The sequence below is a fragment of the Phragmites australis genome, chromosome 24 (genome assembly GCF_958298935.1).
Source record: "Phragmites australis chromosome 24, lpPhrAust1.1, whole genome shotgun sequence".
NCBI lineage: Eukaryota > Viridiplantae > Streptophyta > Magnoliopsida > Poales > Poaceae > Phragmites > Phragmites australis.
The window spans coordinates 10,587,745-10,659,833 of record NC_084944.1 but is presented as its reverse complement, the minus strand read 5'-3'; the positions used below and the strand labels follow the sequence as shown (position 1 = coordinate 10,659,833).

General features: G+C 41.7%; 4 protein-coding genes and 1 pseudogene across 4 annotated transcripts in view; 2 read left to right on the top strand and 3 right to left on the bottom strand.

The window, feature by feature from the left end:
- Positions 1–17,518: 17,518 nt before the first annotated feature.
- On the bottom strand, positions 17,519–19,018 carry LOC133907714 (uncharacterized). The gene is made up of 2 exons (XM_062349789.1): positions 18,516–19,018; positions 17,519–18,380 (listed from the first exon to the last, which is right to left on the bottom strand). Exons 1-2 carry the CDS (start codon positions 18,573–18,575, stop codon positions 18,006–18,008), a joined length of 435 nt encoding a protein of 144 aa, XP_062205773.1. The 5' UTR covers positions 18,576–19,018; the 3' UTR covers positions 17,519–18,005.
- A 1,307-nt stretch (positions 19,019–20,325) lies between these two features.
- Positions 20,326–28,266, bottom strand: LOC133907352 (pumilio homolog 23-like). The gene is made up of 11 exons (XM_062349376.1): positions 28,110–28,266; positions 27,501–27,838; positions 27,014–27,377; positions 26,632–26,937; positions 26,377–26,541; positions 26,000–26,143; positions 25,272–25,391; positions 25,005–25,184; positions 24,453–24,601; positions 21,318–21,500; positions 20,326–21,194 (listed from the first exon to the last, which is right to left on the bottom strand). Exons 2-11 carry the CDS (start codon positions 27,812–27,814, stop codon positions 20,639–20,641), a joined length of 2,481 nt encoding a protein of 826 aa, XP_062205360.1. The 5' UTR covers positions 27,815–27,838; positions 28,110–28,266; the 3' UTR covers positions 20,326–20,638.
- Positions 28,267–39,321: 11,055 nt separating this feature from the next.
- LOC133907588 (uncharacterized) lies at positions 39,322–47,367 on the bottom strand (annotated as a pseudogene).
- A 16,769-nt stretch (positions 47,368–64,136) lies between these two features.
- On the top strand, positions 64,137–69,532 carry LOC133907139 (alanine aminotransferase 2-like). The gene is made up of 15 exons (XM_062349180.1): positions 64,137–64,424; positions 65,166–65,216; positions 65,781–65,831; positions 65,930–65,995; positions 66,063–66,124; positions 66,745–66,823; positions 66,903–67,007; positions 67,114–67,224; positions 67,312–67,449; positions 67,731–67,805; positions 67,906–68,026; positions 68,105–68,259; positions 68,345–68,419; positions 68,496–68,699; positions 69,227–69,532. The coding sequence occupies exons 1-15, from the start codon at positions 64,386–64,388 to the stop codon at positions 69,341–69,343; spliced, it is 1,449 nt and encodes a 482-aa protein (XP_062205164.1). The 5' UTR covers positions 64,137–64,385; the 3' UTR covers positions 69,344–69,532.
- Positions 69,533–69,674: 142 nt separating this feature from the next.
- LOC133907138 (alanine aminotransferase 2-like) overlaps positions 69,675–72,089 on the top strand; it is an 8,368-nt gene continuing 5,953 nt past the window's right edge. Inside the window, exons 1-2 of the mRNA XM_062349179.1 lie at positions 69,675–70,679; positions 70,792–70,842. Of these exons, the coding sequence (XP_062205163.1) occupies positions 70,299–70,679; positions 70,792–70,842 (432 nt within the window). The 5' untranslated portion in view covers positions 69,675–70,298. The remainder of the gene's footprint in view (positions 70,680–70,791; positions 70,843–72,089) is intronic.

Here is a 72,089-nt window from a genome sequence, read left to right as displayed (position 1 = left end):
TCATGTTCGACGAATGCAAAAGCCAAAGGCATAACTTGGTTCTCACCATCTACCCCAATAGCTGTGAGTATCTGCCCGTTGTATTTGTCTGTGGGGAATATCCCGTCCACGCACATTACCGGCCAGCAATGTCGGAATGCCTCAATCATACAGTCGAACGACCAGAATGCACGCTGAAGGATTCGATCTCCATCCTGATTGACAAAATCATAAATAGCAATGCAGGTGTCCGGGTTCTAGCAGTGAAGGCAAGTTGTGGTATGAGTTCTTATAAGTGCCAAAGCTCTTCTCTAACACCTTCTATTTCGTTCTCCATACCATATCATATGAAATCTCATACCTAAATCTTTTGTTGATAGCATGCATAACTCCAAAAGGAGACATACTAGTCTTCTTCGCTATCTCTGGGTACATCACATTTGCAACAAAATCATTGCTCATGTTCCTGTGCGCGCGTAGAGGTCAGCTCAAGTTGCAAGTACGTGGCTCAACAATAGACGCTAACCATACTATGCCACACCTCGGCAACAATCCATGAACTTGCCAAGTGCAACCTTCAGCTAAACATTTGATGTCGTATGTCTGAGGATTAGATATTACCACCTTGAACTCCCTCGCCTCCGAGAAACATCATCTCTTTACTACATGCTGCAGATGAACCTTGTCACGAAACATCTGGCATTTGGTCACCACAATGGAATCATACTCCCATTTTGACTCATGCCCATCGTTCACCGTCAACTTCTCCAAAGCAAAATTTAACCATTCTTCCGGGATTCTTGCACCCGAGTCTACAAATGTGCAGAACTCATCGTTATCTGCCTCCATCTGGTCTACTAATGCCTCGTCCTGCTCTCCCTGATCAGCACGCATCGTGACATGATTTTCTTCCCGTCATTATGTTCTTCTCTTGCAGTCTGTATTTCAACTAGTGCACTAATCTGCAAGGTACCTTTGGAACCACACTCTCCTGCACCTCCTCATAGATAACATTTTCATCAATAACTTCTACGGTGCTAGGTACAGCTTCTGTGGACCCAACATCGCTTGCTTTTACAAGAATATAGTGGGAAAAACCTCGTCGCAACCCTAGTGATACAAATTGTTGCCATTGCTTTGAACATGTAACCTCCAAGAGCTCCCACTACCACTCGGTTTCAAGACGTCTAGGAATCAGGACCTGCACCGTCAACCACTGATGTGCCGGACTGAGTTGCATTAGATTATACAGTTAATCTAACACTTGGGACCACCGAATCTTTTCCCGAACTATGCAATTCTATGTTCACATACTGGAAGTTACTTAGATCCACTCCACTATCACAATCCATAACATATTCAGGGTCGTAAAAAACCCTGAACCCAACTACGGCCAACATTCCTGATTCAACAACCATACGATACTCCATCAGGTTAAATAATTTTAATCAACGTACAATAGTCATGACCACAAATTCTATTCAACCTCATCACCTATATTCTACATAACCATCAAATATCATCACTAACATACTCTTTGTATTGACACTATATTATTTTAAATGTATTGCTGCAAAAAATAATTACTCCATTCATAACAATTCGACTTCAAACTACTAAAGATTGAAAAATTACAAACTATGTATGATCTATACTAAATTATCTATTCTACACATATCTAAATTTTTCTGTTATAAATTCTAAATGAATCATATTTTTCTCCTTCCATTCTAAATACAATACTTAAAAATCCACAACAATTCAAATATATAATTTGTACGTCCACAAAAAATATATACGTCTAATAGTATCAAATTTTCAAATCATATTAAGTAATATATTTTAACTCTACATTACCTAAATATTTGAACATTTCCAACTACTCTACATTTCCTAACTAACTGTACTATATTTTCTATATATAGCTAATTTCTAAATCATACCTACTCTACTATAAATTTCATATCCTTATTCTCCTAAATTATCTACTATGCTTGATATTTCTCTAACTATTTCCACCTATTTTTCTCAGTATTTCTAACATTAAATTATCTAAATATTCAAATTTTTCTAAATACTCTACATTGCAAAACTGTCTCAAACTATTCTAACCTAAATTTTCAAACTATACTAAATTTTCTACCTAACTATACAAAATTTTCTAACTATTGCAAATTTCCAAACTAGGTCTACTCTATTCTAAATTTCCAATCCTAACTTTTCTACTCTATTCTAGATTTTTCCTACTCTATTCTAATTATTGTATATTATTTTTTCCTAATATATTCTAACTACTCTAATTTTTTTCTAATTTTTTAAGTATTCCTAATTTTTCTAACAACATCTACTTTCTAAATACTCTAAATTTCTAACTGATTCTAACTATTTAAAAAAAAGAAAAAAAAACTCTTATCACCACCGTTGCTCCCCGTTGCTCATCGCCTGAAGCCGTACGATAGCCACCGTTGCTCTCATCGGCCGCCACTACGCGTCGGACGCCTCATCCCGCTGCCGCACATCGTCCCGCACTGCTTGTCGCCCCACACCGCCCTCTTGTCGGCCGCCACCCGCAATGGTTGCGCGTGGGAGAGGAATCAGTAGCCATGAATATATAAAGGCATGTCAACACGAATAATACCAACAGCCCTAACGTCACACATGTCGGCATTCCACGTGCCGATAGGTCGATAGGTCATGACGCGTCACCTGTTGGCACATGAAATGCCGAAAGACCTGTACGCTGCACACCCCTTTAGCTGGGCCCACAACCTGTCGATATTCTGTGTGCCGACAGGCCCTCGGGCCCAGTGCCACGTAGGCTATCGACATGTGAAATACCAACAGGTCTCTTGTCGTTATTCTGCGTGCCGATAGGTACCTATTATTGTAATTTTTTGAATTTGACTATTATTTTTACAATTTTCTAATAAAATAATATTATTAAAAATTCTTTTTTTCTCAGTGGGTATGTGTCCGCACCATCAACTTCAGAGGTTAGATGAACTTTTTCTTATTAGAAGTTCCCATCTACCGTTTTAATTGTTGAATTGAGCTTTACGTTAGGTCATTTTTGCAATCACTAGGGCGGATAGTTTTTTTTAGATAAGGGAATATTTTTTTTATTCCGACCTCTGTATTAGATATGCACACAGCCATCCATTATTACATCGTTCCAGCCATAGACTAAAAAAAGGCCAACAGATGGCACAACTAAAACGAAACCAAACATAAGTGAGGACATGATCAAATAAGCAACTTCACGGATCAAACCTCCTAGTAACATCCACCCATATTTGGCGAAAATCTCCATTATTGTGGTTTCCAGGATTTGACACGTCCACTTCATTTGGTGTCTTGCTTCCTCCTCTTGAAGCAAGGACCACTGTCTGATCCAGTGTGTTCCCCTGAAGATTACCTGCATGTAAGTATTTGGTTTTGATTTATCAAAAATAATTTTATTTCTGGTTAGCCAAATAACCCAACATAAAGCACTTGCTCCAACCAAAATTTGGGATTTTAACTTTTGGTTTATACTGCATAACCAGTCACCAAAGATATGTGAAATACTTTTTGGGGGAGAAATACCAAAAGCAACCTGTACCGCTCTCCAAATGAACTTAGCAAACTGACAATCGAAAAACAGATGTTGGATAGTCTCATTGCGGTTACAAAAACAACATTGGACACTACCATGCCAATTTCGCTTAAGAAGGTTGTCTTTTGTTAGCGTAACCCCTCTAATTAAATACCAGAGGAAAACCTTTATTTTTAAAGGGATTTTTAATTTCCATAAGAAATGGTAGATGCCATGGAAGCCTTGATTAATCAAAGAATTGTACATAGATTTTACCGTAAAAGTTCCAGACGGTTTTGCAGACCATTTGAACACATCATCTTGATCATTAAGGCACACAAAAGCCAGTTTTGGAACCAAAAAATTCCAGTCATCTAAATTACGCCCTACTAGAGCCATGCGAAAGGGCATATTAAAAGGCTCTGATTTCAACATGTCTGTAACTATCACATTTTTCTTTCTAGCTATTCTGTATAAATGTGGGTACATATCTCTAAGACTTGATCTTCCAAGCCAAGTATCTTCCCAGAATTTGATTTGCAAACCATTATTTAGATGAAACAATCCCAATCTCAAGAATTGATCTTTGACCTTCATAAGGCCCGACCAAAAGTGAGAATCGCCAGGTTTCCATTTCACCTCACCTATCGTTTTTTTCTTTAAATATTTTCTTCTCAACAATTGTTGCCACGTCCCATCTTCATTTATCAGCTTGAAGAGCCATTTGCTAAGCAAGCATTTATTCTGAACATCAATATTTTTGATACCTAAGCCACCCTGGTCTTTAGGTCTACATAAGATGCCCCATTTCACCAGGCGGTACTTTTTCTTATGTTCAGTGCTTTGCCAAAAGAAGCGTGATCTAAAATAATCCAATTTCTTAAGAATTCCGCGAGGGATCTCAAAAAAGGACAACATATACATCACAATGCTACTCAAATTTGAGTTAATCAGAACTAAGCGACCCCCAATAGTCAAAAGTTTACCTTTTCAACTACTCAATTTCTTCTGAAATCTATCCTCTATTATTTGCCAATATTTATTACTTAACTTCCTGTGATGCATAGGGAAGCCAAGATATCTAAAGGGGTAATTCCCCATCTCGCACCCAAACAAATGCGAATATTCCTCCTCAGATTCTTTAGCATCTCCGTAACAGAACAACTCACTTTTATGGAAATTGATTTTCAAGCCAGAAAGCTCTCCAAATGCACAAAGCAGAAGCTTCATATTCTTAGCTTGATCAATATCATATTCCATAAAAAGAATAGTGTCATCTGCATATTGCAATATGGAGAGGCCATCGTCAATTAAGTGAGGCACAACTCCCCTTATTTGACCTGCGTCTTTGGCTCTACCAATCAGAACAGCCAACATATCTACTACTATATTAAAGAGAATCGGTGATATGGGGTCCCCCTGCCTTAGCCCTTTCTTTATTTGAAAATATCTTCCAATATCGTTATTGACCTTGACTGCAACACTCCCCCCTGTTACAAACTGCTCAATCCAAGAACACCAAACAGGAGAGAAACCCTTCATACGTAACGTTTGTTGTAGGAAAGGCCATTTAACTTTATCATATGCTTTCTCGAAATCTAGTTTCAAAATCACCCCACTAAGCTTCTTCCTATGCATCTCATGAATGGTTTCGTGAAGTATAGCTACTCCTTCCAGAATATTCCTTCCTGGCATAAACACAGTCTGAGAAGGTCTAATAATTTTCTCTGAAACTTCAACTATTCTATTTGTAGCCACTTCAGTGAAGATTTTGAAAGAAACATTCAAAAGGCAGATTGGTCTATACTATTGTATAATGGTCGCATCCTTGACCTTGGGAAGTAGAGTAATTATTCCAAAATTAAGTCGGGAAAGAGGTAAATCACCCTCATGAAAGTCATCAAATAAGGCCATCAAATTAGCCTTGATTACTTCCCAGAATGCTTGATAGAACTTCGCAGGAAACCCATCTGGACCTGGAGCTTTGTTGTGTTCCATTCCGAAAATCGCCTCTTTGACTTGTTTTTCGGAAAAACCTTCCACAAGCATATCATTCTCTATATCAGAGATTTGAGGTATGTCTACTCTGCGATTCTCCAGCATCGAAAACTGATTACTCACAGGTGGACCAAAAAGATCTCTATAATAAGAAGTGATATGTTCCTTAATTTCATCTTGTCTGGTAAAAGTTCGACCATCATGTTCAATCTAAAAAATATGAGTCTTACGATGCTTGCCGTTAGTAATCAACTGAAAATACCTCGAATTTCTATCACCCTAAAAAAGCTTCTCCGTTTTAGAGCGTTGGAACCAAGCTATCTCTTCTTCTCTCAACAACTGGGCTAAACTTGCTTTAAAGCAACGAAGCTTATCAGACTCTTCCGAAGATAAAAGGATGTTCTCCGCCTTCCTGTCCAAAACATCTATCTTTTTAGAGAGCTCCTCCTTCAGTCTTTTATCTTTTCCGCGATTGTTCTTTGCCCACCCTCTAAGATATTGCCTAAGTCTTCGGATCTTATATTGCCATCGTTCAATCGCATTAGTCCCCTTATATTCCTTTGTCCATACCTCCCTTACTTGCTCAAAAAAACCTTCTTTCATCAGCCAACACAACTCAAACCTAAACAATTGCCTGTTACCACGATGAGAAGCATCTCTTGAGTCAAGTAGCAAAGGAGTGTGGTCTGAAATATCCCTAGAAAGCGCCTGAATGGTGCATAAAGGATATTTTTGTTCCCACTCTGTGCTCACTAAAATTCTATCAAACTTCTCATAAGTTGGATTCTCCAAAGAATTGGCCCAAGTGTATTGTCTCCTTGATAATTCGATCTCTCTTAAATCTAAACCTTCAATTATAGCATTAAACAAAAACGGCCATCTATCATCATCTATCATCATAGTTATCATTGCTTTTCTCTACAGGGCTTCTAATGATATTAAAATCACCTCCAACCATAAACGGTAAAGTTAAATTGCTACAAGCATGTACTAGCTCCGTTAAAAAAAATTCTTTGTATTCTGGTTGGGCTGCTCCATAAACAGTCATCAGAATTCATTGAAATCCATCATCTTTACATTTGAGATGGAATTTAACATAAAATTTTCCCTCAAAAAAATCTGTAACCTCAAAAACCAAAAGATTTACTCCCATTAGAATTCCACCAGATCTTCCACGGGGCGATGACCAATGCCAACCAAAATCTCTATCACCACAGAAATGATTAAGATCCGTCTGCACAAAGCCATTCCTACGTGTTTCTAAAACCTCAATAAAATCCAAATTTTGTTCCAGAGAAGTATCATACAAGAAACTGTATTTTGCCAGGTCCCTCAGACCCCTGCTATTCCAGAAAATACCTTTCATCTTGAACTAAAAAATGATTTTTTTTAGTTTTGGACCTAATTTTAACCTTCTTCTTCTTTGCAGAAGACACTTTCTTTTTAGACGTGACTTTCTACCAACCACAACCTATGGGAGCAATGTCATCGTCCATCACTTCCTCCGTTCAACCACTACATAAGTGGCCAAGAGTAAAGCTATATATTTCTACTTCTCCTTCATTGTCCGAAAACCCTTGGTCTGAACCTATATCTAGATTATGTTTGGCTAAAGAAGCATTATTCAACCGTTGCAAGGGCGGATGGTTTACGTAATTAAGAAAGTGTCTTCCATGAGGTTGTAGATATAATTAAGATGCATTTTTATTCTTTACTTAGCATATTGTAGATATATTTTCATACTTTAGGAAAATTCAAAATGGTATCAACTTCCATGAGGTTGGTAGTTGGAAGCTGTGGAACCAGAAACCAGCTCCTCAGGAATCCAGAATCGGAATCCCGAAGTGTCTAAGTGTCTCCGGTGGTTGAGTGAAGGAGCAGGATGCATAACAGCGTGAGAGGCTCAACCACCCGAAAGTTGTTAAAAGAGACTATTTATGTACTTTATAGAAATCTCATGCTGGCATTATTGGAATAGTGGGCGATCACAATTTTAACTAAGAAGCTTATCAAGGGGTTACTGGAAATTGTATAGATCTAGAAGTTCATCGTGCATGGTTTGTTTATTAGGGGATAATGCTGATGTAGCCACCAACATCGTCAGCTTGCATCCGAACCTATTTGAAAGGAAGGAAATAAATAAAGTACGATATGAAAAGTATATGAATGGGATATCATGTGGCCTTTGAAATTGTACATGAGGAACCTAAGAAAAACGGAAAAGAGCTTTTTCTTGGATATTCCACAAAAAACACAGAAATACCTACAATTAGTGTTCGAAAAATAGTCAAAACCCACTCGATATTCGCAAAATCGGTTAATTCGGTCCGCACCGAATTCTGAATTCAACCGGTTTTCGAATTTGAACTAAAAAATAATTTTTAATAAAAATCACAAAAAATCTAAAAATACTAGAGATAATTCTAAGACCTTCAGTGATTTTTATTTAAAAAAATAATGTTATTTGCATCATATTTTATATGGAGGAAGTTTGAAAAAAAAAAGAAGAAAAATACTGAAATGGGTTGTATGAATATGATGATTTATTCCATCATGTTAAGAAAAAGATTAACATGTAAACACATATTTTTATTTTGTAGGACATATCTTAAGAATTTTTTTTGACGTATCTTAAGAGGATCTTTAAAATTTGTTTCACTTCATTTAGAGTTTTATTAATTTATCCATGAGTTTTACAAAGTTCACAAGCATAAAGTGAACATGTTAAGAAATAGTATTGTAATTAACTTTTTCATGTATATCATTATTTTTCCTGCATAAATAATAGTATAAGTAAACTAATAAAAGTGGTTTCACTAATTTTGGAGGTGTGATGAGTTAGTTATGAATTAATCTAGTTGCAATACATTTACTCAATCTTGCATGATACAATAACTATTTCATGACTTCATGTATTTTTAAAATACATATGATCATGTAAGAAGACTAAAAAAATTGGTTTCATGATTTTTATATTAGTAAAGAATTAACTATGCATTTAACTATGTTTAGTAAATATATTTTTTCACAGAAGATATACAACTTTTTCATGAGTATAAATACTTTTATCATGTATATCATGTTACAAGGAAATAAAAAAAAATTATTTCACTTGATTTGAAGCTCAGATGAATTAGTTATCGATTTTATAATGTTGAGCTATTTTTTTTGGTTTTCTTGAACTTCACTGAAATTCGATGAAACCGAACGGTTTTCAATGGAATTCGAGCGGTTACCAAATAGTCGGTTCACTCGAATTTTGACTCCAATTTATAATTTAACCGAGTGAATTTTTTCAAACTCTCGCCGAATTTCGACCAAATTTTCCAGTTTTCGTGAATATTAAAAAATCGTTGGGGGGCGGTTTTGGGGTCCCACATGATTTTTCAAATCTTGCCTATGATAGACAGGGGGAATAAAAAGGCCAAATGTTACATTAGTTTTCATCTAAAGTTTATATGGAACGACACGAATTCCACATAAACTTTGAATAAATTTCCACATGATATTTCTTTGTTCCGTAGGCTCGTAGAAATTGTCCCTTGCCAAATCCTCCGATTTCCCCTTCTCTTCCAAAAGAGGCCTTAAACTGGTCTGACAGTGGTCAATCGAACAACATTGAAAAAGAAATGCTAATGAATGGGCAATGACCTAGTAGTGGACACAAGGATGTTCATTCCAACATGTATGGCTTGAACATATGTGGTGCGAGCGAGTATACCACACACAGTTGCTTGAGGAAAAGAGTATATGCATCCCCAGCTGTACTCTTTCAAAGAAAACCACATATATATCTTGAGACAGACTATTCGAGGTCCGTGATGTGTCTCCTTCGTTTACAGTGTCTTGTGTAGTACTAAAGCACTATACATACATACATACATACATACATATATATATATATATATATATATATATATATATATATATATATAACTCTATTATATGTTTAGACTCAACTCTAGTAACTGTTGCGCTAGCTGTCACGTCCTAAAATGCTAATCCTGTGTTTAAGTATTCATAATCATCATGACAATATGTTTATACGTATTCGTTTGATAACTTGAGTTTAAACATGTTTCAAAAATAATATAGAGCTCCTTAGGGAAGCTCTAAATATTTTTGAGAAGGAAAAGAATAGAAACAGGAAAAAATTAGAAAATTTTAGCGAAAGACCCTTCGCCCGGTCTCACTGGGAATCCTCACGGTCTGACAGCTAAGGGCAGCCACGTAGGCTTGACACATGGGCTTCCCACGGTCTGACCCACCCATCTTGTGGTCTAACTGCCACAGTGCAAAGGATCAATATAAGAAAATTGGTCAACTCTCTTCACTCTCTTTCACACTCTCACTCTCACTTACTCCTTTACCCACACCAAGAGAGAGATCACCTTGACATCTACGATGACCGAAGATCGACAGAGGGAAGTTCCTCGAGCTCCCCGAAGGTTTCCTCGAGCTCATCCCCTTAATCATCTTCATCGGAGGAGCTCTTATACTCATTTCTTCCACATCAAGCCTCAAAACCATCCTGGAGCCTGATGTCCAAATTAGAGTTTCCCCGGAGTGATCCCCTCTAATAGAAGGCTTCCCTGAGCTAAGGTGAGATGTTCCCTACCATTTTTTTCATCATTCCCAAGCTCTAATCAATCCCCATTCCATTTAGACCCAAGGTTAACCCTAGCCTAGGGATTATCTATGGGGTATTTTGAGTTTAGCTCAGTGAATATTGTCCAAATCACTTTAGAAGCACCACACTAGTCCCATAGAGCATTTTAGTACCCTTTTTCGAAGGTTTCACCGAATCCTTCGTCGGTGGCCTCGCAAAGTGGTGCCAGCAGGGTCTCACAGTCTGACCGCTGACATATTGTCAGTCTAACAGCCAGGCACCAAAGCCTTCTATAGGCCGATGGTCAGACCACCACCTCCACTTCGGTCTGACCATCAGCCATGCAAGACTATGTGTACTTAGATTACCTTATCCGAGGTTTCATACATCATTTGCATATTTTTCCATCATTTATTTGTTTATGCACATATTCTGGATTTGTTTAGAGAGCGTTACACTAACGGTCCAAGCAGGTGAAGGCGACGCTAATCTACTGGAGTTCTGTGAGTGTTGCGCCGGGAGTATCAAGCAACCATCAGAGCAGCAAGGCAAGCATCTAAGCATACTCAACTACTACTTTGGATCTCGTATTGTATAACTTGATAAATTATGCTTTATGTATGTTTGCATGAGTATTGGGTCCATTATCGGGTTTAGATAGGTAGAAACTATGTTGATTTGCATTACCTCTACCTTGAGTTGTTGATGATCGACATCTTTGTAGCCTTGATAACATTGTTAATGTCTAACTTGTGAGTTTTCAAAATACTTAACAATACATAGGTCCTCGGTAGAAGTTGAGCAATAGTGCAACCATTATTCACGAGCTTAGGACTTACTTATTGTTTACAAATACAATGATAATAATGTGGGTTATATGAGATGCGAGGATGAGGCAAGATGTGGGCGGTGCTAAGGATAGGTCGGGAGAGGAGCACGGATGCTATAGACTGCTTGCATCGTTTAAGCACCGTCCGTCGGTGTCATTGGTTTTAGCACTTTCTGTACAACCACATATTCAGATAATGGACGAATGAGATAAGTATCATATGTCGTGCTAACACTTGCCTTGCGGCTATATGACACATAAGAAAAACAAAGGAGAAGCAAGGTGGCATGGAGCCGGAGGTGTCTGGGACACGTTCGCAGTAACCCCAGTGCCATATGGGCATATTCAAGTGGGTAGTTTCGGATATGAGAAATATTATCTTGGGGGCCAATATGATGGATCTGGGTCGTGTGGGTAGTTTGCAAGTTGTAACCTCTGCAGGGTGTAAGAATAATTCGAATTGCCACGCTCTCGATCATGAGCATGCTTCTGTCCATCCGCATCGGTCGTAGAGTCACGAATATGAGATGATATGGTATGGCATATTAGGTTATAGTTGAGATAGTTCTATTTACAGATATGCTTATTATGGTTCCAGTTACATATATTCTTATTCACATGTGTATGTCAAGTTACATTTCGCTTAAGAAAGTTACTTAGCCATGTGGTTGATTCCTTATTAATACATCAATGCATTGTTCTTAGAGTCGGATTATTTATATGTACCTATTATGAATTACATCTTGCGAGTATCTTCATACTCATACTACTCTTTCAGTTTCTACCGGTGAGTAGGAGCTCATGTTTGGCTACTTCTCGCCCGCCGATGTAGGTGGTGGGAATGAATAGTGCAAACTCCTCATGGGGTGAGACTTTTGGGTGGAGTACAAGGGTATATGACTTCATCTAGCTTTTGTTGGTTTATAGATGCTAATCTTTCACTTTGTAGTTTCTGGTTTTGGTCAGTAGGGTGATCTATTCTTGATCCTCCTAGTTTTTTATTGTAAATTATGTAATGGTTAAATACTTAAGGACTTATAATATAATTTAATTACTTGCTCTTCCCTAAGTTTTGTTGTGATGCTATATGTTGAAAAGATATATGTTCTGATCTTAGGCATAAAACACGTGCCGGGACTACCGGATGATATTTCGGTTAGTTACGTGGTCGTGATTAAGCAAATATTCATCATGATGATTAATTAGAATACTATTTAAACGGTTCCTCACATACCCCTGGTTACAATTTAAAAATAGTAAATTAAAAATCCGTAAGACAAGGAGTTAAAACTAGACGTAAATAAAAAATTTGAGTTGCAATTATGTTATGAATGAACGTAACTTCTAACGACTTTCTTACCTAATGATGTATAACCTAAGGAACATGATTATAATCGTAGTACAATCTAAAATGTAACTCGTTAGCTTCTCGTGTTGCAATTATATACTTCTGGATGCGCTATTGGAACTATTCTCTCTAGCAGATTGTAACGGACAGTTATTTGAGTTATAACTGAAAGGTGACGTAACAGTAAACTATAGTACGTCTAGTTGCAGAATAGACTCACCATGTGTATAATACACCTAAAATGTCTTCATAATTAAAGAGTTGTCACGTGTTCAGCTCATGAAAATGAAATTGCATCCATTTTCACTTTACCGGTGGTTCATCAGTCATCGGCCATGCACCGCCACCTTCGTTAATTAGACGCCGTTCCTCGCATCTGTTGTTTGTCAACCCCAAGTAGGTACCAGTAGTCCTTACATTTTTTGTAAAGAGACTAGCTAGAGAATTGTGCCGCGCTGCCTTTGGGAGCTAGCCGGCCGCTACTCGACACGGCGCGATTGTAGATACGCCGGGATGTACGTAAAATTGTACGATGCAAGCCGGCTAGCTATGCTACGTCGTCAGTGGTCCCGTACGGTATGGGTCATGTACTCATGTACATACTGGCATACTGCAGTACGAGCTAGTCAACAACGCAAGCAAACTGCACAAGAACCAAATGAAACGCTACGTACTTGTCATCACTTGCCGATGGTCAATTGGTTGGTGTATGGTAAGTTGGTAACTCAATAAAAACTACAGTATAAGGCTTGAAGAGGACCGCTTTTAGTTATTTTATCACATCAAAGGACATAAATCAATTGAGTGTAATGCATGTCCCGATAAAGCAGAATGCACATCTCGCGTCGTTTCCACGTTACCAACTTCCACGCTCATCCGCCATCACCAAACAACACGACAAACAGCTACAAGCACACCAACAATCATGCATCATTAGCACTACAAATTTTGTTCTTATTTCCTCGTCTTCCTTGCATGTACTACTTCTCAGGGGAAAAATGTCTCAAAATAAAACACATGTTACTAGAGATGCATCACCTAAGCAAATGCTCTTATGATTTCTCTGGTGCAATCCGTACACGTCCAATTCCTTTGAAGTGCCCTTTTGTTCTTTTTCAAATATATATGTCATACAAATGCCTGATTTGCGACCACCAACTCCACCATTATCCATATATTGCTTCAAAGTCCAAGTCAGATAATCTTACGTACGAAGGATATGCGTGTTATATTTGAATCATTTCTTGTGAAATTCATGCGCTGCAAACATTCACCGGATCCAACGAGATCCTTCGCGATCCGGTGAAGTGGGAACATGAGGCCGAATTGTTCTGTACCTGACCATGGAGAAAGAACCAAAGGTAAATAAAAATAAATCCAAATCTCCCTGATCAGCTAGCACATGGCAATTACAACAATGCATGTTAGCGTCAGATCAATCAGCCTGTTAACATCTTGGATCATTTCAGCCATTCAAGTCATCAGAGCTCGTTCCTTAACGCGAAATTGAGATGGCAACGTCGGAACTAACAGTAATACGTGCAAGGACTACAACCTAATCGATGGATGGAGGATTCTGAATACCTTTTGTGGCAAGGCACAACTGCTCCATCAAGCATCGTGTCAGTGACATCCCACAGCAATGTTGGTCGATATAAATCAATACGGTGGGCATATGCTGATCTTACACTTGACATGTAACTGAGACAAAAAATAATGGCTTATTTGTGATCAACAAGGGTGCAAGTGGGTCCGGTCGAATCGATCCATTTTGTTATTCTAGTTCTTTTGTTCTCCCAACATAAACACGAGCACAGTAGCGAACTACTAATTTTGTGAAGTGAGTATAAGTTGTGTCAAATCCCTAGTGATCATGTTGATAATACGTACGTGAATATGATGAACTATGTCGGTATTGATTAACTAAGGGTTTGCCGGTCCTAAGAATTAATGTTGTGGAAGTACTTTAACATATAACTGTCTCAATCAAGTGAGGTAGTGTGACCATCACTAGGTTGGACCTTTTTTAACTTGGTTCTTTACTTCAAAAAAACTTCCCAACTACCGAGCTGTAGAGTGCACATGCAGTCTTTTTAAGCTTTTTGTAAAGTGCTTTGTGCTAAGTTATAAGTGTTTTTCAACATAATTTAACAAAACTCTAGAGAAAAGTTGAGAAGTACATGGATATATGGCTCTCGTGCAGTGAATAATTTATAAATGGGTTGTGCTATTAGAACTACAACTCATCAACGCCGTGCTAGAAGTATAACTTGAACCACCAGAGACTGCAAAAGCTACCTTAATATTTAATGCATTATATAATTTTTAACTACATGTCAAGTACAAATTTATCTGAACTATATTTGTGTTGGGATGCATATGAAAATTCTGCACAATTTTGTTTGAACATATATATGTAGCAATACATGTCCTAAGAAATTTAAGAATTTCTCCGAAACTAGCACTACAACAGAACAAGTCATCTGAACCGGGTCATTAGTATCGACTAGGCTAGAACTGGTACTGATGAATTATCAGTGCCGGTTCGTAACTTTCTGCGCTTGATCAATGATTGAACCAGGTTGAACCTGCACTGATAGATAGTATCGGTGCCGGCTCGAATTATAAATCAGCTAGTATCAGTGCCGGTTTATAATTCAAGCCGGCATTGATACTATTAGTGGATTCAAAACTTTTATACACCTTGATTTTAGCTCATGCCTCAGGTCCGGTCTGGCTCATCTCTATCTTTCTCGCTCCCTTATCTATTCAGGCTCCCTCACCGGCTCAATCTCATTCTTTCTCTCTCCCTTATCTCTTCATCGGCCTCTCTCTCCCCTCACTGGCCTCCTCCCATCCTCTCCCACCAGCAACTCTGCCCCTTGTAAGATGCACAGCGGGATCCGGTGGATCCGGCTATGGATTTCTCTAGGGTCAGAGATCCACGCTGCTTGCAGGTATCCATCATCGTTGAAGCAATGTCAGGTATGCTCCGACGTGTGCGTGTGTTATGCGACACCGTTGAAGTGATTCGGGGCTCTGGTGCATGCGTGTGTTATCTACCGCCATTAAGGTGTATGTGTTCTTGTGGGCTTGCTCTCTCTGTCCGCCGTGCTTGCTGATGTCTAGGTTGCCATTGTGTTGGTGTGCGTGCACCGCTGGCAGTTGGTTGGTGTGTCTGGATGGCTATCGTGGTGGCGCCATTGTTGTCTGTGTTAGCTGACTTGTGTGATCCTTTATCGCCATGTATTCTGTGCTGGTAGCTGGTTGGTGCATACATGTGTGCCCTGATGTTGTTCTGTCACTGGCCAAGGTGCTTGCTCACTGGTGATTTGGCTCCCAGTTGATGCCGTCATCCATGTGCCATGTGTGCTCCGGCTAGTCGTATGTGTATTGACCGCCGTTGAGATTGGTCATAGGGTGCCCCGTGTTTTCTTGTGTTGGATGGAGCAAGGCTACGCCAGTGAGTAAGCGGCATCCTCAGTCAGAGCACGACAACGGTGGCAAGCTCCGATGTGGGGCAGCGGCGGGCTCCGGCTCAATGCATCGAGCCAACTTGTTTGCTAGCCCTTTTTCTTTTTTTTTTTAATTTTCTGAACACCTCAACAGTGTCTCTTGTTAAGCCGGCATTGATAGCTATCGACTATTAGTGTCAACTATACAACGCCAACTGTAAAACCGATACTGATAGCAGTTTTCAATCGGCACTATTGACCCTTTTTATTATAGTGTAGCAACCTCTACTACCTAGCATCCTTTCCTCCTGGAAACCAAGCATACACTACCTCGGTTCTCTTTAGCTATCATTTTGGATATCATCGACATGACTACTATTCTTTTCTAATTTCATCAGAAAAGTTACAAAAGAAAAGTACATGATATAAGATTCTTTTGACCACAATTTTTCTGATATCATTTCATATATATACAAGTTTTAAATACCTCAATGTATTTTTTGTCAAAGTTTTAAAGTTGACTGCTCCTGCAAATTATAGGACGCAAATAAAAGAGAGTGTGGAGGCACCATCAACAACAATTTATCTACAATTATATGAAAAAAAAATGAGAAGACTTGTTGGGCATCTCTATTCTGCAGCTAGTCCATAACGTGCATGCCAATTATTAGCTAGTACCAGGGCCTAACACGTGCCAGGTCATATATGGAGGCAACTGTTAGTTCTGAGACATGAGGTCAAGATGCTCATAGCCTCATACATGTCACTAGCTCTTCATTGAATTCCTTGCCTTTGAAATAAAGCATCGATTAGGCTGCCTTGATTGGTACTCTGAACTGATTAGCTTGGGCTGCTTGGCCATGCAGGGAGTGGAAAAACACGGGGAATTTTAGGCGGATATGTTTTTGGATCCGGTTTGGGTCCGGCTTGAGTCATTTGCGGCGATGTTGATCATTCATGCATAGTTTAGCTAGGTACATGATAAAAATGTTATAAGACTTAGTTTAGTTAGATAGTTATTCGCTATATTGTGATTTGATGTTCGATTTCTCCTAATTAATCGACTGTTGTTATTTTATCAGGTTTTTCTTTTTATCGATATAATAGGCCGTTCTTTCGTCTTTTTCGTTTAAAAAGAATGATGCAGCTGGCAAACAAAAACATGGCCGATATGATGTTGTTGGGAACACGGTACATTTCAGAGCTCCTCATTTTTTTTAACATCAAATTTCTCGTCACATTTAGTTTGTGAGGCTACATTAGTTTGTCAGCTAATTGAGTGATTAGGTGTCACCAAAAGGTGGCTAATCTTTAGGAATTAAGAAAGAGAGCGGGGGATTTAGAGCTCGTGACCACAACCACTTTATTCTCTTCATGTGGGAGTGTTCATCTTCTTCCTCTCTCCTTTTTTGCTAATAGAGTTTTCTTCATCTTTGGAAGTTTAGGGTCAAATTATGTCTTCTAAAGACTACTAGTACATGGCTTAAATATCATTTTGGGAAAAGTTAACGGCAAAGATAAAAAAATTGTTTTGCAACATGACACAGTATTTCCAACAAAAGTAAAATTAATGATGATTGCTGATTGATGGAGGAGGAATGAAAAGACCTGCGAAAATAAGTCGATCTATCTATAACTCGGCAGATGAGATGTCTCCATCTCATCCTGCAGGTGTGCAAGGGTCGAGTTAGACGTGCAGAGCCTTCACCAGCTTCTGTAGGTCGAGTTAGAAGTGCAGTTTGGCCCGGCCCAGATGAGCACCGGCCCCTCTCAAAAGAAAAAGAAAAACTTGACCACCGGCCCCTCTCAAAAGAAAAAGAAAAACTTGACCACCGGCCGCGATGTCACCGTCACACGTCGCTCCTCACCTTGGTTACTACGGTGAGCATACACCGACGGATAACGCCGCCGGGCAATGCTGAATACAGATGATTCTCTTTTGATTTTCGCCCAATAAGAAACAACGCTACCGATGTGCAAATCTTACACGTTTATCGAGATCGCCGACAATCTTGATGCTATTGCAAGATCCGAGTCTTGGGCGAGGAAGATAAAGAAATGGTGGTAACACGTTATTCAACTAGGTTTAACGTGAAAGTTACGCGCTTTGTGTTGACAAAGGCAGCATAATTTCTGAAGAGGTCTTGGTTGGCAACCAAGAAGATTGCCATGACACCTGAAGAAGAAGCACAAGCACTTGACAGTCAAACCGTCTATGTGACCAGGTAGATCGGACCAAAGGCCTCCCTCTTCACTCCGTACCTCACCTGGTCAAGCTGCACGTAAGAAGGCAGCTCGTCCTCACCGCCGCCTGACGCCATCACCGCCGCGAAGCAGCCTGCCGCCGTGCGCCGGACCACGCGAACCAGGTTGCTGCATTCTTCGAGCACTGGGCCGGAGGAGCGCCTTGGGTTCCTCTGCTTGAAGCCGTTTGGCGCCTTGGCGTCCGGTGCTCTCCTGTGCTTCATCTTGCTCTGAAACTTTGTCAGGAACGTCAGGTACCTCTTCCATGTCTTCTTCGCAGGAGCTTGGGGTCCTGAACCGCTGCTCTGTCCATGCTTCATTGCTGGATTTGCTTCTCCCGCGATCTGAATGCAAATAGATTAAAGTTCAGATTTGAGATGGAATGTACTGTGCGATTTGATAAAGAAGAAGAGCAGGGAAAAGAATGCCGTGTTGATGTACAAACTTCTGAAATCTCAATGAAGGCAACTAATGGTCACCTTGTGTTGATCACGGTGAGGATCACACGTAGCCCTCGCATAACAACTCTTCTTCGTCATCTCGCACCAGCCGAAAAATCACCAACAGAGGAATTACCAGATTTGCCACTGTACAAATGGTCAGAGGAAGAGCAGGTCATGGGCAATGCAACACCTCCATGGATCCAAAGCTCAAAGGCCACTTGCACCTAAGAACAGGCAGGCCATGGATCACCAAGTATTTCGTAGCAGTAGCAGTTTGGCAGTAATGGCTCAGGTAGTCAGTGGCTGATGGCAGATGAGCAGAGACAGCAGCAGCAGCTGGCTGAACTGGAAAGGCATGGTGCCAGTAAATATAAAGGCCAGGGTATTAAACAAGATGCTACAAGCTTACAATGGTACTTGGATTTTGGTTAGAGCTGATACCAACATTTGGGAGTGTGTTTGTGTTGACGATTTGTAAACCGTAAATTTTACAAACTTGTAAATGAGGTGGGATACTTCCTACAGTAGAATCATAAAGTACATTTATAGACCTCCGATCTCTCTTAGGATAATAGCTATACGTTAAGTTTATCTTATATTAATCTTTAAGATTATTTAAAAGAGAGTTCTTAGCTAGTCTAGATAGATCTAAATCTAGTTGAGAGGTTCCTTATGCGCAGTTGTGAAGGGTTGTTGATGTAGATCAGGGGCACATAAGACTTGAGGGCTTAAGGCTTTTGTAGGTCTGAATGGCTTGAATAGACATCGATCAACTTGTCATCCATAGGCTCCCTTGGTTCCGTATATAGAGAGTGTCGTTGTACAATCTCTGGAATTCTGCCTTTATTATTTTTATTGGTAAACTTTACTATTTACGAGATATCCTGGATATTCACGGGCAGTTTTCATATATCTAGAAATTCCCTTCCTAGACATAGAGATATGCGCTGAGAATATAGAAAATCTTAGGAGATCCAGATACAATAGTTTTATACTACTTATCATCAGTTTGTTTGCCTCCGTATTTTGACATACTGTTATGGCAACAAGTCAGTGTTTACAGGCTGCTTCTGTCCTAACTTGAAGTTTAACCTAAAAAAACCTAATAATAATCTCTATTATATAAAACACTTAATGGTTCATACATCACATCTTCTCTTACTCTCCTATCAAATAAAAATCCTTAAAATTTGAATAATTTTTCTACTTTTGCTATCCATCCTCATCGTATAGTCTTCTCATCTCGTTACTGGCTATAGATATGAGAGCTGTTTTACTAATGAAAATAAATAAAAAAATTAAAAAAGAAATTAGTAAATAATCTTTTTTTTAAGATTATATTTGAAATCAAACTACAGCATCATTTCTAACGTATTCTTTCCACGACACTGCCATGTGTCCGTATCTTAAATTTATGCTTACTATTACATCCGATATTAATATTTTTGTTATAATAATAAATCTGGACAAGCGTAGAACTAGGAGACAGGAGACATTTTGAACTGCACCATGTAGGGCACGAAGACCAAGGCAGGCCTAGTTCATGGATGCCATGTAGGCTGAACCTTTTGGGACGACTGAAGATTTGTCAGAGTGCAGTGAATCTGAGTTGGGACAAACACATGTGAAGGGGACAAGTGGGGTTCTGCAAATTTCACGGCTGAACGCATTGGATGGAGCATGGCTTGTTCTAACCACTCGGGGTTATTATTTCCTTGGATCGTCTTGGTATCTACATTGCACTTGTGACATGGCCTCCTAGGTCTATCTCGTCATTTTGCACTAGCTGCAACATTATTTGTGCACAGCTATGCATAGCTAGTGTGATAGAAAAGGAGCAAGTACAAAATCACAGGAAAACCTTGGACATGGACTGACACCTTTGTACATGTTTTTGTAGTTTCTGCAATGCATCAAACAAACCTTGCTGGAACAGATTCATCAGCAAAGCCAGTTTTAAAAGCTCATACAAAACCATCTCACATGTTACAAGCTAAAACAAAACCCAATTGCGGAATCTTACAGCTCATGACTTGCAACAGATGAGAAATGGTAACCAAAATTGCTGATTCTACCCGCATTTGTGAGAACGGGGCAGCAAAAAATCATATGATCTTGCTTTCTACAGCTGCTTACAGCCTTACAAGGTCTGGAATTAGTTAGGTCTTGCCAGGCATTTCAGGCTTCAGCAATTTGCGGACTTCGGCCGCAGTCAGTTTCTCTTTACCAGCCAGATCTGCAAGCTCGGCGATGGACTGTTTCTGCTTGCCAGTATCTTGAACAAACTTCTTGCCGTCTGATTTACCGGAAGTGGGTCTGTGAAAGTTTTGTTTCTTGAGGCTTGGTATATCTGAGAGGAAACCTAGTGATTTTCTCTTGCCAGAGTCCTTCAAGAATGCCGTGCTGGCACTGGTGCTCGTGCCTTCAGTCAGTTTCTTGCTGCTTGATTCCGTCTCATAAATTGCCTTGGCAGATTTCAGCCTCTTACTGTTGCCTTTCTGCGAGAAATCTGGTTTGTTGCTGCTGGCATCCTCAGTAACATTGTCAGTCTTCTCTTTCTGCTTACGTTTCTTTGTGGGACTTTGAGGAGAAAACTGTTCTTCAATATTATGCCTAACAGGTTTACTGTTAGAGCCAAATTCCACCTCAAATTGTCTTTGAGTTGTTTCTTTTGAAGTTTGACTAGCTCTCCACTGCTCAGGTCGCCTAGCATATCTGAGAAAAAAATGGAAGATAAATCGGTTAACATGGGAAAAAGAATTAACAAGTTTATATATTGAATTGATAGCATAGAATATTTGACAAATGGCATTATAGGACAATGGAAATATGACTTACCTATCAACATCCAGCTTTTTTAACAAGTGGAACCCGTGTCTTGTCTTAGATAGTTCATATTGCACAACCAACAACTCTACCACTATAGCCTCTTTATGAGAAAAGTTACTGGCAGTAAAGCACTTCTCTACTAAGAATGAGCCAGAAGGACTCATAGCAATCTCTCCATAATGACCTTGCAATCTGTCACATAACACATACTTGTTAAAAAGAAGACTACTCTAGAAAACATAATACATAACCAAAGTCTGCAGCTTTCCATTTACTACACTGCCAAAACAGCTGTTCAATAGCACTAAAACGACGCAGAAGCAATGAGATAATTCACTGTAGTCAGATGCCAAGGGTTCTCCAGCTTAACAAATTACAAACACAAATAGGATTGAACACTAAATTAATGTTTAGTATCAGTACCAAATATCTAATGCACTAGAAATAAAATTTATTATTTATCTATACAGCCACAGTGCGCCTAGGCTGACAACAAAATGGGGCACCTTCCAGAAGCATGCAGGACAGCACAACAACTTTTTTTATCTAGCCATTTTTAAGTTCCACATTACCCTAATTCATGATAGGTTCGGTGGAATCAAACCCCCTCTGTGGCCTCGTATGCATATTCCCAGTGCACTACACTGTTGCAAACCACCATTCAGAGTTGCTTGTGTAGAAATGGCATTTTAAAAAGGAGGCAAATACAGTAATCGGGACATTTGCAACATGTAATCCTAAACAAAAAAGAGAGTTCCATCCCCCGCCTCCTCCGCTCGATTCCACCATCCCGCTCCATCCCTGAGGCTGCGCCGGCCGGCTCCACCCATGCCAGCCCGACTCCGCCCTAGCTCGGCTCCGCCCTGTAGATCCGCCGTCCCCTCGCCGGTCCACCGCCTCCCTGTGCTCGCCTTGCCTGCCCCATACCGGCCGGCTCTACCCTGCACCACTCTGTGGATGTGTGCGATGCCCCAACCCAATCCGCCCTTCCAAGGTTCCGTCGCCGCTCGCCCTCCTCAGGTCGTTGTGCGTCGTCGCCTCCCCAACGGCCTACCACCGCAGTGAGCAAGATGATCTCCCCAAACGCCACCTGCAATGTCGTCGGCATCATTGGCAATGTCATCTTTTACCTCTTCCTCTCCCTAGTGCCGATGTTCTGGAGGACCTGCAAGCGAAAGGACATGGATTTCAAGCCAGACCCCTACTTGGTGACGCTACTCAACTGCATGCTCTGGTCTTCTACAACATTCCCAACGCCCACCTTAACATCCTCGTCGTCACCATCAACGACATCGGGCTCTTCATTGAGGGCTCATACCTCATCATCTTCGTCCTCTACTTCACCAACAAGCAACGCTTGAAGCTATACTAGGCGCGGAGGCAGCGTCCGTGCTCATTGTCGTTCAGTGCTCCTGGCCGCACACACCCACAAGAAGCGATCCATGATCATCGGCATCCTCTTTGTCATCTCCAGCTCGACAATGTACGCCTCCCTGCTCACCATCATGAGGAAAGTGATCACTACCAAGAGCTTTGAGTACTTGTTGTTCCAATCGCCTAGTAGTGCCGCTGCTCTACTTGTTGCATATACTGCTACTTTGCTTTGTTCGGTGGTGAAGCAAGCAGTACAACTAGTACTTGTTCAACGGTGGAACTGCTCTTTTGCATCTTGCTAGTCTTGTTGCTTCCACCGTCGTTACTAGGATCTCTAATTTTCTTTAGAGTCTTTATTTTCTGCTGCATTGACATCCAAGTCTGCTCGTCTCTCTTTGAGTTCATCTATGCCGTGCGAGTCCACATATTCCTTCATCATTAGTCGATTTCTTATCAGCCGTTTGATGCAACTTAGCCATCTAGCTCTTTCTGTACCTTTAGTGACAACTTCATTTGTTGTTTCGCTACTTGTCACTCATGTCTTTACAAATCTTAATCTAGGGCATGCTTGTGTCATGGTTTTTTTTCTGTAGCTTTAGTGGCAATTTCCGTTTGTCATATTGCTACTCTTCATCGCTTTGTTGCAATTCTTGACCAAGGGCATTCTTTTGTTGTCATCATCACGACTCTACTCGTGTTTCGTTTTGCACTTCTTCGGTTTGATTCGATAAAATTACCAAGGCTCCACTCTACGATGGCTTTAAAGAGTCAATTTTTGGATGTATTAGTTTTATTTTGTTTAAGTTTATTACTTAGTGTCACATCTTTCAAATGCAACGTTGTTGCATACGTCTTCCATTTGAGGGGGGTGTTAAGGAATATAGAGTTATTTCCTTATACTACTAGAGTCTGCTAGAGTCCTTACCTTGTACTCCCTCATGTACTTTATATATTACCCCCATGGGCTACCATTGAATATAAATTGATACTCCTAATAGATTCTCCTTTCTTGTATGCATCTATTCTTCTTGAGAGATGTCTCAGATTTGAGTGCACAAGGATCAAATCTTCAGCATGCTCTGGAGTTAAGGCGTTTCTTTTGATGCTATGGATGAAGCTATAAGTACTTCAATTCATCTCACAACAAGATGAGGCTGCCTCCTGGGAGTATCCGTGTTTCACCAGGATTTTTGTAAGTTCATTTTCAGATGGGTTTACCGGCACAACTTTCAAGTTTGTTTTAGGTTGTAACAACATTTAATGGAAACAATATTTGGCTAAAAGTGATTTTAAGTTAGTCTACAGAAAAGATTTCGAGTTTTATGAAAACTTATGCAAAACATGCACAAGGGTGTGTGTGTGGGTAGCACACTGAAGCCCTAACTCCCCAATTCAATTATTTTCATAAAACTCGTAACTTTGAGTTCTGCGAAATCACTTTTTAAAATTTATTTTCTATCCTAATCCAGCCAAACAAGGTTTTTGGTGTTGAGGCTGTAAAACTAGTTGAACCAAATCTAGATTTATTGAACCAAGCTTTATCACTACACTTGATAATTACAGCTCAAAGGTGAAAGGAAATACAATAGCACTAGTAATGCACTCAAACTCGCAGCTTTATTACACAATTCCAATATGCAAATGTTATGTGGTGCCTATATACAGATTGATAAGGTAAATAAATCAAATGAGGTTGATCATTATATCAGAACACATATTGTGAAAGGCACAAAAAATATCCAAATAGTAGGGGTGTTTGGATAGGCTTACTTTCCAAAAACTTTAAATTTTCGCTTTGCAGTGGCACTTGAACATAGAAAAGCCTCAAGAACGCGGCTACCTCCTGAATCCTTGGATATTTGGAGGATCTGATCATCCTCCATAGCCAGCAAGCTTGCAACATAGGGTCGAATATATTGCTGTACAAAAAATGGAATGCAGGAGTAAGGGTTTTAGCCATCTAGGTCTTGCCATACTAATGCTAAGGAAACAAGATAGCAATTTATTTAAGCTGTCAGAGAGACAAAAGCAAGGTAATATACTACTAATTCATGTTTTGTTATAGTATTGTTCAAGAAATAAAAGTACCAACTACCCACTTAGGGTAATAAGGTCAGAGATACAGTGTGATTGGAAGATGAAGATATCACAGCAAAATAATGCCAAAGCTAGAAAAAGATCAAACTAGCAAAATGAGCACAAACAATATGCAAAATAAGAGAGAATAATGAGAATTCAGAAGCATAGACGATATATTGTCACCATAAGATAGTGGAGTGATGCAAAACGGAATTTAAGAAGAATACAACAACTTCAACATACATGTGGGTATTGAAAAATTGATTGCAGCATCAAGCAACCCAGGACACTCATCTTTGCACCAAGAGGCCAAGTCCAATAAGATCTCTCGCGCAAGAAGTTCTCAAGAAAAAGAATATGTGCAACAATGCTATCAGGAGAATCAGAATCTGAACTTAAAGCTGCAGCAAGAGCTTGAGAACTCTGCAGTTCAAAAAAGAGGAATCAGACATTTAGTCAAAACCACTTCTCAAATAACAATGCAGAAACCTAAAGTTCATAAACGAAGACCTCAAGTCGATAAATTTCAAGCCGCTGGCATGCTGCTAAGATGGAAGCTACAACCCCTGTTTTGCCTAGTTCAAGCAATTCCTTAATTTTCGGACCAAGTTCCTCCCAGATTTGCTTCATCTGTGGACGAAAAGGAGTATTGTTAAAATTAAACAAGGAAAATCTCTAATTGGATAAAATAATCTGATAAGAATTAGAAATGGAAACAAGTAGCATATATCATTAAAAACTCCAATCACATTCTATGCAGAACTTCGGCACATGCCCTCAGACAAGCACATAAGTATCTATCACCTCCAAGATAAGTATAGCACAAGTTATCATTAAGAAATTATAGCACAATTTATTGCACGAAAGATAGTTGATCAGACAACAGATTGTTCATGATCATCGAATAAATGTTAGAACCAGCTACATGTTCCAACGGTGCATTTTTATTTTTTATTTTGAGGGAACAACAGTAGGGCAGGCCCCTACTGTTGTCCAGGGGTGCATTTTGCAAATTCAATGTCAAGAGTCAAGATCTGCTGTGACCAGTCTAGCATATAGAAGTAAGAAAATTGTTAAAATGTCCTCCAACTTTTCAACATGAAGTAATGATTTTAAATTGTTGACTAACTCAATGTCTCAATGCAATGTGAATAGAGAATAGAGCATTTATTTCACACAAAAGATCATTTTGCAGAAAGAACCTTTGGTTTGGTTACTAGTTAAACAAGTCTGTATACCTGATCTGAGGTTTTAGCTGATGATATCAAAGCTTGCACCACATAATTTCCACAGTGATGAGAAGAGATTGCAAATAATGCACCCCTCAGAGTACCTACAAGCATACCATTGCGCAATTCCTCCGGGGCAACCTCCACAATCACCTGCAAGGCATTATTAATGAGTATTATTTAGCATACCAAATTGCGCGTGTCAGGCTTTGGCCAGCACTCCCAAATGCTCCAAGTCACTCCACACACCCAATAAAAAGGAACCAAAGAACATAACAAAGAAGGCAAGAACAAGATCAATTAGAACAAAAGTCTTAAGTATATGCAAATGCAAGCAATATATGAATTGACTTTCTCATTGCGAAAAAAGAATCTCAAAAGAATACCTCCAAGAGATGGCTATAAGCAGTTTCTTCAAGTAAAGTAACAATTTCGTTCTCTTTTGCATTGTAATCTCTCCTCTGTATACTGTCGTCTTCATCATAACCAAGAAGAATTGATATTATATGATGCAATTCATTATCATCACCAGATGATAGTTTCAGTGCAGTCTGCAGAATGATGTGTTAAGAGAGGGACCCAGTAAGCAAATGCAGAATTATATTAAGAATTATATTCTGCGGAATACAAGAGACACTAACCTGTAAAACAAGGCTACTGTTCTTGTCAACTCGTAAAGTTGCAATGTCAGCTTTTGCGCTATGTAGCATTTCTCTGACAAAATACTTAAAAATGTCTGAGAAACCATTTTCAAAGGTCTTTGGGCCATGTCCGCCCGATTGATTTCTACCACAACTCAACCGCTCAGCTAGAACGGCAGATCTCTTAGTAGTGTGGAAGTCTTGCAATGACTCTACTGGAACTCCCTTACAAAGGCAAAGAAGAGTGCGGAGAACATGTGATCCATAGCAGCTGGACATCACATTAGCAGCATCTGCAACAATAACCTGGAACGGCTCCAATGTGAGTTCCATTCGAAAAAAAAAAGGAAATGAGATACGGTGCCAGTAATAAAAAGTGTACCTTACACATCTTGTTCAATATCTCTTCTACCATGGCCCTAGAGGTCTCATCTTCAAGATGTGTTGCCAATGACTTGAGAGCTGCTTCGGCCACATGCGATCCAAACTTATTCATGGCAATAACAGGAAAAGACCCGACACAGTTGCGGAGGAATGTGCATAACTGCTCCAACTCACAGCCTTCTACAAGAACCTGCAAGGTGTGGCTTATCACAGCATCTGTGGCAAGTTCAAGCTCTTTCCCTTTAGTTTCTTCCAAGGCATTAGCGCATATAGCCGAGCGCTCTTCCAAATCAATCTCCTTGTTATCAAAGAGATTTGAGATCTCCATATAGTACTTTGCAGTTTCAGGATCAACTCTTTTCCTGAACATTGTTGAGCATCAGAAAAGAAGCCTGTTAGCACTTTAGCATCTTCATACATAAAAGTATGTCATCATTGCTACATTTAACAGAACGGGGAGATTCGGAGAGCACAGACAGTCATACCTAAGAACATTTTGCGCTGGCTTTGACGCGTTGGAGAATGGTAGTGCATCCTGATTCTTGGTAGGACCGGGATTCATCTTTCCTTGCCCTTTCCCTTTCTTCCCATCCTCCCCCTTCTTCTGCTTCTGCTTCTTCAGACCATGTTTAGATTTATCTACCGAAGTCTTTTCACCCGAACCATGACCCCCTTTCCGGGGCTTCTGGCTCTTATCCTTCCTTCCCCTCTTGAGTGAGCCATCATCTAAACCTCCATCTATTACGCCGTTCTGTCTGCTCCCCTTGGGTCTAATTGCCTTTGACCCAAAACAAACCATCGTTCATGTACGCTTTAAGAGTAACTGCGACACAAATGAAGCAAAAGGAATCGGCATTATGGAAGCAACAACCCTAGAGAAGGGGTCGCAGACTTCAGTCCACAAAGTAACAGCGACCATGCTACCCTAAACAGCATGACGCAAAGATAATTCCTAACGAGGCATTAGGAGCAAGGATCCTACGGCGTGAACTGGGACCGGTCGATGTTGCGCGCGCTGAGGAGTAAGAAGAAGGGCAAGAGCCTAAATCCTAATCGAACCGAAGCAGAACCGAGAGCAACTAAGGGTTCCTTACCAAACAAGTATAGGAGGAGTCGGTGAACCACGACGAGGAGAGGAGCTCCTTCGGGGTGGCTGGAGGCGGCGGGGTTCGGCGGCGCCGGCGCGGGGAAAGAGGTGTGCGATGGATTGAAGAGGAAGGAGGCGGATTCCTGTAGGGGGTAGTGGGAAAACGCACGGGTCAGGCCCAAATGGCCAAGACGGATGGATAGATGGGCTCTCCCGGCCCAAATGGCCAAGACGGATGGATAGATGGGCTCTCCCGGCCCAAATGGCCAAGACGGATGTGTTAGGCCTAAGGAATGCACTGATGAGTACAACTTCTATTCTGCAAGCTGAAGCTGAAGTCTAAGTTTTGCAAACGAGGCTGGTATTATGAGTATTGAACTCAAAGACGGATATGAGCACTCTGAAGTCAGCAGTTTAATCCTAGATTCGTTAACCATTGGGGTCTTTTTAGGGAGATTAAATTTCTCATGTTTACTAGCTTTAATGTGGTTCTGGTTATGCATAACCCGCAGTCATGTAACAAGGTAGCTCATAAGCTAGTTAGTATTGGTGCCGGCCTTTTTCTAGGTGGTGTTCTACTCTGGCCAGATTTCGTTTCCGAGGATGTAATCTCTTTGGTGGCCGCTGATGTTTCGGTCTCTAGTTAATGGAGTTACTTTCCATCTCAAAAAAAAGTTCTATCTACGCGAAATGTCATCCAAGTCGGAAGTGGTCTTTATCACGACATTACCAACCTAAAAATATAAAAATCATATAAGTAAACTTTGATATACACATACACTAACCTATTTATATAATAATACAAGTCAACCTTTTTTTTTAATAGGCCGCACTAGCTCCGTCGATTTTATGATAAAAAAAATAATTAACCTAATTTATGAGGAAAATTAGGCCTAAAAACCAAACAGTTGCATAGTTAATTAGAGGAAAAATCAACAAAAACCTCTTAACAACATGGTGATTGAAATAACTAAAAAAAACGGCTCACACCACCCAAACCCAGATCAAGAAGATATATCCTCTCATAGGTCATGTCACGTCCCAAATTTCGTAATAACGTGATTAAACTTAATCATACATTATTAGCATAATAATTAAATTCGAGGTAAATTATTTAGGCACACTAGAGCACTTTGTTTCGAGTCATTTAGATGAGAGAAAGAAATTCGAGAGAGAAAAAGAATTGAATTCGCAGTTAACACGGACCTCCTCTCTCTTCCACATGAGCCCCACATGTGACCCCAATCACCCCACCTCTCTTTGGGCAGCAGCCCACTCCCTCTCTCACACTCTCCCACCTGCTCCCACCCTACTCCCTCTCACTCACGGCAGCAAGGCAGCACCAGCTGCTGCTCCTCCCCCCCCCCCCTCTCTCTCTCAAACACTCACTCCTTCTCCCTCAAAATTCCACCTCAAGAGAAGGAATCGAGGTATGCATATGGTGTCTATGCGATCACTAGCTTGTAAGCTATCTATCCTTCCAATTTATTTTCATTTTTTCGAAGGATTCGAGCCGATTTTGGTATATTTTGGTGTTTAGGGTTGAAACGTGAGGAACACTAGATTTTTTTGTCTCCCGAGAGTTTCACTCTGTTTCCTTCATCACTCGACGGTCACTAACCCCCACAAGCACTATGGGTAAGTCTCTTAGACTCCCCATGGCATGAGTTAGTGATTTTGTTGGTTGATTTCGTGATAAAGCAAAGTTCATAAGTTCTTGATGCTTTAGACCAAAATGAGGATTAGATGAGATCTGAGTTAAGAATCGAGTTGTTGGGTTAATGAGTGAGTTCTAGACCATATAAACTACCTCAAACATGTTTCCCTTTGGATTGGAGAGGATAGCAAGTCGATTTGGTAAAGTTTTCCCCTTTTTTAGAGCAATTCTGGATAGTCCGGATTCTCCACAGAGATTCACAGATATTCCGCAACAATGTGGAGTATCCATAGAAATTTGCGGATAATCCACAGTTACTGTTCATTAGGCGGTTTGCGGCTTGTAAAATTCATAATAAATTCTCCGTAGCTTCAAAAATTATAAAACCAATTTTTTTGGTTTCATAATAACCTCTTCTACCTATTAAAAATGTTCCCAACAATGAAATAGTTAATTAACTTTTTAGGATAAATTAATTATGTTAAGGCTTCATTAATTCACCGTTAATTCTTTACAAGTCCAAAATAGGTGAATTCAATTTTGCTAGTCTTCTTATAACTTGTGCTAACTAGGAAAAGATGTTCATGCAATTTAAAGTATATTTTCATGGCTTTTCTTTATATGCATGTTGTGGCATGCATTGTTGCACTTCATTCATACTCATCATTACACGCGCTCTCCCTTTTAGTGATCGAAGAACCAGAGCGTGACGTGGGTGTGAGCAAAGGCGGTAGCGAGCTCCCGCATTTCTGTGAATTTTGTGCGGGGAATGTCAAGCAAACCCAAGTGCAGCAAGGCAAGCAACTAAGCATTTTGCACCTTTTGTTCAAATGAATGGAGTCTAAAATTGATAAATTATGCTTATGTATGTTTGCATATGTTTCGAGTCGATGTCGGGCAAATGGGTAGAACCTATGTTGTTTGCATGATTCGTCTGCCTTGAATTATTGTTCATCCATATCCTTGTAGCCATAGTCGCATGGTCAATGTCTAAGAGTCGTCTGATATGCTTAGCAATGCTTAAGTCATCAGTAGAAGTCGAACGACGGTGTCACCGTTGTTCACAAGCCTAGGGCTTACTACTTGGTTCACAAATACTTGATGATGATGATGAGATGGTTGGATGAGTGGTGAGAATGAGGCGAGACGTGGGCGGTGTTAGGAGTATATGTGCTTCAGAGGGAAGTCCTGGGGGTAGTCCAGGGGAGGAACCCGGACACCATAGACTGCTTAGATCGGTTAAGGCCGTCCATCATTGCCGTTGGCTTTAGCACTTTAGTTACTCACCACATATCGATCTAATGGTAAGGTGAGCCGAATACCTTTGTAGCTGTGGTCATTTGGGGTCTGAACATCGACGGTGTGAGCGGGCGGGGTTGTAGTGGCACTAGTTTACTCCGGGAGTAGTTCTAGTACCGTCGCACCGAGCGATGCATGTTTCAAATGATCGGGGCTTATTGGGAAAGGTTGACATTAGTACCCCTCGTATGGACTTGTGTGGTTATGTGAGCCATATGTTCCTTAAGTCGTGTGGGTCCAAGAGTATCCCCCTGCAGAGTGTAAAAATATTTTGAAATGCCGCGCTCTCAGTCATGAGCATGCTTCTGTCCATCCGCATCGGTCGTAGAGATTTTGATTGTGGTTTGATGGTTGGATATATGGGAGATGGTTGAGTTGGTCTTTGTTACATATATGTTCAATGGTTCCAGTTATTTATGTTCTGTTGGTTATGGCCGGGTAGAATTATGTTGTTGTTGGTTAAGTTAGTTGCTCACAGCTATGTGTCTAGGTTGCTTACCGCTTAGGTTTAATTTAACCATGTGGCTTATCCTTGCTAATGACTCACACATGATCCTTGGAGTCGAGCTATGTATATGTGCTCTATATGGTTTAAGTCTTGCGAGTACCTTCGTATTCATGCCTGCGTTTCAGGTGCTGCTGGTGAGAAAGGGCTGGTGTTTGGCTACTTCGTGCCTATCGATCAAGGTGGCGGGCAAGAGTAGTTCATCCTACTCTCGGAGGTCGTGCTTTTAGGGTGGAGCCTAAGGGCATGTGGCTTCATCCTCCTTTTGTACAATAACTTGTTGCATGCTTAAGAACTTGTAATATAACTTTAATTACTTGCTCTTTCTTAAGATGTGTTGTGATGTTATATGTTGTAAAGGCATGTGTTTCGATCTTGAGCACAAAACACGTGCTGGGACTATAGGGATGGTGTTCTGGTTAATCGTCGAGGTTGTGATTATGTTTAATGATCCTCCTGATGATTAATTAGAATACTGTTCGAACGGTTCATCACTGGTTATCGTTGCCAAGCTCGCCGCTCTAGCGGCACAGTAGCTCCAACTTCCCATAGCGGATCACAACTATATTTATGATCCATCTAGTGCGGTTAAAGCCACCACTGAATTGACCAACGTGGCCACCCTAACGCGGTGGTGGACCTCCAAGCCTGGTGGCTCCAAGGTGAGAGACCTCCAAGGCAACGCCTCCAGGGAGGATGTGACATCGAAGACGCTGTCGTCACCCATTTGGAAGACCAAACCTGGGTTTTCACCTAGAAAGTCTCCTAGGGAGTAGAGAGGCATCAAGATGATGCCTCCAGGGAGGAAAGCGGTGCCAATAGGAGTCACCATCGTCAGCATCGGTAGGAAGTCAGCCTAGGCTTTGGCCAAAAGCCCCAAACCCCCACATGCCGAGCAATTGAGCCACCCAAAGTCGTCTGCTGGGCCACCACCAGGTACTGAGCTCCCCGCGTGCTGGCTCTGGGGGAAGAGATAGATCAGCAAAGGGGAGGAGCCCGATGACACAGTGGCAGCAGAACGCGACCACGTGCGAGACACACCCGCACGCCAGCGGACATCAGGCTAGACCATCGGGCCAGTAGCAGAGCAGCAAGAACGGCAGTCAGCAACAATAGACAAGGTACCCCGTTAGAGGAACTAGAGCGACAGACCCCCCCCCCCCCGACGAGGGAGCAGCACGACATCACGACAGGACGATGAGCAGCACAACGGTACCACGAGCAGCACAACGGCACCATGAGTATCACCACTTCCTCCATTATAAAGAAGTGGGGGGCTTGGCGGGTGGTGGTGGCGGCGGCCAATGAGGCTCGAGTGAAAAGGGGCTTGGCAACTGGGAGAATCACCCGTCACGTTGCCACGCAAGGTGGCGCCGAGGGGTTTCAAAACATTTCCAACATAATCCTAACCGCCTTGATAATTTGACCAACATAATTTGACGAGATATGTGTCATCCTTGATAATTTGACCATTCACTCAATCCTAAGTACTCAGCTCGTGATTTGACTCGTTGGCATGGCATTTCACTTTTTGAATCCATCCACATCGAGGAGCCAAAGATATCCTCTGTTATAAAGAAGTAAGAATTCTTTCTTGATCACGCACATTCCATTGGTTGTTTTATGATATATTTGAGAGCTATCTTTATAATTAACTAGATATGATATAGCGTTTGATAGTCACTAAGTGTAGCATTACACAAAGAAATTGAAACTACATATATCCTTACGGTTCAAATCAATAGAGAATAGGGGGATTGGAGGAGGGCGATCGAGGAATAGTAGTCCTTTAGGGACTTGGAAATCTTTTGGCCCCACAAAAAATTTCAAGCTCGCGCCATGGCCTACCCGTGATGACAAAATAACTAGATGTAAAACTTCTTTCCTTAGATGATGGCATTGGAAATATAACGATTTTAGCAATATCTCGAGGTAGGTCAATCCAAATTGTATATGTTCATATTATTAGTTAGATATCTTCATATCTTTGATCCATGAAATATAACCATCAGTCAAATACAGGTGCTCATCTCTTTAATCATTATTGTCTCGCATAATGATTCGAGGTCAAGGAACATTTCGTATGGCATCAAACGATGAGCTTTAATGAGTCAGGAGACAAAGATGGTGTTGTATGCCGACTTGGCATAATATGAGTTGGATGCGTTCCATTTCCAGAAGCATTGATCCACAATCTGCAATCGTTCTTGTCTCTATGCTTTTCCAAGTCAGACTCTGCATATGCGTTTGTCCTCGAGCTGGTAGAAATTGGTACAACAACAAACATTGCGATGGTTAGGGCTAGTGTAACACCCCGGGACCACCATAAGCCTGAAATGTCACTCAGACCAACCTACGGAACAACCGAATCTTAAAGAAAAATTTAGTGACACCTCCACTATAACTGGAGATATAACTGACAACTCACCACATAGAGAGATATCTATAACATTATACTAGCAGTAATGAGCATACTAGTAAGAGGTATATGCATCGATCATACATCTAAGCCACAATAGACCAGACATATATCAAAAGACTAAGAATCGTCCACTGACAACATAACAATTCTAAACAAAAGATAGAGGTGATCATGTAAACACCATGCAGCTATCCACCCCGCATGCTCACCATCACCTCAAGTTGTACCTGGAAAGGTATCAAGGGTGAGATTCGAAAATCTCAGCAAGTGAATTGTTTTAACAAGCTATTTAGCTACAGTTGATTAAGCAATCACCTTTAATAGAAAAAATTAGAAAACTGAACATGTTATCAACAACTGGAAACATGATTAAGCCTGACAAAACAACAACACCACCATAATATCTCCTGCTAGCTATGATTCACCATATCATTATCATCCAAAACAGTATTAAAGACTTCCACACAATATAAGAACGACATCGAAGCAATTAAAGTAAAGACATTCACATGAATGCATATGACATGTTCTTCCTCACCCTTACCCCTTCACAGACAATATAAGAATGCGCACCGTTGAAAGTGCATCTAGGTCCTCTAAGTGGGTTTTGGCTTATTGATGACAAAACGATTAAGGAACTAATATGTTTATCGAAGCTATGAACAGATTTTAGTCTCAATTGTGAAGACTCACGACGATTGACACCCCTCAAAAAGAAAAGAGAAGCGATGTGTAGTACTCAATAGGATTTAAATTGTTATATCTTTGAAATTGAGTCTAGGTTAGCCGTACTATTAAGAGGATTGTAATTGTTAGCTTTTATGGTGTCTCAATGCTCAAAATAAACTATTAGAACCAATAGTTGAGAGACACATTTACCCATGGATACCCGAAAAAATAGGCACTGTGTATTGAGTCCGGAGTCTTCGGTGTTCACCGGATACTCCAGTACTCAGTGTTTTAGGCCGGAGTCTCCGAGAAAGACTCTGCCAAAAGAGCCTCGGTTCCGAATATTTTTAATTGTCCGGAGTCAACGGTGTTCACCGGATACTCCGGTAGTTGGTAAATTTTTGGCCGGAGTCTCCGAGAAAGTCTCCGGCAGAGAGCCTCGGTTAAGCTTTTATTTTTAATAGAAAAAGGCCGGAGTCTCCGGTGTTCACCGAATACTCCGAGAAGGAAAAAGTTTTTGGCCGGAGTCTCCGAGAGAGACTCCGCCAAGAGAGCCTCGGTTAGCATTTAATTTAAATGACCGGAGTCTCCAGTGTTCACCGGATACTCCAGTACCTGGAGAGGCCGGAGAGTCCAGCAAGTCTCCGGACTATTTCTTCGTGGTGACTAAGTCTGGCCCGGAGACTCCGGTGTTCACCGGATACTCCGGGTAGTTCAACAGAATCGTAACGGCTAGTTCTGACACCGTTCTGAGCCCGTTTTGGATTTCAGGCTAGAGACTCCGGTGTTCACCGGATACTCCGGGGTAAGTATGTCAGAACAATAACAGCTAGTTTTTTTAGGGTGAGCTATATATACCCCCACATCCCCTAGCATTTATTGCTTGCTATTGCTGCTGAGCTCCACTTTCACAAAGCTTCTCAAGAGCATTTAGAAGCCCTCCAAACATCTCTAGTGCTTAGTTTTGCGCCAAATTTGAGAGATTGTGTTTGGAAGTGAAGTTGAGTCATTGAGCATTGAGTTCATCATCGAGCATACATTTGTGATCATTTCTCTTGGAGCCTTGTGCTCCTAGACGACAAGACTTCACCCGCAAAGCACTCAATCATTGTGGAGTACCACGGAAAGTTTGTAATCGACATCGACTTGAGTAAGAAAATCTAGCTTGATCTTTGTGGTCGCTAGAAGATGATAGGGTTGAAAAGACCTGGCTCTTTGTGAGCTCCTCAACGGAGACGTAGAAACTTCTTTGTGAGGTGGCCGAACTCTGGGATAATTTCTTGTCTCATCACTTGTGCAAGTTTTACTAGTTGTGTAGTTTTGGGATATTTCCCATATATTAGTTTTTGTGATCATCTTGCTATTAACTCTTGTTATTTAAGCACTATACTGATAATAACACTAGTGTTATCTTTTAGTCCTTAGTTATACTTGCTTAGCTTCAGTTGTTCTCGAGATCCTGTATAGACCGGATACTCCGGACAGACCGGAGTATCCGACCTTCACTGGAGTATCTAGCATCTATTTAATCTGATGTTTAGTTTTAATTTTCAGAAAAGTCTATTCACCCCCCCCCCTCTAGGCAACTTTAAGTACATTCAACCGTACCCCTTCTCGGGTAACATACGGTCCTATACTGGTACGGTCATTACCATAAGACGGTGACATAACTTTCAATGCATGAGATACATAGGTATGCCATGCTTCATACATAACCAACAACATAACTTTGAACATTGCACATTATGGTAATGAACAACTTCCAGGTGACGAATCTCACTTACTTTACTTCTTAATTCAAGAATTAAAGTAAACTTCAGAAAGTAAATATTAAGACATCATGCATAATCGAAGCCTAGGAAAACATCAATTCTTTAGAAGGTAGAAATTAAGTCACATGCTCACATTTAATTTAATAAATTATTAGTAAGTGTGGTAATTAAAAGATGAAGGTAACCAAATAACAAGTTAAAACGTAGTCATCCGCTACATTCACTTGCCTTCACCGATGATGAAAGCGGAAACTAGCTGCATCTCGAAGCAGCACCACCTGAACAAGTGCAAGAATTAGCACCAAAATGCATGAACAATAAAAAACAAAAGAAGACATGCTCCTATGCCCGAAAACCCCACAAACACGAGAATCATGGTCTACATAAAGATATCTACCACTTAACTTGCAAGACGCCAATGAGAACTTCCACTAATGAGGTCGAAGACCGAAGAACATAACACCATGGGAACTAACTTTCGACGGACGATAATATCATTTTATCAATTACTCCTAAACCACTTGTAGCGAATATGACCCTTTTAGGCATGTATGTGATTTTGGTAATTAATGACAACATAGTTAATAGGACTAATATATTTGTTAAGTATATACTTTAGTAGGTCTCATAGATGCACACTTGAGAAATTTTAGTACTAGGTAGCTCAGAGAAGCCTATGGATGAGTTGAAGATAAGATAGAACTCAAAGAAGTTTGAATTGGACGAGTTCTGGAAAAACTCTACATGCCGGATGGTTCGATGTTGAAGTAGTTGAACATGCCAGAGTGTTTTCAGAAGAAGGAGTTCAAGAAAGTTTGAAGTATAAGAGTTTTGGAAAAACTCTACACACTGGATAGTCCGACGCTAAAGCAATTGAACATGCCGGAGTATTTTTAGAAGAAAGAGTTCAAGGTTGTACACACCAGATGATCTGACAAATACATCGGAGGCTTCGCCGGAGCAAAGTCCAGAGGGATATCTTTGTGTTCACTAGAAAATGGACGTGTACACGCCAAATAGTCCGACGTATACAGAGGAGGCTTCACCGGAGTAATTGTGGCTATAACGACTAGTTTCTCTGGACAATCCACACCGGATGGTCCAATATTTAGAGCAAGTGCACGCTGGATCATTCGGCGTTTACGAAAAATGTGACTGTTGGAGGCTATATATACCCCTCCCACTCAGTCATTTGAGTGAGCTGGAGTCCAGAGAAGCTCACATACACTTGAGGAGACATCCAAGCCACCAAAGTGCTAAAAGTGATCATCCAAGACAATTAACACAATATTATGGAGTGATTAGTGTTGTTATGCTTATTGAGAGTTGTTGCTACGTATTGCCACATAGAGAGGGGATCAAGAAGTGATCCTACCTTGTACCAAGTGGTACACCGGTGCTTAGAGTCTTAGTGACTCGCCGGCACTGTGAGCCTTGGCGGCTCAAGCTTGTCGACTATTTGGCTTTGTGTGGAGTGACGGCAAGAAGCTTGTACCAGGACGCGGAGACCATTGCCTTAGTTGCTCAAGCTCCGAAGTGAAGATGACAGCAAGTGACCAGAAGAGAGGCTTATGGTGAGCCTTGCCTTTGTGGCTTGGTGGCCCAACCTACTTGAGCCATAGATGGCTCAAGAGTCGTGACCAGGTGCTGACCGGGAGCAACAGCCTAAGTGGTTGCTGCAACATGTATTTGGGGTGACGTTTATGCCATCGATACCATGAGATAAAAATCCTTTATGCCGAGTTAATTCTCTCTACATTCTTTATATTTCTGCAGTTACATACTTGCAAGTTACTTTTGCATGTTCACCTTCCTAGAGTAGTTTGTTAGGATTGGCTATAGGTTGCAAACTTTGAGCGGTAAAGTAGATACACCATATAAACCTAGAGCATTTTTTAGATAGAAATTAATATAGATTTATCTTGTGAAGGTTTTTTAGAGCCAATCAGTTTTAGGTGTCCCAATTCACCCTTCCCTCATCTTAGGACGTCACCGATCCCTTTCACCACTCTTTCAAATCAAACAAGACTAGCTCCATCAGGAAGATAGTGACTAGAACTATAACTTTCATTTTTAGCTTATGGTCACATTCGCACTCTGATTAAACCTCAATTTCCAATTAATTGCTACATGCTAAATAGATAGTCGAAACACTAATTCGATGCCAGAATCGATCATCCCCACACATTTACAAGCATCTAAGGACTAATTAGAAATCACCTTTGCGACGAGGAAGTTGAATCGATGGTGGATTCGGTGATTCCCGCAAAAAACCCTCCTCTTTTTTTCTTCTTCTTCTTCCCCCTCCTCCTCCTCCTCCTCCTTCTCTTTCTTTCTTCTTTCTCTATTTTCTTCTTTCTTCCTTCCTTCCTGGTGTCGGCTGGCTCCTCTCTGCCCCCTTGCCCTTTGCTCCCCGCCCCCTGGGCCCTTGGCCCCGCCTCATGTGCCGGCGATGATCGACCATAGCACCAGGTGTGGGGAGAGTGTGACGGGGCGATGAGCTACTGCAAGCCGCCGACATTGGCGGGAGGCGGCTGGTAGGGTTTGGTTGGGAGCTAGGTGGGGTGTGGCTGTTGAGCAGAGGCTGTCGAGTGAGGGTGGTGTCAGGCTCAGCCTGACTTATCCACTCGAGGGTTTTTTTTTTCTTTTTTTTTTGAGGTATTACAGCTAGGCTACAAACATACTACCACTTCAGGCACTAACCAGGGAAACCTAATGGATCATTTGGAAAACAGAACCTTTGGACACAAGAACCTTTTTTTTCTGAACCACACAAGAGAAGAACTTACACACCAAATGGCATCGCCGATGTCACTCGTGGTCCTAAACATTGGCCATTTCAGTCAGCGCAAATCGACACAAAGAAGCACGGTGCAGCAACCAGTTGATTTCATACCAAGCACTGTTAGGTAGTTGTAAATTCATAGAAATTTTTGTGTCCCAGTGCAGCAAATATCGTGTCCTATCCTGGACTCCAAGCTCAAGGAGCACGCTTCAACTGTCCAGACTTCCACATCACTTGACTTGCTGCTGGCAACAACAAAGAATTCTCCCGTGTCTTCTTACAATTCATCAAACCCCTGACAGAATGCTACATGCTGAATAGGCTGGAATATTTGGTCCCTAACTAAGCATAGTCGTTAGGAGTTAACCAGCTGATCGCTACTCTACTGAAACCAGCACGTGCTCAACTTAGACAGCCATGCTTCACTGCTGATCTTCGTCAGGAGAGATCTTCATTAGTTCCATAGCCTTCCTGCAAAAATTAAATTAATGAAATAAAAATGTCAAGTACTCAATTGTAGTCAGAATCAGTCAGTCATGGTAGAGTGGCATACAGAAATATCGAAAAGAAAACTATTGTTCAATTGTGTCAACTCGTGCTGCCGTCTATGCAACTGCTTGTGATTATTATGACAAGAGTACTTGATCAATTTACTACCATTTCCGGAAGACAGATACTTAACAGAGGTAAACAAAAGGTGGCAAGTTATTACCCTAGTTCTCTCTCAATCTCATTATTTCCAGGATCCAATTTTTGCGCATCCAGGAGAGCGTCACAAGCTTGCTTGTACTCCTGGCCGTAGCACATCCAGGCACATAAGACATAACCACACCTCAGCTGAGCCTAAATGTGAAGTAATTAAACAGATTGGCAAGCCAGACATGTATCTCACCTTGAGTAGCATGTGAGCTGCAGCCTGGCGATAGCAAGCTTTTGCCCAGTCAGGCCGCATCATCCTGCACTGGTAAGCATCTGACAGAGCACCTTCGCCATCACCCATTTTCAGTTTACAGAGGCTCCTGTTTGAATATAGCGTTGCGTCTGGTGCAAGATCTAGCACCTATGGCCAAACATGACAGGTTATACAATTATATTTCCCGAGCTTAAATGGTAACAAATGGAAACTAAATTTAACAATTATGTGTAGACTATAGACTTCACTCATGACAACAGATATATAGAAACTTGTCTACAAACTTCTTAGACTAACATTCATTGTGTGGCACGATATGTTGCTGCCTTTTAAAACGATGGTGAAAAGTAAGTTATTTTTTTGCTACAACATGTTCTGGTCTCCTAATCCAAGCTTGAGAGAGAGAGAGCAATATGACACTCCCAATCACCCCCACATGGACTCCATGTTGGAATATGCTTCCATTGTACTTCAAATAGTGTAAATGTGTATTTCAGTGCATTCTTAATTAGATAAGGGCTCGACCTTATATCAATTCTAGGTTGCCCATAATCGGATCTACTACTAACAGCACGAATCAAGATCACAATGCACGATTCACTTTGAAACAGAGTTAAAGCATCCTTTTCATTGCTGAGTACTGAGTTACCAGAACACTACATGTTCTTTAACAGATGGAAATTAGAGAAGAAACAGATATGGCAAGCAAGATAATGTTTTCTCATTCTAAATCATCATAGATAAGGTGCAAAGACTTACCAAACTATAAAACTTTGATGCCATTTCATACTCCTTTTGCCTGAATGCCAGATTTGCCTGTGACTTGAGCATAGCTTTTCTTCCCTCAATGCGCCTTTCATCCTAAACAATATTTAACCATGATGATTTCAATGATAAAAGAAGGAAAAAGTCCATTTTACTACCCTGAAGTATCACGTTTATCTGAATAACCCCCTAAAATATTTTTGGTTTACTTGACCCCCTCAAGTTTCAAAACCGAGTCACTTTACCCCTTAAGCTGCTTTGGATGGGTGGTTTTGCCACCGTGGGTTCCATGTCATCTTGTTTTGCTGATGTGGCCACCGTGTCATCACCTTCTTCTTCCGATCTCTTGCATGTCTATGTCATCCCTCTCTCTACCTTGCCGCTTGCCAAGGTTGACATCCTCAGGGCCTTCTTGCTGACAACAGTTGCCACTAGATCGGCGCACCTCTAGTCCTCTACACGCACCTGCATAGCCAGTCCAGCTATGCACATGCTCTCATGGTGCTGCTGTGTTCTCACACGCACACACATACATTAGCATACACTGACATGTATTCCATATCCCCATCCCACCTAGAAAACTCGAGAAGAGCACATCGATACGACGTGCAACGTCGAGTCCTCGATGGATTGCACAAAGGCACGGCGGCGGCGGCCAACGATTCTGTCAACTTTGAGCACCTTCCGCACGTGGATGAGGTACTAGGAGGACACAAGCACAACAAGCAAAGAGTTTCACAGCAGCAAGTGCACAAGGGTATCATCAGGGAGGCCATGACGAAGGAGACCGAAGAGACGAGTACGCGGGTGGCCATAGGCAATTCTCTCTCCTTGACTGTTAGTTTATTTTGGTTAGTTTAGGTGCTGCTAGGAGCGGTCAGGGAGCTTGCTAGTAGTGAGGGAGAGGCCGTCATGGTTTTCTTAGCCCTCACAGATTGCCTCGTTGGATTCTACCATGAAGGAGCTCCTGTAGTGGACGGCGGCCTCTGATGCCGTGTCTGTGTGCTGCTCCCGGCGGTGCAGCTCTAGGACCAAGTCCATCATGAGAGATAGATAGATCAGGTAAGACCATAAGAGAGGGAGGGCAGAGCGAGTTGGGAAGTTGCACCAGGAAGAAGATGATGACATAAGAGAATAGAGGTGACATGCCAACCACATCAGCAAAAATTGGATGACATGCCAGCCATAGTGGAAAAACCACCCTTCCTAACTGGCTTAAGGAGTAAAGTGACCCGGTTTTGGAACTTGAAGGGGTTAAATAGACCAAAATATACATTAGGGGTTATCCGAACAAACGTGATACTTCGGGGTAGTAAAATGGACTTTTTTTCCATAAAAGAAAGTTAATGTCTCATAGATTGGTAGCTAGGTGACCAGCTCTTTCAAATGTGTATGCAGCAATGCAAGTGCACATGCTGATATTTGAGAGCTAAGACTCAAACAGCTACTATCTTCATCATCCACAGAAGCTAAGATCTTATACTAGAAAGGGGGAAAAACAGTTGGTATTGCAGATGAATTTTTAGCTTAGGGTCTAAATTAAATTTCTGAGTTAATGACAGTAGGGCTTAACTGACATATTACGTAATGTGTAATTGATATAGTGACAGTTATATTTATTGATGTTGGGTCCTATTTGGAGATAAACCTGAAAGTCAAGGTCTTATAAGAGACCATACTTGAGCAATAAGGGATTCAAAGGGGAATCATGCAGAATGAAAGGTTTCAAAACTAACCTCATTGAAGTCTAAACAGGGTATTTTTTGCTCTAATTTAAAGGAGTATTACAGTAAAACAGAGCCTATCTGTAACCTCCAAGCAATATTTTGTATGAGAAGAGCATTCCAGCTATACATAGTATATGGTCTAAAAAAGCTTATACATAGCATACCAATGGCTTTGCATTTTCAGATTTGCATGAGTGATTACCCCATCAACACTCCAGTTTGGGACATTTGGAATCTGTGAAGTCAAGGGCAACAGCATTTCAATTTCTTCCCTGCACTCACGTAATGCAGCAAGCTCTATTGGCAACCTACCCAACTGCAAGAAGAGGGAAACAAATGTCATTCCCGAGAAAATGAACAACGTGATTCAGCAAGTTACACACACACACACAGACAGAGAGTATTACATAATGAAACAATTCAAATGAAAAATTGTGACATCGTCTGAAAGAACCAGGATCTAGATAATACTGGAACGAGAAGCTTCAACCAGGACCCAACCAGCATTCACTCTTTTTTAAAATAAAATAAAAACCATATTCTCCAAATTTGCTACAAAGAAAAATCAAGCTATGCATACCCGGTATCTCATGACATCTAATACAATGCAATGTTGCATGGTGCTGTTAAAAATGCTACTAACAAATAATTCATATATCAACATGGAGAAAAAAGTTCTCCATCAGCAAGGATTCAAAGAGATGTATTTCAGCAAGAGTGAAGACTTTAGACTTTATCAGTTGTACAAGAATTAGCTATGTTTTAATGAATCTGTCCATGATAGCTACATACAAGGCAGTAAGGCACGGCTTGACTTGGCATAGTCTCTAAAATTGAAGTTTGACCATTAGCTTATTTTATGATATAAGGTTATGAATAACAAAATCATAAACAAGTAAAAGTAAGTTTAATAAGAATCTGATGGTGCCACTTTTGTGTCAGTAAACATACATTTTGTTGGTCACAAACAAATTACAAACCTTGAATCTTGAAATACATAGGCACCCAACAAAAATCAATAGCGGGAGTACATGGTTCACTTACTTGGGTTGAAGAACCACATACAATAAGTCAATAAGCTAACAAAAGTAAAATCATTTCAGTGTTTGATGTGTAAGTGCACATGACAAACACGCCTACCTTATATGATACATGACATGATCTCAGTATCTTACAAACTGCAATTTAAACATGGACACAACCTTCTATCATAGACGAATATCATTGATATAGCTAGGACGCCTGTGGACTATATGGTTAACCATGCTATCCGTATTCCACAACTTTTCAGACTAACATATATAGTTATAATTTTTTGCAGCAATAAAAAAGCTCATCCTTTCCATAAGAACTCAGGATCTGTCTGTCAATAGAAAACAACAATATGCATCTATTGATATAAACTAATAAAACCGAAAGTCAAAAAGGTACCCCTATTGCCTAGGCGTAAGTGTAATGCTTTGTCAAAGCAGCCAAACTCATTGCTAAAACAACTTGCCAACATAATTAAAGAAGTTGAATAATATTCAGTATAATCAGAACCTAAAATAACATAGTAGAATACTGGATACCAGAATCAGGAGAACATCTAGAAAATATGCACAAAATACATACATCATCTGGAACATTAGGGTCTGCTCCAGCCTTCAGCAGTAACTGAATGAAGTCGGTACAACCTCCATGCTCTGTAGCAAACACTAGAGGAGACACAACATAACCTTTGCCATTAACATCAGCACCAGCCTGTGAAAATGATTGTGCAACAGAAATTAGAAAAAGTTGGCACAGATGGCTTGGGTAAGCAAAATGACAATATAGCAGTGGTTGAATAAAAAAGTCATATAAATACTTGCCTTAATGAGTAGCTTCATGTACTTCAATGAACGGTAAACAAGAGCACTCATCAGAGGAGTGCCAATGCCGTCACTGACAATGGTGTTGGGCTGAAAGCAGAATGTGGGCATTTCTCCTTAGTAACATGTACCTTCTACTTCTATCTATCCATATCAACTCTGAAAAAGAAAAGATATGGAACAGGAAACAGTAAGGTTGTATACATTTGCATGGTGGTCCAACAAAATCTTCACAGTCTTATCCTGTTCATTGGTAGCAGCATGATAGAGTGGTGTCCCACGGCCACAGTCTATGTCGACAGGTATTCCTTTTGAAAGCAGGAACTCTGTTACCTTACAGCTTCCTGTGGTGAGCGAGATGAGTCCACATGTCATAAGCAACAGCATAAATAGAGCACATAATAACAAACAACCAGTTTTGACCAAATTACATCGCTACAAGTAAGCATGGTATACAAGAGCGAATTTACCCAACTTTGGCTAGTAATATATCGAAAATAAACAAGTAACTAGGTTAGCCACATGAAAGACGAAAAATGCCACCAGCAAATTTCTAGTTGAAAGTGCTTTCACAGCAAGATACTTGTAATAAAAACATGAGTGGTTTGTGTGCCTCTGGCGGGAGAGAAACCTGTGCACACAGCATGGTGTAGAACTGTGCGTCCTTTTGCATCTGCTTTCATTAGATCACCGCCTTGATCAAGAAGATACTTCACAGTGGAAACATCGCCAGATTGAGCAGAGGCCATAAATGGTGTCACACCTGCAATGAAAAGTGTAGAAGCTAAGTTTACACATTTCACACTGTCAAGTGGCAAAGGTTACACATGAGAGCTGCCGGTTTCTAGAAAGGGGCAAAGAGTTAGAGAAGAATCTTCAGCTGGACCTCCACCACCAGTCATATTCACATCACCCCCAAGTTCCTCCACCAAGTACTTGCAGACCTCAAGATGGCCCTGGCATGCCGCGCAGTGCAGCACCCCAAAGGCACCCTTGTTAAAAGAAAAGACCGCTGCTTGGTCAACATTTCCTTTGCAAAGGCTCTTTATGATACCTTTCGCCCAAAACAAACACCAGGATATCATCAAATCGAGGAAGTGAATAGCCAAATATAGCGCACAGTCACAAACAACCTCACTAATGTGAAGGGAACACTACGCAAACAAAATCTCTTTTGTAAATAAAGAGGTAGCATCGGTCTAACGGTTATCTGGTCAAGGACTTCAAAAAATTAAGGAGCTAAGGGTGCGATCTTGCAATCACTAGGTAACACAATAACTTGGTATCAGTGGCAGACCCAGAACTTTGGAGATAGGTGTTCGGAGTTATCGAGACGTTGTTCCATTGAGAAACTGAAGGTCCGTAATAGCTAAAATTATAGTGCAAATAGTTCGTACCGAAATAATATAACCCAATAATCCAAAATGGTACACATGCCTGCGAAATGTAACCAAGCAATCGATCTAGTACTAATCTTTCGTGCTATTTTTTAGCTTGTTTCTTCACAAAATTCATTGGTGGAAAACTCTAAACACTTGTAGTCAGCACAAATTTAAGAAGCTTGTATACTCATGTGTGATGGAGGTGCTTCTTTGTTTCAATAAATATGACAGAAAGCTCAGGTTCTGGATTTTTCTAAGTCATTCATCTTTCACATTAGCACTGAAGAGAGTTAGTTGACGCATCAAATTTATGCTTGTGCTTGAGAATCCCTTAGAGAAAATTGAGAATGTTTCTGTGTCGAGGTATAAGTTGTGCTTTGTTTATTCTGTGCCATATTCCTCAGAGATTTGATGCTGTACAACCGAAAACAAATTCAGATATACACATTCCATGAGCTATTCACTAATTTGCTATTTCAGATTTTTATATTAACCAATTGAATCAAACATTGAAATACATGCTTAGACAGGTTTTTCCCCAAACACCCATGAACTATGCCAAATACGCTAATCCAAAGACAGGATGAAGTAGAAACACGCACCATTGCAGAACTCCGACCCTCACAAGGTAATCAAGAGTCTTTTTCCCCCTCAAAGAGGTGAAAGAATCGAGACTATAAACTAGCACGAACACAACTCAGATATAGCATAAGCGTCACTAGCCAGCTAAAACCAAATTAAGCTAGGGTGGTTTAGCACAGGAGCATGCAAGGGGCAAACTTTAGACGGCTTCGATTCGATGCGGCGAAGAGGAGGAGAATCGAATACCTTTCATGCGACTGAGGTTGCCATCCAGGGCGGCCTTGAGGAGAGCGTCCACACCTGCACGCACGCATGCACACAGAGCGAGCGAGAGAGGTTGCCATCAGAAAATGCAGTCTCTCTCGACCAGCATAAGGAGGGAAGGGATAGAAGGGGAGCGTGGACGCACTGTTGCCGTCGATGGAGGAGCTGCGGTAGACGAAGGGCGCCGCCATGGCTCGCCTCGCACCGGCGATCTCGCCCTCTCGCCTCGGCTCGTGGGGAGGAAGAAAGCTTCCGGCGGAAGGAGACAGAAAGTTGGGAAACCCCTGCGCCGCGCCGCGGGGGAGGATACCCGGGGGTTTTTCGCAGCCTCCTTGTCGTGGCCTCGCGTTGGCGCGGTCGGGTGGAGGTGGACCGGGTGTTGGTGCACCGGCCGGTGGCGGTGGCAGGAGCGCGGCGCCCTAGTGTCTCCCTTGGGCAAGCTGGGGTGTAACAACACCCGGTGCATACACCTGCACGGCGGGAAGGGTGCGCGGTTCACTCGAGGTTCGTTGCGCATGGTGGATGACACGGATGGCCCACGGGAAGGAGGAGGCCTTGCAGCGACAGCGGAGGCGGGTAGAGACGGGGAGAGGTTGCTTGCCAGAAGCCGGTGGATGGGCGTCGCCGCGTGGGGGGTGGAGGAGGACGAGCCTAAAGCTGCTGCGCCGCTCCCCTTCCCCTTCCGTAGGGTTCGGCGGTGGGGTAACGTGCTCCGTGCCTCTCAACAACTAGGAGCATAGGGCGAACACGCTCCAATCTACGACGTCAGGTAGCCAATCTCTGCGTCCTGTGTGTTTCGTCGGATAATAAGGTTAAATAGAATACGATCATCTATATTTGTTGGATGGGGTAAACTAATTTCTTGTTTGGTTGAATGAATATAATTTAGATGGTGTTAGTCAAAATTTGTAAGACCTATTTATCATATATTTAGTTTTTTTATCAAAATATAATAATGTGAGATTTTATTTTGTTGATTTAATTGCAATGAATATAATAGTATAACTGGATCGTAAATTAGATAAACGGTTTAGAAGATAATACTATTTTTGTTCTGAAATAGATGCCGTCCTAGAATGTGTAGTCAAATTTTAAAAACTTTGATCACTAATATACATAAAACTATTAGGATTTTAGCACATAAAAATAATAGTAATGAATTTGTTATGAAAAATACTTTAACATCATCTAATTTTTATCAACTTTTATCAAAAGATAGTTGTCAAAAGTAATAATCAAATGTACTTATTGGAGACCGTGTCGATGTTCTAAACGACAAGTTAAAAAGAATAGAGGTAGTATCATTTAAAGCGTGCTAAAAAAATACATGTACTCTAAACAACTAGAACATATCGAATAAAGATCACTCATAATATAGATGACTCTGTCTAGCGGTTTTTAACGGATAGACTCATCTAACATCTGAGAAAAATATCCTCTCTAGATAGATATCCTATCCAATTTGCCTTCAATCAAATACTAAAAAAATTAGATAACCATATTTCATTCAAAGATATTCCTCCAACTAAACACATCCTAACGCATTGTGGATGAGCTGGCCTCAGCTCCTCGTCTTGCCCTCTCCCTCGCTGCTAACCTGTATCTTCATAATCTATGCCAAGAAATTTTGAAGTTTAGTTGAGTATGTATAAAGGACCTGTTTTGTTGGTTGATAGATGTTGCCACGCCAATTAGTCACACTATAGTTTGTTAGACGAGTGTCCGGTTATCTGCTACAAGGTTTAACGAACAAATTGTTGCCCAGACCTTAGGCTGGTTTGACAACGAGGTGTCACAATGCCAAACATGCCAAAAGATCCGGTGCATGTAGCACCCTAACGCGGAAATCCACCGAGTGTGTTAAAAAAATTGATCAAGTACCATGTTGGAATCCCAGGTGTTGGGATGGTAATCGTAACATAGTAAATAATACTCATAATTTTGAGTGTAATAACTGTTCTCCTCCTCTGATACATCAGATTAGTGAAATATTTATAGTATACCTCAATCACTCCTGTCATCATTACATCTGTACCTCTTATCCACATGAATATTCCTTTTAACACTAAAGAATATCTTAGAATATCCCTAAGATATTACAGTCATTGCCCACCTACGATGTCTCATGCAACCTAATCCTGACACGTGTCCTAGAGGGATCCACATCGAACCCCCTGCCAGGGCTACTGATGATCTACCTCTCTCTGGCTATATCCTGGTCAGGTTCTAAGTAACTTGCGAGCTCCTTTTTAGACGAGGCTTCGCTCTATCGCTGAAGGTCCTTGTGTTGCATTCCTTCACCCTTTGAGTTTCATTGTACCATTCATCCCTTGGGCTTCGCTACCGCTTTCGCCCTATCGTCACGTATGGGCTTCGTTCCTTAGGCTTCGTTGTACCTTCTCGAGCCTAACTCCTGCAAAGAACAAAGGAAAACATGTGTGCCTTTATGTTAGTCTCGCTACTTTGCCTTCTGGATTGACTGTTGTGGCCGAAGCTAATGAACGAGGGCCCACACTGTACTATTATCCTAACAGTGGCCCCTTTGTGGTTTTGGTCCTGATTTTGGGGGACTGAAGCCAAGAATCTTTAGACAATTGGGTGGTAGCGTTCTCTCAGTCCCCCCTTCAGCTGACCGAAGTCAACTCCCAAATGACAAAGTTAACTTGAGTTCTAGAAGATACATATATATTTGAACGAGGGTAAAACCTTCTGCTATCAAGCAGTGAAATAAAAATACATCATTCACATGACAATGCCAGCTATTCGGTTACCAACTGAAAGTTCCAAAATATATCCTTTGCGCAACCTATACAAGATGGCTACATGTGATATATATGACAAACTATCACCCTCCGCTTCATGAAGCATCCTATATATATGACAAACTATCACCCTCCGCTTCATGAAGCATCCTATATATATGACAAACTATCACCCTCCGCTTCGCGAGGCATCCTACCTTATGCTTGTAATTCTCGAGTCCAGCCTATTGGACGCATACCATGAGATAGGACATCTCGACTGGGATCCTAAGGAGTCTAATATTCTCTAGTGCATAGACACCAACAATGAGGACGAAGATCAGGAGAGTGGCAACGACAACTCGGTTGACAACCAGAGCAGCCGAATGGATCGATTCGTGTTAATGGCTCGAGGAGTCAGAACCCCATCCGACGACCCTATGTCGGTAGATCAAAACGCTGTAGAGAACATTGGCGCCGGGATTCCTGCGAACCCAGAAGCGGCAGCCACCGCCAAAGGTACCAACATCCTCGGAGATATACCACCAGGAATGTCTATGGCTAGTGCCCAGTTAGCTCCTAATACTACTGATCATCGACGAACTGCAGGAGGTAAGGTGCCTTCTGATCTTCAATGATGACTTCCGGTTGGGACCCTTCCACCACCACCGATCCTGAGATCGAGGAATGGATACTCTCAGGACAACTATCACGAGGTTTCATCGACTCAGCCACAACCAAGCCTCGGTAGTGGTATCTTTAGTACTCCAGAGGCTAATGTCTAAGGTGCTCATCTGATTCTAAAATCCTTCCCTATGTTGGATTCGGCGAATCCTTTGTGAGGAACCGTCCAAACAGTATTCTAATTAATCTTCAGGAGGATCATTATTCATAATCACAACCTCGACGATTAATCAGAATATTATCCTGGTAGTCCTGACACATATTTTGTGCCCAAGATCGGAACACATGCATTTCCAACATAAGCAATCACAACCAAGCTTAATAAAGAATGAGTAATTAAATCAAATTACAAGTTCTTAACCATTTATAAGTTTAACAATTTACAACTAAAGAGATATAGGAGGATACTAAAACTGATCAACTCCTAGCCAAAAGAGAAACTATATAGCAGAAACAAAAGCTAAAGACAGCAAAAGATGGGTGAATCCATATGCCCTTAGGCTTCACCCCAAAAGCGCGACCTCTAAGTAGTTGCCTACTCATTCCTGTCGCTAGCATCGACGGGCGTGAAGCATCCAGACACCACCTCTTCCTTACCTACAAAACTTGTAGAGCAGCTGAGTACGAATGTACCCGTAATACTTAATCCATATAAGGTACATATAAATAACCCAACTCCAAAGATTATGCATTAGGCCATTAGTAAGAAAAAATGCCACAAGATTGATTAAAACATATGCGCCTGCAACCTAGACACATATGTGTGAGCATCTAAACATAACCTACATACCCTTCCAAACCTGTAACTACCAACCTGCACATAAATGGAAATGGAACCATAGTAATACATCAATAGCCAGCCATCAACATTACCCAACATACCATCCATACCATCATCCCACATTCATAACTATACGATCGATGCAAATGAATAGAAGCATGCTCATGACTGAGAGTACGGTATTTCAAAATGTTTTTACACCCTGCAGAGGGATATTCCTAGATCCACACGACTCGAGAACCATACGGCTCATGTGTCCACATAGGCCTACGCAAGGGAGTACTCGTGTCAACCTTTTCTAATAAGCCCCAACCATTTGGATCGTGCATCGCTCGGCGTGGAGGTATCTAGAACTATTCCTGGAGCAAATTAGGTCCTAAATGATCACAACTATAAAGGTATTCGGTTCACAGTCGATGTTCAGTCCCAAATGATCATAACTATAGATGTATTCGGCTTGCGTTACCATTAGATCGGCATATGGTGAGTAAGGTAAGTGCTAGAGATAACTGTATCGACGGATGGCCTTAAATGATACATGTAGTCTATGATGTCCATATTCCTCTCCTGAACTGCCCCGAGGACTCCTCCTGAGCAGAAAACACATCTAACACCGCCCATATCTCGTCTCATACTCACCACTCATCCAAACATCTCAACATCATAAATGTATTCGTAAACAATAAGTGAGCCCTATGCTCGTGAACAACAGCGGTACTGTCGCTCGACTTCTACTGAGGACGTAAACGTTACTAAGCATATCGAATAAACTTGTCATTAGATATCTATCATGTGCTCAAGGTCACAAGGATATGGATGAACAATAATTCAAGGTAGAGATCATGCAACCAACATAGGTTCTACCCATTTTTGCCCTACACTTAACTCGCTAAACATGCGACATACATAAGCATAATTTATCTGTTGATGTACCAAGTAAAGGGGTACCCCGACTAAACGGACCCACAAAGGGTACAAACGGTCAGGGGAACATCTCCTATAAAATCTAGTCAGTCGATGAGCTACCCCGACCAGTACGAAGCCTCCAGCGACCACTCTCACCGCATCTTCACACAAACCCACGACCAGCCCCCCTAGTCGCTGGACTTGATTGAACACTCGCCCGAGCAATCCTCTTCACCAGGCACCAGCCCCGATGGATAAGGTCGTGGGTGGTGCAGGGGGGCGTGTCCCGTCCTGTAGCCTTAAAGGCTACATGTGAAACTCCACAAGCCAGCGCAGCACCACACGACAGATGCGATGTTATCAACCATTCGGCAGAGGCAAGTGGGCGAGAACGGCGCGTCGAGGTAAGTGGACGAAGACGGCGCGTAGAGGCAAGTGGACGAGGACGGCGCGCAGAGGCAAGTGGATGAGGACAGCGCACAGAGGCAAGTGGATGGGGACGGTGCAGGATGCACCGTTCCGTCCCATCGCATTAAATGCAGCAGTATAAGGTTCTACAGGTTGGGCAAAGATGGTGTGCGGCTGCATGACGTACAATGCTGTCAGAGCAAAGTTATGTGCGCGATACTCCGTAATGTTGACCTGAGATAGATATTAGGATGAGCAGAGAGCATCTGTGTAGAACCGACATGTTAGTTCTCCCATTCCCTAGTATATAAAGGGATGAAGACCTCGTTGTAAAGACACGGTAGATCTATTCCAGCAATCCTCTAAAACACCACTGTAACCAAGTAAGATCTACTATAACACACAAAAGAACCAGGATGTAGGGTTGTTATCCTCTGGGAGACCCGAACCTGTATAACCCCCGGTGTCCCAGAATCCTTCGTTTGCACGGATAGATACATTCTCTTCCTGAAACACTGTTCACGCACCCACAAACACACTCTGGAATCACTGTTAGGGATTTACCCTCGACATTATCAATTTTAGATTTCATTCAATTGAACAAAGGATGCAATATGCTTAGATGCTTGCCTTGCTACTCTAGGGTTTGCCTGATACTTTCCGCACAACACTCGCAAAACTCCGACAGGTTGGCGTCGCCTTCACGCACAACGCCCTCTAAATGAAACAAAATTCAATGCATAAACAAATGAATGATGAAAAATGCACAAATGATGCATGCCTAAAGTATTATAGAGTGCCGAGCTTCAAAAATATTTGCAAAACACAGCTAAGTGATTAGGGTTTCGAAGATTGAAACCCCAGACAAGGTAACCTAAGTATACCTTGCTTTAACAGGCTGGCGGTCAGACTGACGTAGAGGTGGCGGTCTGACTGGTAGCCAGCAAAGAGTTTTGGCCTTTGGCGTTCTGACCGTAAGCATGGTGGCCGTCAGACTGCCCACCAACGATCAGACCAGCCCAAGTGGTGGTCAGACTCCTGTATAAGTTTTCAACTCGGATTCTCCGGTCCCTAACTGACGGTCAGACCGGCCCTAGTAGTGGTCAGACCACCAGACCTTGCTGGCAGTGCCTTTGCGGGGTCTCCGGTGAGGATTACGGCAAGACCTTCGACAATGAAGGGTACCAAAATACTCTATGAGACTAGTGGTGTGTTTCTAAAGTGATTTTGACATCATTCACCGAGCTAAACTCAAAACACCCCATGGATTGGATCTAGGCTAGGTTGAACTTGGGCCAAAATGACACAAGGGTCAAATCAAGCTCAGAAACAATGGGGAAACGGTAGAGGATAGCTCACCTCAGCTTATGGAAGCTTTCTATTGTATTAGAATACTTCGGAGAGGCTCCAATTCACGGATCGGTTCTTGGAGTGGTGGTGAAGCTTGCTGTCGATGAACGGGTCTTGGCGAGAGAGAAGAGGGGGAAAACTTGGGGAAGTCCTCCGAGAAGCTTAGGGTAGTTCTCACCTCCGATCTCCGGCCTTAAAACGCGATGAGTAGAGCTCTCTTTCTCTCTCTAGGGTCGGGTGGAGAGAGGGAGAGTGAGAGATAACCTAGTGACCAGACCGCGGGTGACACTGGTCAGACCGTGAGGGGGTTCTTATGCTAAAATTTTCCCAAGTCTCCCCTCATCATCCTCCTTCTATTCTTTTCCTTCTTCAAGGCATGTAGGGATTCTCCAAAGTGTTCTAAACCATCTCTATAGTGTTTGAGACATGTTTAACTGGTTTTTGATAGATAAATACGTGCAAGCACATGCGATGATGATTATGCATGCCTAATTATGTAATTAGCATTTTAGGATGTGACAAACCTCTCCCCTTAAGAAGAATCTCATCCTGAGATCTGGTAGACTTAGGGAGAAGGTGCTAGCGATGAAATGGAAAAGAATTCTCTGCTATTGGGGAAAGAATCACTTCGACCTTCATCGATGGAACAAAAAGACAGCGGAGGACCTTCACATGAGCTGGCGGTCAGACTGAAGCTAGGCTCGGTCAGACCGTGGCTCGGTTAGAACGTGGAAACAACGATTCGACCAAAATCTATACAAAGAGTTTTGGACTCCTATGGTCAGAACGACGGTGTGGTGATGGTCAGACTGCCAACCAATAGTCAGACCGCGGGCCTTGGGTGGTCAAACCGCCCAGGGAATAGAGAATTTTAAGTTCCACACAACACTGGTGGTCAGACCGGTAGACCAATAGCAGTCAGGCCGCCAGGAGCATGACTCTCTTGGTTGAGTGGTTTTTAGGCACAAACCTTTGGAACAAAACTTCCATTCAACATAGCGATGGATATAGACATGTGAGATGTTCAAATGTGCAAAAATTACAACAGTATTTACAAGTTCTCAAAAAGTTCGGGATATTTAGAGCGGATTTTATCCTCACGCTCCTAAGTCGCTTCATCTTCGGTGTGGTTGCTCCATTGGACTTTGATGAACTAAATTGAATGTGTCGAAGATTAGTTCCTAACAATATGTCTGTAAATTGATTGGGTACCTTCGAGTGCAGGGATTAATCACGAGATGAGATAATCAATGTATACACGTTCGAGCCTCCGATTGAAGTAGTACCCTACATCCTGTGAGAGTGTTGTTGCCGTATATTGATGATCTTAAGTACAAGCAATGTGGCTAAAACTATTACCGAGAGTAGATCAGATCTAATCTAACCTAAGGCTAAAGTCACCGAATATCTTCTCTGCTAGGGTCTTGATGCTTGCCTCGAGTTCTCTCTTCTCCACCAGCCTTTTCACCTTATATAGGGGTGAGATACCGACTCCTATCCAACCATAGTCAATAGGGAGTTGTCTTCCTTGATGTCCAAGTAGATAAATCCATTTTGAATACTGATCGTATTGGGTTGGGTAACCAATCTAAACCTTCCTGATATGTACATCCTTGATTCTGGGTGTATCTGGTACCGCTGATTTAATTCCGTGATATCTGAAGCTTTCTAATATGTGTTGCACATACCCTGTCTGTGTGTGATATACTCCTTATGCGCATATACCCCATAGTTAGATATTCGACAGAATGCTGTCGAGTTTTGCGTTCCACTTCATCCAAGATTCGGATTGGTCACTCACAATATAAATGATCCAGCTGCAACTCTTAGTTTGCAACTTTGATCACTTCTGTTGGAACTCAAAGACATTTCTTCAATTGCGACATGTGGAAGACATTGTAAACGGCGAAGAGGGATGGAGGCAAGTCCAATTGATAGGACACATCTCCACGCTGGGCAACAATCTGGAATGGTCTCACATATCGAGGTGCTAACTTTCCTCTAACTTAAAAGTGTCGAACTCCTTTGAGTGGAGAAACCTTGAGATACATAAAGTCCCCAATTTTGAACACAGGTTCTCTACAACGGCGATCCGCATAGCTCTTCTGTCATGATTGAGCCATGAAGAGACACTTCTGAATAGTCAGAACATGCTCTTCTGCCTCCTTGACCAAATTCAGGCCTAGAAAAGCTCTTTAACCGGATTCGGACCAATTCAATGGCGTTCGACATCTACGACCCTAGAAAGCTTCAAACGGGGACATCTCAATACTTGATTGATAGCTATTGTTGTATGCGAACTCGGTGAAAGGAAAGCATATCTCCCATTTCTCCCCATATGTGAGAACATAAGCTTGAAGCATGTTCTCCAGAATCTGATTAACCCTCTCTGTTTGACCATCAGTCTGGGTGTGGTAAACGGTGCTGTGGAAGAGCTTGGTTCCCATAGCTTCATGGAGGCTCCTCTAGAAATGAGAAGTGAACTGAGTACCTCGATCAGAAATGATCTTCTTTGGAATCCCATAGAGGCAAATAATCCGAGTGAAGTACAACTCCGCATATTACTTGACCGAATATGTGGTCTTGATGGGGAGGAAATGAGCGGACTTTGTCAATCGATCCACAATGACCCAAATCGAGTCATAGCCTTAAGAAGTCCTCAGCAATCCAGTAATGAAATCTATTTCGATCTCCTCCCACTTCCAGGAGGGAATAGGCAAAGGCTGGAGTGTACCGACTGGCTTGAGATGTTCGGCCTTCACCCTTTCAGTAGACATCACACTTAGTAACATATCAAGCGATCTTTTGCTTCATACGTGTCCACCAAAATCTGGGCTTGAGGTCTTGGTACATCTTAGTACTCCCTGGATGAATGGATAGCAAAGATTCATGAGCTTTATCCAAAATTTTCTTTCTCAACGCATCGACTCTCAGAACCACTAGCCGGTTCCCAAATCACAAGACACCTTGATCGTCCTCAGATAAAAAGACAGCCTTGCCTTCCTTCATTTTATCTCAGATTCAGGCCATGCCCTTATCATCCTTCTGAGCTGCTTTGATGTCGTCCAAGAGGGTGGATTTGAACTCCATATTTGCAAGAAATCCCTCTGGAACCATCTTGAGTCCAAGGCATCGAAAATCATCACAAAGTGTGGTGACCCTGGGCTGGAGCAAGAGGCAATTGCATCGAGCCTTTTGACTTAGCGCATCGGCAACCACATTCGCCTTGCCAAGATGATAATGCACTTCCTACTCATAATCCTTGATCAAGTCGATCCATCTTCACTGTCTCATGTTCAGATCGGCTTGAGTGAAGATGTATTTGAAACTTTTATGATCTGTATAGATACAACACAAATTTTCCAACAGATAATTGCGCTAAATCTTCAGAGCATGCACCACTGCCACAAGCTCTAAGTCATGGGTTGGGTAGTTCTCTTCATGGCGCTTCAACTAACGTGAGGCATAAGCCACAACTCTACCCTCTTGCATAACGACACAACCAAGGCCGATGCGGGAGGTATCACAATAGACGTCAAAACCTTTGTCCACTTCAGGCTAAGCGAGAACATGAGCTTTTGTGAGCAGTTTCTTCAAGGTTTGGAACGGTGACTCACATTCACTTGATCACTCAAACACACTCCCTTGCTTCAATAGATCATTCATTGGCTTGACAATCTTGGAAAAATTCTTGATGAACTGACGATAATAGCCCGCAAGTTCGAGAAAACTCCAGATATCAGTGACATTCTTGGGTTGAACCCAATTGAGCACATTTTGCACTTTGCTCGATACCATTCTCTGACAAGACATGACCCAGAAAAGTGATATCCTTGAGCTAAAACTCACACTTGCTGAACTTGGCATAGAGTTGGTGATCTCGAAGTCGGCCAAGTACAACACGAAGGTGCTCTGCACGCTCTTACTCAATCTTGGAGTATATAAGAATGTCATCGATGAAAACTATGACAAATTTGTCAAGTTCCTCCATAAACACAGTGTTCATCAAATACATGAAGAATGCTGACTCATCTATCAAGCCAAAGGACATGACAGTGAACTCATAAAGCCCGTAGCGAGTAGAGAAAGCTGTCTTTGGAATATCTTCCGACCGGACCTTGATTTGATGATAGCCTAATCTTCGAGAAAACTCGAGCACCGGTCAACTGATCGAACAGAATATCGATCCTAGGAAGCAGATACTTATTTTTGATCGTGACCTCCTTCAGCGGACAGTAATCAACATACATCCACAGAGTATCATCCTTTTTCTTCACAAAGAGCGCTGGGCATCTCCAAGGTGAGGAGCTCAGGCGAATGAAACCCTTTGAAAGAAATTCTTGAATTTATTTCTTCAACTCGGCTAACTCATTTGGCGGCATCTTATAAGACTTCTTCAAAATTGGGGCCATCTCGAGAAAAAGATCAATTGAGAATTCTACCACTCGGTCAAGCGGCATTCCTAGCAACTCTTCTAGGAAGATATCAGGAAATTCACAAACAACTGGAATACTCAGAAGATCCATGGCTGAGACGATTTTCAAGGCATAAAAGCAACGATGGATCTTCTTAAGCTTTAAATGGACTTAGGTGCCAGACAGATCATTAAGGGTGATGGTCCACTGAGCACAATCCTTGACTGTCTTATTCTTGGTGAGCCAATTTATTCCTAAAATGATGTCTATGTCCTTGGAGTCCATTACCAACAAATTTGCACCGAAGAGTATCTCGTCGATATTAACCGACGCATTGGTCACAAGGTCAAATTCCCACATAGCCTAAAAGCATTCACCAGATAACATTTGCTTAGACCCGTAATACCATGTATATGGTAATATGCATGCAAATGAACAACAAGGAAAAATGAATGCATGCTCGATTCATGTCTACTGTTTCTTTCTTGAGCGCATCTCTTCATAACAAACATCAAGATCACATGCAGTTGTACATATTCAATTATTATCAAACATCACCCTTCACACGAAAAGAATAAGAGGCACGAACGGTGCTTGTGCATCATGCTGCATAAGCGACAATTCATATATTGTTGCCAATGTATTCACTTCCCGTACCGTCGCCTGATAGGACACATCATGTAAACACCACATAACTAGACGACCATATCTACATCGTATGGTGGATGTTCATACGTTATTACTAATGTATTCACTTTTCGTAGGAACACACCAAGCCCCTGCCTCGCACCGGTTGAGCCCCCAATATTAACCACCATCGGGAGGCATTCCTTACCTCCTTTGTCAATGCAACATAAACCATAAATGTATAAAAATGTGGAAACAACACTTAAGCGCTACTCATATTAACGTATTACACTTAGGGGTAAATATGACAAGTTCATACATATTAATCATGAGGAGCCATAAAAAAAACTTTCGTGAGTTGCTTAGTGGATTTGACACTTTACTAACCCACGTTCTAAGTGTTTTTTGGCTACTTCATTAAACTAGCTTTTAATACCACGCTATGAGGAACCATTCAAACAATATTCTAATTAATCATCAGGATGATTATTATTCATAATCACAACCTCAATGATTAATCAGAATATCATCCGGTAGTCCCGACATGTGTTTTGTGCCCAAGATCGGAACACATGCCTTTCTAACATAAGCAATAATAACCAAGCTTAATAGAGAGTGAGTAATTAAATCAAATTAAAAGTTCTTAACCATTTACAAGTTTAATAATTTATAGCAAAAAGAGATCTAGCAGGATACTAAAACTGATCAACTCTAGCCAAAAGAGAAACTACGCAGCGGAAATAAAAGCTAAAGACATCAAAAGATGGGTGAAGCCATATGCCCTCAAGCTTCACCCAAAAGCGCTACCTCCGAGTAGTTGCCTACTTATTCCCGCCGCTAGCATCAGTGGGCGTGAAGTAGCAAAACACCGCCTCTTTCTCACCTGCAAAATCTATAGAGCAGCTGAGTACGAAGGTACTCGCAAGAATTAATCCATATAGGGTACATATAAATAACCCAACTCCAAGGACTACGCATTAGGCCATTAGTAAGGAAAAAAGCCACAAGGTTGATTAAAAAATATGCGCCTGCAACCTTGACATATATTTGTGAGCATCTAAACATAACCTACATACTCTTCTAAACCTGTAACTACCAACCTGCACATAAATGTAAATGGAACCATAGTAATACATCAATAGCCAACCATCAACATTACCTAACATACCATCCATACCACCATCCCATATTTGGAACTCTACGACCGATGCAAATGAACAGAAGCATGCTTATGACCGAGAGCGCTGTATTTCAAAATATTTTTACACCCTGCAGTGGATACTCCTGGACCCATACGACTCAAGAACCATATGGCTCACGTGTCCACATAGGTCCACGCAAGGGGATACTCATGTCAACTTTTAAGCCTTAACCATTTGGATCGTGCATCGCTCAATGCAAAGGTATCTAGAACTACTCTTAGAGCAAACTAGATACCTCTACAAGCCCGTCCGTTCACACCATCGATGTTCAGGCCCAAATGATCATAGCTACAAAGGTATTCAGCTCACCTTACCATTAGATCAGCATGTGGTGAGTAAGGTAAGTACTAGAGACAGCTGCACTGAGGGATGGCCTTAAACGATACAGGCGATCTACGGTGTCCGGGTTCTTCTCCCGAACTGCCCCGAGGACTCCTCCTGAGCAGAAAACACCCCTAACAGTGCCCACATCTCGCCTCATACTCACCACTCATCCAACTATCTCAACAACATAAATGTATTCGTAAACCATAAGTGAGCCCTATGCTTGCGAACAACGGCGGTACCATTGCTCGACTTCTACCGATGACCTAAGCGTTGATAAGCATATCGAATAAACTTGTCATTAGACATCGATCATGTGCTTAGGGTCACAAGGATACAGATGAACAAAAATTCAAGGTAGAGATCATGCAACAAACATAGGTTCTACCCATTTTTGCCCGACACTTGACTTGCTAAACATGCAACATGCATAAGCATAATTTATGGATTTTAGATTTCATTCAATTGAACAAAGGGTGTAATATGCTTAGATGCTTGTCTTGCTGCTCTGGGGTTTGCCTGATACTTCCCACACAACACTTGCAAAACTCTAGAAGGTTAACATCGCCTTCACTCGCTTGGACCGGCGGCGCAACACCCTCTAAACAAATCAAAATACAATGCATAAATAAATGAATGATAGAAAAACGTGCAAATGATGCATGCTTGAAGTATAATAGAGCGTCGAGCTTCAAAAACATTTGCAAAAGACCGCTAAGTGATTAGGGTTTCAAAGCTTGAAACTCCGGATAAGGTAACCTAAGTATACCTAGCTTTAACAGGCTAGCGGTCAGACCGATGTAGAGGTGGCGGTTTGACCGGTGGCCACCAGAGAGTTTTTGCCTCTAGCGGTCTAACCGTAGGCATGGTGGTGGTCAGACCACCCACCAACGGTCAGACCAGCCCATGTGACAGTTAGACTCCTGTATAAGTTTTCAACTCAGATTCTTCGGTCCCCAACTAGTGGTTAGACCAGCCCTAGCAGTGGTCAGACTGCAAGAACTTGTCGACAACACCTTTGCGGGGTCATGACAAGGATTCCAGCGAGACCTTTGACAACGAAGCAAAATTCTCTATGGGACTAGTGGAGTGTTTCTAAAGTGATCTGGACATCATTCATGGAGCTAAACTCAAAACGCCCCATAGATTGGATCTAGTCTAGGTTGAACTTGGGTCTAAATGACACGAGGTTCGAATCGAGCTTGAAAACAATGGAGAAATGGTACGGGATAGCCCACCTTAGCTTATGGAAGCTTTCTATTGGATTGTAATGATTTGGGGAGGCTCCGATTCTCGGATCAGCTCCTGGAGTGGTGGTGAAGCTTGCAGTCGATGAACGGGTCTCTAGCGAGGAAGAAGAGGGGAAAAACTTGGGGAAGTCCTCCAGGAAGGTCATGGGAGTTCCCACCTCTGATCTCCGATCTTCGAACACGATGAGTAGAGTTCTCTTTCTCTCTCTAGGGTCAGGTGGAGAGAGGGAGAGGGAGAGAGCAAAAGGAAGTGATCGATCCACTTAACCTGAGCCTCTGTGTACTGGCAATCAAACTGCGAGCTCGGGCGATCAGACCATAGGAAATCCACAGGGCAACCCACGTGGCAGCGCACCTGGCGGTCAGATCGCGGGTCACACGAGTCAGATGACGATGGGTTCTTTTGCTGAAATTTTCCTAAGTCTCCCCTCATCATCCTCCTCTATTCTTTTCCTTCTTCAAGGCATGTAGGGATTATCCAAAGTGCTATAAACCATCTCTAAGGTGTTTGAGACATGTTTAACTAGTTTTTGAGAGACAAACAAGTGCAAGCACATGCGATGATGGTTATGCATGCTTAATTATGTAATTAGCATTTTGGGACGTGACATCCTTTAACCTCGATCTCAATCAAGTGAAGACTTTACTCGATACAGCTCAGATCCAAGTTACTCGAGTAAACAACCCTAGCAGTTATAGGCCCCCAAGTCGGCAAGGCACCGGTTCGAGGAGCCTTTTTATGGCATAACCCCAAATTCTACCAATATACCCTTTGGCTAGATCGAGATGCCATCCACATTCGGAGAGCCTAGCAACTTCCGTATAGAGAAGTTAACCTTTGATGTGGTGGACTTTGAGACAGCTTACAATGTGATTCTGGACCACCCAATGCTAGACAAGTTCATGGCCGTGGTGCATTACGCGTATCAAACACTCAAGGCCCCAAAGGGGATCAGCGTGCAGCGGTCAAATGCGATAAGCAAAGTTTGTATATGGTCGAGCACTTCTACCGGATGATAGCTACTTCAAAAGGTGCAGAGTTTAAGCGCTAGAAGCATCAAGTCGTCATTGAGGTTAAGGACTCCAAGCTCGTTAGTTTTGCTAGCACTTTCAAGTTCAATGAGACCGCCAAAGGAGATTACAATGATGGTGCCAAGGACAAGGAGATTGATGGTGGTGTCAAGACAATACCTCTTGACCTATCTAAATCAACTAAGATGGTCAAGATAGTGGTTGATCTTAATACCAAATAGAAAATTGAGCTCATCACTTTTCTTTGGTAAATCAAGATGTGTTTGCATGGCAACCTTCTGATATGCCCGGGGTCCGAAAACAGCGAAGGTCAGGAACAGCGAAGATTTGCAGAGGATAGGAAGGAAGCTATCCAGGAGAAGGTCAGGAAACTACTACAGGCGAGCTTCATTCGAGAGGTTCGTCATCCTACGTGGTCCGCAAATCCCGTCCTCGTGAAGAAACCTAATGGCAGGTGGAGAATGTGTATCGACTTTATCAGCCTCAACAAAGCTTATCCTAAGATCTCTTTTTCTCTTCCTTGCATTGACCAGATTATCGACTCTATGACGGATTGCGTCATGCGGACCTTTTAACCATCCCCGATTCCCACCCCACCTGCGACTGCCTCCGCTCCCCTTGATCGAGCTCCCCACTTGCAGCTGACGTGTTCGACCGCCTATCGCATCGTTGGTTTCTGCTTCAAGAGGCCATGAACATTTTGTTTGTTGCTCGTCTTTGCAAGGAGGAGAAACAGAAACAGATGCCGGCCGGTGTTGCTTTGCTTGCGGCGAGGAATTCCTCCACGCACTGCCGTTCAACTTGTTTCCCAAGAATGCATCGATTGAATTTAAAAGGGGTAGTGCAATAATGCTACAGCCACGCGATATCTAGCTAAAAAAAGCTACCCTCACACGCTGAGGGCCCACTGAATGACCCTCCGTCCTTAACATGGAAAATTTAAGTTCATATCTGTTCTACAAAACAAAAGAAGATATTGGAAGGGACCCAAACAAAAAGGCCAGAATATGTATCCTCCTGAGCACTTCCAAGATCGCACATACTATGTATTAATTTTGTGGTGACGTGCCCCTAACTTTTAAAGAAAATCTAATCTAGTCACAGCTTTGACAATGGTCAAGATTTTGTAGTTACAAGACTACAACACCACGTCCTAGAGAGCATGTATTGCTGAGTTTACAACAACAACATAACAAACAAACTGAGAAAGAAAAACTCACATTCAAACATTTTGTACTTTGTCCCCATGTGACCAGGCAATAATTTAGAACCATTTCCAACCTCACAAGAGGCGAAGACAAAATTTGATATACATGTACACCGCTTCATAAAAAAAACCTGAAGTAAATGGATGCAATTCAATTTCTGAAGCTATGAAAGCGCCACTCAATTATTCTATTTGATTTCCTATGTGTCGTTTTCTCCTATCCTCCAAACATTTGACCATAAAAAAGAGTTATGCAGCCTATTGAGAGAGCATAACTTGAAAGTTCCTTGGTTGATTAAGAAAAGGTTGCAAATAGAGCCAAAATTGCAATCCTCTTTGTATACATAAATAATAGTAGCATAATATAATCCAAGCAAAATCTCACAAGCCCACAGTGTGCTGTTGTGGTGGTGTGCCCCCAGCTTTTCATCAGACTGCAGACTAACTGCAGACTAATGACACCTTTAACCATGGTCGCTTGGTCAGGACCTGTTTATCGGTGCAAAACCGCAGCTCTGGTCGGCGGTTCTCCTCGTTCCACTCGCTTTCCTGCGGGCGACTTGCGCCTCTTGTTTGCTTCCTCCCTCGTCCGCCTGCGCCTCTTGTTTGCTTCCTCCCTCGTCCGCCTGCGCCTGTCATTATAAGCACCAGCCCCCGATTCGCCACGAAATCGGAGGGTGAGAGAGGGACCTGTAGTCTCGGCTGACAAGCAATCAAGCCCAGTCCTTGCGTTGAGGCGAAACTGATCCTCCCTGTTCGCCATGGCCGCCAGCGTCGCCGTGGAGAACCTGAACCCAAAGGTGAGGCCGCCGCCTGCTTCTTTCCCGTATCTCTCTGTCCCTTAATTCTGGAGGGTGCCTTGTTGGGGAGGTTCCGGAGGAAAGATTGGATTTTGGAATGAATTGGGTCTTAGCGTTCTTGATTCGGCGCGAGGTGGGTTGGGACCTGGCCGTTCGTGTTCTTCTTCGGGCTCCGGCGAGATTTGGGTGAAGAATCCAAGCTTGATTGGTTGGAGTGGGATTGCCGCGATTAGTTCTTGTTCTTGTGTTCTGATGGCTTGAATATGTTAATTCAGAAATGGGAAGAATTTTGTAGAAAATCTCTACAACTATAGATGTGTCCCTTATTAAGGTAGTCTTGAGTCTTTGAACTCTTAGTATGCAAAGTGTAATCATTAAATGTTGATTATAAATTTTATGTCTTTTATCCTTTTTTCCCCTTTGACTCAAAGGGGGATATGACAATTTGTTTGGACCGTTGCCCCACTGCTGGTGCCAGATGATGACATGTTGATGCTGTAGGACCATATTATTGTTTTTGTGAGATAGACTGTCAATTTAACAGCATGGCACTCCACTTTTCTGCCACAGTTCTGAATGGAAACCCTTATTATGTTCAGTGTACTTTTGGTTTTGAGAATGTAAATATCATTCCACAGCATTTTGTGTTCTGTTTATTGGAATAAGTGATTATTTTCAATTTATTACTTGATCAACCATGTGTTGTCTAATGCCTAGATAATACACTTATAACTATTGCAGGTCTTAAAATGTGAGTATGCAGTGCGTGGAGAGATTGTCATCCATGCTCAGGTATCTGAGTGACCACACTGAGTTTTAATTTAATAATGCTTGAAGTTCACTTTAGTATGGTATTAGTTTATTCGTATTCCCAAATAATCAGTTAACCAACTAGTCCAAAAAGCCATAAAGTTAAGGATAATGTTCATTGGGTAGAGTTTTGTTAGGCTATTGGAGTAATCATATTACTTTGATGCTGTTCTCTGTTTTGAGTGAATTAACAAAGAACAACACATTGACATACCTGGATTTTCTTCAGAAACAGGTATTTGTGTGCTTACTTTATAGGATTGAATTCTACTTTTAGTTCAGGAAAGAAATTGAGCATAAAGTCAATTTGATGGTTAGAGCCTTTGGTATTGGTAGCCATATTACTTTAGTAATTTAATGTGCAATTGTCCTTAGATGAATTTTATCCTAGTTATTTAAAGGTTAATCTTGTTCAGCATGCTCCCCATTAATGCTTTTGAGAATCTTGTTCACACCTCCCTGTAGACCGGCAGTTCTGCCAAAAAGGCAATAAGAACCTGCTTGGATGTTTATTGAGTATATCCTCTCTCTCTTTTTGGTTACCAGCGCTTGCAGCAGCAGCTACAAACTCAACCAGGGTCTCTTCCTTTTGATGAGGTACTTGACTGTTATTTAACAATTCACTAATAAGTAGCTTTACCTTTTTTTCCCCAACAATTCTGTAGCTTATTCAATTTTTATTTTTACCCTTGCAGATCCTCTATTGCAACATTGGCAATCCTCAATCTCTTGGTCAGCAACCAGTGACATTTTTCAGGGAGGTACGTGGTTATTTTACCTGCAAGGTTCACCTTTTATTTACTTGGATATTCACATGGTATCTTGCAGGTCCTTGCTATTTGTGATCATCCATCCTTGTTGGAAAAAGAGGAAACCAAATCATTGTTCAGGTGAATATCATTATCTTCTAATTCATCTCCATGAATCAGTTTACAGAAGACTTAAATGGGGAGATATCTAATGTAAACACTCACTAGTGGTATCCTGCTAACCTTTCCATATTTGGGCTTTGAATCACCTAAAATAAATTCACAAAAATACTATGGAGGTAGATGCAATCTATCTTCCTACAAAATTACAACTGTGCTCAGAGAAAAGAAGCGAAGTTTTCTGTGAATAGTAAACTTCGTTTTATATGATAATGAAATGTCCTGTGAAATCTGTCAATTATTTAACTTTTTTTGTTTATCTTCAACATTGGTAGTTAAACAAACCTAGAACTACACAAATCTTTTTGGAACTTTCATGTTTATTTCATCCACTAATCAAAAGGGCCAGCATGATATTACCTAGCTATGCACTAGTTATGCGTACCCTTTCAATTTAAATTTAGCCAAGACTTCCCTTGATATTAGTCCCAAGTGAAAAGAGTATCTTTGCTATTTGTTTATTTGTGTTGTTTACCATGATTCACCGTCTAATATTTTTTTTAGCCAAAAGCTTCCAAACTAGTTCAGTGTCCCATGCAACTTGAAATTCTTATTGTATCTGATGACTCATCTCACTGCAGTCCTGATGCTATTTCTCGAGCAAAGCAGATTCTTGCCACTATTCCTGGAAGAGCAACAGGTGCATACAGCCACAGCCAGGTAAGCATCTCACACTGACACATTTACTGACCACAATTAGAAAGGAATCTCGGCTTCATTATTTGTTTATTTTTCTTAGGGAATCAAAGGACTGCGTGATGCAATTGCTACTGGGATCGCCTCACGTGATGGATTCCCTGCAAATGCAGATGACATTTTCCTTACAGACGGAGCAAGTCCTGGGGTGTGAACTTTAACTTTGCTTTCAATTGCCCTTGAGGCCTTGTCATTTTTTGAATGAACATGACATAACTGAAGTCTCATCATCATGTTATTTTTCCCATTTTAAGGTGCACATGATGATGCAGTTACTGATAAGGAATGAGAAAGATGGCATTCTGTGCCCAATTCCTCAGTACCCATTGTACTCGGCCTCCATAGCTCTTCATGGTGGAGCTCTTGTATGTGCTTTGATTGCTCGGCAAAAGAATTTCACTATTAAACGTATCTTGTAGTACGAACGCCTGAATTGAGGGCATTTTCTTTAGGTCCCATATTACCTTAATGAATCAACTGGGTGGGGTTTGGAGATCTCTGACCTTAAGAAGCAACTCGAAGATGCACGGTCAAAAGGCATTGATGTTAGGGCTTTGGTGGTTATCAATCCAGGAAATCCAACCGGGCAGGTTTGCACTGATCATTTTTCCTCTCTGATTTAAAGATCTTTGCTTGCATCAATTTTCTATTTTTTCTACTCACACCATACTCTTGATAATTGGTATAATAACATGAGGCATGCCTTTCTCTTATGGTTTAAGTTAGTGCATGTGTTCTCTTTTTAGGGAAACAACTTTTGTTTAGAAAAAAAGTTCTATTTTCTTGCCCTGCAATTTGCACAAAGCGTTTTTATTCTTGATGCCGATGACCGAAAGACAAATCCTTATCGAAGTTATTCGTTTATTTATAGGTTCTTTCTGAGGACAACCAATATGGCGTAGTGAAGTTCTGTAAAAGTGAGGGCCTCGTTCTTCTGGCTGATGAGGTGAAGTGTTAGTCACTGTCAGAACAGCACAGAAAACTTTGAGCTGCTTAATTACATTTCTTTGTCTCATCTGTAACATCAATGCCATTTACATTGGTAGGTATATCAAGAGAACATCTATGTTGACAACAAGAAATTTAACTCTTTCAAGAAGATAGCAAGATCCATGGGATATGGCGAGGACGATCTCCCTCTAGTATCATTTCAGTCTGTTTCTAAAGGTAGATAGATATCAGCTGCTTCATCTTTCTATTGGTCAAGCCACTGGCTTATCCAAAATATTTTGTTGCTGCAACTAGGATATTATGGAGAGTGTGGTAAAAGAGGAGGTTACATGGAGATTACTGGCTTCAGTGCTCCGGTAAGAGAGCAGATCTACAAATTAGCATCGGTGAACTTATGCTCCAATATCACTGGTCAGATCCTTGCCAGCCTCGTCATGAATCCACCAAAGGTCCATGATACGACATTCTTTAAATTTTGACCTGATAAGAAATGCCAAATGTCCAGTTAAAAAATCATTATTTGATTTTCTGCAGACTGGGGATGAATCATACGCTTCGTACAAGGCAGAGAAAGATGGAATCCTTCAATCTTTAGCTCGTCGTGCAAAGGTGCGCCTTGTTGTATATCGACTATAATTTTGAGCGACTCCTAAAAATATTCAAAGTTTGCTTATCTGTCTTACAGGCATTGGAGGATGCATTCAACAATCTTGAGGGATTTACATGTAACAAGGCTGAAGGAGCAATGTATGTTTTCCCTCAGATTCTTCTGCCACAAAAGGCAATCGAGGCTGCTAAAGCTGCTAAGAAAGCACCAGATGCATTCTATGCTCTCCGTCTCCTTGATTCCACTGGAATTGTTGTCGTCCCTGGATCTGGATTTGGCCAGGTGAGTCAACTCAATTTTGATATGAAGATTATTATATACCTTTGTGCCACTAGATGCTGATATTATTGGTTGAAATCATAATTCATAACAATCAAAGACTAGAAATCTGAAAAATGCTCTTTCCTATTAAGCTTGTGCAACTGCAACAAATAATATCATGAAATAAGCATGCCTGCACTGAAGTATTGGCCATTGTCTTTTTTTTTTCTCGAACACGCAAGAGAGGCGTTGTCTTTTTTGGACTTCGAACTTCCTATTGATAGGTCATTTTTCCACCTAAAAGTTTCCTGGGACATGTCAGATCAGTTTTCTCAAGTCCGACACAAGTGTTCTAATATCATTACTCATGCAACTAATTTAGTTTTGAATTTTCGAGTATGGTAAAATGAAATCTATTTCAAAGTTTGAATTTAGGAACAAGATGGACCAAAGCTATTTTAAAGGTTATGGACAGTATACACTATATTTGTTTTTTTTTCTTCACATTACCGTGTAATTGATGCTTGTGTCCTTTCTTCCACTGAAAGGTTCCCGGAACATGGCACATCAGATGCACAATCCTGCCACAGGAAGATAAAATCCCTGCAGTCATCACCAATCTCAAGAAGTTCCATCAGGCGTTCATGGCAGAGTACCGCGACTAAGTTGTTATACTATGTGAAGATGGGGGTTCTATAGAAGCTCTTTTCTTTATCTCCCCTAATAGCATCATCCTGTAGACCAAACAAAATAAAGCAAGCCTCACATCCTTTTCGTGTGTGCTAATTTCTGAATGGGGACAGAGTAGTCCCATGCCTTCGATGGCAATTGAGGAAAATTTTGTTGAACTTTTCGTTGCTCGGTGTGAAATTCGAAGTTTTCGTACAGAGGCAAATGCGATTTCCAGATATCGAGATTGTCAGAATTGCAGGACTGGAAAGGGCAGCAGCCGAGAGTAGTCTCTCAATTGCTTATGCACCTAGCAGAAAGGGTATTTCTGGGCTTGCGTGTTCCTGAATAATATTAAGGAATACCAATGCTCCTACTGTTCTGAAGTCACTACTGAAACCTTCAGTGCCCCTCCTTTTTTGCTTTGCATTTGTCTGTCTTGCACAAGTTTATTACATGGAAAAGAGGTAGCAATACGAAGCAGTGACGGGAAGCCAAGGTGGGCTAGTTGACGGTGCCAGTGGAAGCGGCAGGATCTAGTCTGCATCTGATGCCATGAAAGAGTGGAGAGGTAGGTGCAAACACTCGATGATTTGCATTGATGTGCTAGGGCAACATATATGGCTCACACTAGCGATACGTTCCAAAACAATATGCGCTAAAGATAGAAATGAATCAATCTTGGGTTGGAGTTGCGCCATATCTGCGTGTGTCTTGATTTCCTGCTGTGATCTTTGCTGCATGCCACACGGGACAACAGCGCCACAGGAGCACGCTGCACAGGTGCGTGTAGCACGGCTGGAGGTGAAGGAGGAGGTGCCGATCCTTGGTAGTCTAACATGAAAAATCGCAGAACTTGGAGACATGCTTTTAGAACTGTTTGAAATGCGCGGAATTTCGATACAGTTTCGCGCGGGATTCCTACGCTACAAATGAGCACCGTTGTCTTGGATGCTGGAGGTAGATCCTCCCTGCCTGGTGCTGAAGAGGACCCGAACCTCCATGGTGGTGACGAGAATCCGCACTTCCGCAGGTGGTGCGACGCCCCACGTTTTGGCCGCATTGTCGATGCCGAAGTGTCCATGGTTGCAGCAGCAATTACTATTTGTACGCTTCTCACCTACCCTCACTCAACTGACGTACTGCGCCGTGCGGAGTGAAGTGAAGACGGGCTTTTCCCTCTGTCCTCTTGTACCGCCTCCGCTCTTGCACGCGCCGCTCATTGTTCCATTCATCCCTAGCGGCGGCGGCGGCGGCGGCCGAGGAGGTCAATTAGCCAAGATGGCTCCTTCCGCCGCGCGAGCTCTCACCGTGGACTCCCTCAACCCAAAGGCGCGACCTTTTCCCGCCGCAAATGCAGCTCCGTCCGCTGTCTGTTTTGATCGATTCCTCCGCAGCCCCAGGAACGCTGATCGGCACCCCGGTGAATGCTCCATTTTTGCAGGTGCTGGCGCTCGGGGACCACCTCGGCGACGCCATTGCCCGCCGCGCGCAGGTACATTAATTCGCGGTGCTCGTCTCTTGTTTATCCCATCTGGTTTGGAACATCCACGGAGTGTGAGAGATGGTGAGGGGTTAAGGTCTACCCACCCCCCCCCCCCTCTTATCGAGGCATGCCCGGCATTGCTTGCATGCCAGCATCTGATGGTCTCCCTCCGTAAAAAGGTCGCCATCCTTGCATCACTTGATTCTAGCTATAAACCAACGCATGTGCACTCGATGTAATAATTCAATTTGATTGTGATTTTGCGGCTAAGTATTTGAGGCCTTCCTATGGAATGGAGGAAAAAGATAGGAATTTTGGAGGAATTCCTATAGGAAAATTTTCAAACCCATTGGAATAAAGGATTGGACTTCCTAAAATCCTATGAAATTCTTATGGAATGGCTTGATTCATAAGAAATTTGGAGGATTTCTAGCTTCACGACCAACCTCATGGAAAAAATAATTTGAGTCTATCTCTCTCATCTAATTTATGTGTTTTTTTCGTGCTTCATCTCTAGTGAACCATTGGTCCACTAGAGTTGAATGAGACTAGGATCATTCGCATTTTAGTATTGCGTTGCCCAATTATACAATAATTCTAATTAATTAAAACTGTAAATCTAAGAACATCCTAGGTTTCATGGTTATAGCATAGCAGGTGGGGTTGGCATGTCAGCTTAGGTGGGAATCGGTTAGTGTAGGCTCTCTGAAACTATGTGATCGTAGAACCCGGAGTTATGTGCTGCAAGCTGTAAAAACTAATGTTTCCGAGCTCTGCAACTATGACCATAAAACTTGCGGTGGTCCCTACATGTTATGGGCGGAGGGAATAGATAAGATCTATTAGCTTTTGTTAGTGGCTTGGATATCAAATTAGATTAGTTAGAGATATGATTTATTAATTAGTCTTAGAGATAAGATTAGTTAGTTTAGATTGTTAGAGCTGACTCCTACATAAAGGAGGGCAAAACATCCATTGTAATTAGGCAAAGATCTTATCTAAGTTTCTCCTAATATTCTAAGTCTTTCGAATCTACAATCTAACCCCCCTATAGCAACCAACGTCGTCTGGCTATCCTCTCAGCGGTGTTTATCCTAATATTTGGTATCAGAGATGTCATGTACCAACTCCGACGAGGGCGCTAGCTCTCAGGCTGTGGACACCGGGGTCCTGGGACGTCGGAGCATGGTCACTGCCGCAAAGCGCCAAAGGTGTAGGAGAGCCCCGCCGAATAGGAGAGGATTAGAAAAGGGGGC

What these genes read in the sequence shown, in the direction of transcription:
- LOC133907352 (XM_062349376.1), bottom strand. Translation starts at nt 27,814, where the DNA reads ATGGTTTGTTTTGGGTCAAAGGCAATTAGACCCAAGGGGAGCAGACAG. An exon ending in CCAGCGCAAAATGTTCTTAG is followed by an intron (nt 27,378 to 27,500) that starts GTATGACTGTCT and finishes AACAATGTTCAG; the next exon opens with GAAAAGAGTTGATCCTGAAA. An exon ending in AAAAAGCTGGATGTTGATAG is followed by an intron (nt 21,195 to 21,317) that starts GTAAGTCATATT and finishes TTTTTTTCTCAG; the next exon opens with ATATGCTAGGCGACCTGAGC.
- LOC133907714 (XM_062349789.1), bottom strand. Translation starts at nt 18,575, where the DNA reads ATGACGAAGAAGAGTTGTTATGCGAGGGCTACGTGTGATCCTCACCGT. An exon ending in CTCACCGTGATCAACACAAG is followed by an intron (nt 18,381 to 18,515) that starts GTGACCATTAGT and finishes ATTTGCATTCAG; the next exon opens with ATCGCGGGAGAAGCAAATCC.
- LOC133907139 (XM_062349180.1), top strand. Translation starts at nt 64,386, where the DNA reads ATGGCCGCCAGCGTCGCCGTGGAGAACCTGAACCCAAAG. An exon ending in AGATTGTCATCCATGCTCAG is followed by an intron (nt 65,217 to 65,780) that starts GTATCTGAGTGA and finishes TTTGGTTACCAG; the next exon opens with CGCTTGCAGCAGCAGCTACA. An exon ending in CTCTTCATGGTGGAGCTCTT is followed by an intron (nt 67,225 to 67,311) that starts GTATGTGCTTTG and finishes CATTTTCTTTAG; the next exon opens with GTCCCATATTACCTTAATGA.